At 37.9% G+C, this 72089-nt stretch overlaps 1 pseudogene; it reads right to left on the bottom strand.

Moving 5' to 3' along the window:
- Positions 1-29308: 29308 nt before the first annotated feature.
- Positions 29309-55772, bottom strand: LOC122890299 (annotated as a pseudogene).
- Between the last annotated feature and the right edge of the window lie 16317 nt (positions 55773-72089).

The following is a 72089-nucleotide window of genomic DNA, read 5'->3' as shown; positions in this document are numbered from 1 at the left end:
CGTTGTTCTACAGCCATTACCACCATCCAACCTCATAACTCATTTCAATTTGTAACACTCAAAGTCTATACCTATTAAACAATAACTGTGCATTCCCCTCTCCACCCAGCTCCTGGTGAACACTGTGATGTTTTCTGTCTATGATTTTGATGACTCCAAGTACCTCATACAGGCGGAAGGACATCTTATCTGCCTTTTTCACTCAGTATAATGTCCGCAAGGTTCATGCTGTTGTACCATTTGCAGGATTTCCTTCCTTTTAAGGCTGAATAATATCTCATTGAATATATACACCACATTTTGCTTAACCACTCATTGGCTGATGGACACTTGTATGCTTCCATTTTTTTAGCTATTGAGAATAATGTTGCTATAAATGTGGTGTACAAATAACTCTTTGAGATCCTGCTTTTAATTCTTTTGGGTATATATCCACGGGAATTGCTAAATCAATATGATAGTCCTATTTTTAATTTTTTGAAGAACTTCCATGCTGTTTTTCCAGTGGCTTTATCATTTTTACATTCCCACCTAACATTTGTTGCTAATACTTGTTTTGTTCTGTTTTTTAGAAAGTAGACATCCTAATGTGTATGAGGTGATATCTCATTGTAGTTTTGATTTGCATTTCCCTTATGTACAGTATCTTTTCATAAGCTCATTGGTCATTTGTATGTCTCCTTTGAAGAAATGTCCATTCAAGTCTTTTTCCATTTTTGAATCAAGTTGTTTGTTGCATTTTAGGAGTTCTGTGTATATTCTGGGCATTAATTCTTTATCAGATATATGACTTGAAAATATTTTCTTCCATTTGTAGGTTGTCTTTTCACTGTGAATAGTCTATTGATGGGTAAGGAAGATGTGATAGAAATATACAATGGAGTATTATTCAGCCTTAGGAAAGATATTTATTTTTTTTACTTTTGTGAGAGAGAAAGAGAGAGTGCATGTGTGCATGAGCACAGCAGGGGAAGGGGCAGAGGGAGAAGCAGACTCCCAATGGAGCAGGTAGCCTGATGTGGGACTTGATCTTAGGACCCTGAGATCATGACTTGAGCTGAAGGCAGATGCTTAACTCACTGAGCCACCCAGTTGCCTCATGAAAGTAATTTTGTCATTTGTGACATTGTGAATGAATCTGAAGGGCATTAGGCTAAGGGAAATAAGCCAGATAAAGACAAATACTGCATGATATAACTTATATGTGGGATTTAAAAAAACAAAAAGTTGAACCCATAGAAACAGAGAGTAAAAAAGCCATTGTCAGGGGCTGGGGGCTGGGGGCTGGGGGGTGGGCAAAATAAAGAGAAGTTGGTAAAGGGTACAAACTTTCAGTTATAAGACCAAAAAGTTCTTAGGATCTGATGTATAACATGATGACTATGATGATAGCACCAAACTGTATAATTTAAATTTGCTAAGAGAGGAAAACTCAAATGTTTTCACCAAAAAAAAAAAAAAAGGAGAGAGAAAATTAATTCCATGTGTTAGTCTTTTCTCAGTGTATACGTATATTAAATCATCAGAGTGTACACTTCAAATATTCTATCATTGTATTTGGCAATTGTCCTCTGGTAAAGCTGGAAAAAAAAAGGAGTAGCCTCCTGGAATATTTGTAAAAAGGTATAAAAATAAAAAACAGAAAACCAAGCCCTATAGGAGTTACTGTAGTACATTATGGTGCCAGATGAGGAGGTAGAACGAAAAGTTTGAATATCCCCTTGGATGACAAAGCTGAATCATTCCATCATCCAGTTACTATTTACTGAGCAGCTATTATGTGTGCTTTGATACAATGGAAGGGATTTAAGACCCCATCACCTGATCACAGAGCCCAAAAAGAAAGGGAAAGGAAGAAAAAGGGTGACAAAGATAAACTTTACCATACTGATCTTGAGCCTTGGTTAGGAAGAAATCACTTAGGCAAACTAAAGATCCCTGGGGTCTCCTTAGCCCTAATGTCATAGCTTGTCTATGCCATGTCTTGCCTAATGTCATGCCATAATCGTATGAGAGATAAGTCACTAATCACAGTTTTAAAATGAATATAAATTAATATGCTACTCCTGTAATTTGAGATCTGACTCTAAATGGGAGCTTTTATGAGCTAAAGACTATTCATGGCAGGTCCTTTACTGGCCCTAACAGCCCCTCGCTACTATTTAGAAAGTGCTCCTCTTCTTCAACACAGGTTACTACCATCATATGATTTTGTTAAAACCAGACACTGTACTTCCCACCAGCAGGAAATTAACGTACTACATATACAAATATGCAGTGCCTTTGGTTTGCATACCTCTCTCCTGAGTTATGCTATGGCATAACCTATGTGTTTGATTCAGGAACTATGGGCATATATAGTAGTTGAACATTTCTTTTAAGTGAATATTTATGTAGTGCCAGCTTCATCTGACATTTACATGTAAAGTGCTCAGAATACAACCTAGAACACAGTAAGTGGTGGGGATGTCAGAGATTTTTACGCTATTAACCCAGTTGACACACACACACACACACACATTGTACACGATAGATACTCTAGTTTTTTTTCGCTAAAATGCAGTATACATGTTCCTAAAAAACATCACATTCTGTTATGCCCAAATTCTGAGACCCCCCCCCCCAAAGACGACCACCAGAGTCCAGAGTCAAAGCCAAACAGCAAGGGTCGTTTATTACGAGTTCGAACCCGGACCTCCGCGCACTTATTTCCGGTGACGCTAAGAGGTACCGAGCTCAGGATCACAGCACTTTTTATACACTATGTTTGGCAAGGCAGGGACTTAGCATACATCATAGTATCTCGTAACAAATCACTACATACCGCGGGAAAATCAAACAGCAACTCTCTAATATGACTGGCGCGCTACAGAGCGGGAAAAGGCTGGGAACAGATTATTGGTTAGGTCAAAGGGCTGTCATTCTTCAAACTGCTTGGTCGGCACCACTAGGGTATGTGTCACCTCTGGATTGGCCGGGGTCTCCCTGTCAAGCCGCGGGGTGCCAGATGGTTATTATCTCTTGCACCCAGAGCTGGGTGGGGGGTCAAGGAGCAGTCATTTTGTCACGTCCAATTCTGGGTGGGGGTTTCTCTGGCACCAGATGACTATTATCTCTCGGCCTAGAGCCGGGTGGGGGTCCGGGAGTGGCCACTCTGCCAGGTTCAATTCTGGGTGGGGGTTGTGTGGTTACAGAATACCTATAGAAAGTCTGCTGGTATTTTTCCATCTCCTCATGGGTTAGCAAGTGAAGGTACAGAAGCAGAAATAGTGGTAATGGTTATAATTTAGGCATCTCAATTCTACAAATGTTTGCACTAAACCAGCAGGGTTCATAGGGAATATAGGGTAAAAAGAGACCATCCAAAACAAGCAAAAACTTTCTAAGCACAGCATCAATAGAATTAATTAAAATGGCACATTTCAAAAACATGATAAATGCCTGATAAGTAAAATGGGAGTTTATGTGTAGTTTTCTCCTGATCAAGAATGTAGAAAAAAGTGCTATAGAAAATATAGGACTTTGGGGCACCTGGGTGGCTCAGAGGGTTAAAGCCTCTGCCTTCGGCTCACGTGATGATCCCAGGGTCCTGGGATGGAGCCCCGCATCGGGCTCTCTGCTCCGCAGGGAGCCTGCTTCCTCCCCTCTCTCTCTGCCTGCCTCACTGCCTACTTGTGATCTCTGTCTGTCAAATAAATAAATAAAATCTTTAAAAAAAAAAAGAAAAGAAAATACAGGACCTTAACGTTCTAAAAATGTGGAGTTTACTGCACTTAAGGGGGTGTAAGAAAGAACAAACACTTCTTTTGAAAGATATTTATTTATTTGACAGAGAGAGAGAGAGACAGGCTCCCCACCAAGCAGGGAGACTGATGTGGGGGCTCGATCCCAGGACCCTGGGATCATGACCTGAGCCAAACTGAGCTACCCAGGTGGCCCAAGTACAGACACTCTTTAGAGATGACATGCACCAAGCCAGGAAGCACCATGCAGATAGTCATTGCAAGACAGATTATGTGCCAAATCAAGTCACACTTACCCAACAGTAAGAGCGAGCCCAGTTTGCACCATATACAGCCCTGCATTCCTCAAAGCTCGCACATCTGGGTCTTCACATACCTTGAATTCAACTGCTGATACTTAGTGATGTGAAACACAAATCATGTAGAGAAAAATTTCATGTGAACCAGCACATTAATGCATTATATTGACGGCATTCTCTCATTTACCAGTCATGAATGAGTCAATTCACATTGCATAGACACATGTTGTAGCAGAGCAAATGTTCCGTCTTCACTTCACCAATGAGAAAACCAAGGAACCAGTGGGGAAGCGGGTAGGGGAAGGGTGAAATAGGTAATGGGGATTCACGAGGGCACTTGTGATGAGGGCTGGGTGTTGTATGGAAGCGTTAAATCACTCCATCTTACCCCAGAAACTAATATCACACTGTATGTTAACTAACTAGAGTTTACAAACTTAAAAAACAAAGAATATTTAGTATTTGGAGCCCTCTCTGCCCCCCAGAAAAAAGAAAAAAAAAAAAAAGGAAGCAAGCCTGGAAAACTTACCGAAGGTTAATAGCCAGTTAAGCACTGAAACCAAGGTTTGAACCTCAATGCTTAATCACTTGGCTTCACTGCTTCTTTCAGATTTTGTAAATGATTTCAAGAATGAAAACTTCCGTTATATCAAAGCACACACAACAGGTGCTCTTTACTGAGCAACTGATTGAATGAATCAGCTTTTTCATATACTGAAAGTATATACAATATTTTCCATTCTACCTCCACGGCCCGCACTAAAGTAAGGTAAGACAGTAAGGCTGACTGCACTTTCAGACTCGAATCCTGCAGTTCTCAGTCCAGTGGTGATTCAGACGTCAGCTGTCCCTTCATTGCCTTCTGTGAACTCGCCCCAAAAGAATTTGTTTCAGATAAAAACATTAATGAGCTGTATAGAACTTGCTGGTTATTTCACAGGTGATTTCACAGGTGATTTGGAGGAGGGAGGTAATACTACGTAAGTCTATAAGCAAAAAACCTGAGGTACTCCTTAAATATTTTCCTTTAAAGTCTTTTTCTTTGCCACAAGACCATCAAGGGTCACTCTGCTCACTTCCCTGATTTATTGCCTAAATTTATAACTTTATTCTTCCTTCCAGATTTTTTCTGGACTTTCAAATCTGATTTTTGTAGGGAAGGAATCTATCTTCTCCCTCAGTTCCTACCTGTTCACATGCATACTCCTATGGGAGCCCAGCAAAATAGAATCATCTAGTTACCAAGATGTAAACTCTCTGCAGTGTTATAGTAACTAAAGTTTTTTTTTTTTTTCAAATCGCATACTTATTTGTCATATGTAATTCACAATATGGGGCAAAATGCCAATAGATTAAACTGACCCTCCAAATATTTACCTTTAAGCAAATTCATAATCAACAAAGCATACTAATGAAATTCTGTTTACTTGGTGTAGGGCAGATTGTGTGTGTGTGTGTGTGTGTGTGTGTGCGTGCCTGTGTGTTCCTTCACTCTTTCTTGGTCTATTCTCAGTCAGCCACTCTAAGCCACCTATTGTGATAAGGGTCATGTGACTGGTTTATGGGCTAAATTTGTAAAGAAAAATGCTCATTCAGGTTAGGCTCTGAGTAAGAAAAAGGAATCAAGGTGGGATCCAGTGACCCTTGTACCCTTTATTGGCCATCATTTCTTTATTCACAGTGGGATTCTCCAAGATAATTCAGTGCACAGCTACCCACAAACAATTGCACATCTTAATGTTCTCTCTCAGCGTACCATTTCAGTCTTAGAGTGATTTTCAGGAATGTGTTCCCAGATAACTTGGCACACAGCTGCATCATCTGATTAGCTCCAGAATGTTCCATCTAGTATCTTGGGCAGGTTTCACAATTTGCCTTTTGGGTGTCTGAACCATACATGTATGGATCATTATGACTATCTTGGCCATGCCACGTCAAGGCCTTTTCAGTCATCTGACCTATATTCTAAGAAAGAGAAAATTGTTAAAATCCTAACTTTTAATTGGTGATGTTTTAAATAAAAGCTGAGTGTTGTTATGGCTGAGGTCAAAATGTTGCTGCTAATGTTGTCTTCTGGAATTTTAATGGTCTCCCGTCTCACATTTAGGTCTTTCATTCATTTTGAAATTATTTCGTGATGGTGTAAGGAAGTGGTCCAGTTTCATTCTTCTGCATGTGTGAGGTGAACGTGATAACCACTACACTACGGAAACCGGCCATTCTTCTGCATGTGACTGTCCAGTTTTCCCAACAATTTGTTGAAGAGACTTTTTTTTCCTCTGGATATTCTTTCCTGCTTTGTAAAAAACTAATCAGCCATATAGTTGTGGGTTCATTTCTGGGTTTTCTATTCTGTTCCATTGATCTATGTGTCTGTTTTTGTGCCAGTGCCATATAGTTTTGATTACTTCGGTTTTGTTATATAACTTGAAGTCCAGAATTGTGATGCCTCCAGTTTTGCTTTTCTTTTTCAGGATCACTTTAGCTATTCAGGGTCTTTCGTGGTTCCATACAAATTTTAAGATTGTTCTGTGAAAAATGCTGCTGGTATTTTGATAGGGATTGCATTAAGTGTGTAGATTGCTTTGGGTACTTAGATTGTCTATTTCTTCTTCTATGAATTTTGGCAGATTTTGTATTTTAAGGAACCAATCCATTTCATCTAGGATATCAAATTTATGTGCATCGAGTTTTTCATAATATTCCTTTATTATCCATTTAATAAGGGATGATTGTCCATTTTTATAAAGGGATCTGTAATATTGTCCTCTCTTCCATTTCTGATATTAGCAATTTGTATCTGCTTTTTTTTTTTTTTGGTTAGCCTGGTTAGAGGTCTATTAATTTTATTGATTTTTTTCAACAAATTTTTGATTTTGTTGTTTTCCCTATTGATTTTCTGTTTCAATTTAATTAATTTCTGCTCTACTTTTCATTATTTCCTCTAGTTACTTTGGATCTAATTTGCTCATTTTTTTCCTGTTATTTTTAGGTAGGAGTTTAGATGATTGATTTTAGAGTTTTCTTCTTTGCTAATACATGCACTCAATGCTATAAATTTCCTTCTAAGTACTACTTTAATTGCATCCCACACATTTTGATAAGTTGTATTTTCATTTTCATTTAGTTTAAAACATTTAAAAATTTTCCTGGAGATTTCTTCTTTGACACATATGTTAACAGGGAAGCTTGTTGCTTACTCTCCACGTATTTGGTGATTTTCCAGCTATCCGTTTGTTATTGATTTTTAGGTTAATTCCATTGTGGTCTGAAAGCAGACATTGTATGCATTTCAGTTTTGGAAATTTCTAATGAGATATCCTCAAGTTTGGAGATTATCTCTTCAGCCAACTATAATCTTTTCATCAGCCTGATCAAAAAAGTTCTTCATTTCTGTTAAAAGTGTTTTCGATCTCTAGCATTACCTTTATGGTTTTTCCTTGGAATTCCCATGTCCCTGCCTGCATTGCTCATCTGTTCTTGCATACTGTCTACTTTTTTCATTAGATCCCTTAGTAGGTCAATCAGAGTTATTTTAAATTCCTGGTCTTCTCATTCCAATATCTCTGTCATTTCTGAGTCTGGTTCTGATGCTTACTTTCTCTCTTTAAACTTTTTTCCCCGTTTTTGTATGTCTTATAATTTTTTTTTCATACCTAAACATAATTTGCTGGGTGAAAGGAACTGCAGTAAATAATCTTTTGGCAATATAGTGGTAAATTTTAAGGTAAGGGAAGTGTTCAGTAGTACCGTGATTAAATTTCAGGCTTTTAGTGACCAATAAAATGACCGAATATGAGGTAAATTTAAATACCAGTATTGTTTCTACTCTAGTAATAAACCTCAGTAAAGTAAATGAAAAAAATTGTAATAGTAACAAAACTATGAATAAATTTAGTGAGGGATGCCAGAATGACTCAGTTGGGTGTCTGCCTTCAGCTCAGGTCATGGCCCCAGGGTCCTGGGACCAAGTCCCACATTGGGCTCTTTGCTCTACCGGGAGCCTGCTTCTCCCTTTGCTTGCTGCTCCCTCTGTTTACTCTCTCTCTCTCTGATGAATAACTAAATAAAATCTTAAAGAAAAAGAATAAAATCTAGTGAATGACAAAGCTCTTATTTTAATTATTTAATAAATGGTGCTGACACAAAGGGGATCTATGATATATTACCAATTAAGTGTAAGAAATAAGATGATAAAACTCCTACAATAAAATCTAAGCTACGTGCACAGTCTAGGTTTGTGAAAGGTCATCTTTTTTTTTTTTTTAAAGATTTTATTTATTTATTTGACAGACAGAGGTTACAAGCAGGCAGAGAGGCAGGCAGAGAGAGAGAGGAGGAAGCAGGCTCCCTGCTGAGCAGAGAGCCCGATGTGGGACTCGATCCCAGGACCCTGAGATCATGACCTGAGCCGAAGGCAGCGGCTTAACCCACTGAGCCACCCAGGCGCCCCTGTGAAAGGTCATCTTTATTATTATTATTATTATTTTAGATTTACTTATTTGAGGAGGGGAGGGGCAGAGAGAGAGAGAGAGAAAGAGAGAATCTCCAGCAGACTTTCACTGAGTGTGGTCCCTGATGTGGGGCTCTTTCCCATGACCCCAAGATCACGACCTGAGCTTAAATCAAAAGTTGGTGCGTAACCAACTGAACCACTCAGATTCCCCTGTAGAAGATCTTCTTAAATAAGCTTAGAAACTTAGACAGGCATATTTGAGGTATATTTGATTTAAAAAATTAAAAACTTATGATAAAAATTCAATTAACAAAGCAAATGGATATGTAAGATCTATAAATATCTGACATAATATTTGTTTTATTGCTTCTTTGTTATATTAACAAATAGATAAATAATATGACAAACTTGTACAGGCCATGAATAAAAGAGAAAATCCAAATGATGTACAGAAGCAGAAAGGAAGGCCAAACTAGTAATACCCAGATATCATTTCACATCAGATTGGCTAAATTTGAAAAGACTGCTAACACCACTTGCTGCCGGGATATAGGAAACACGAACTCTCAAACATGTTTATGAAAATATTAATGTGACCACTTTCTGGGGAGGCAATTAAGGAATATCTATTAAAAATTTTAAAACACTAGCCCTCAGGGAGATTCAAATTAAAACCACATTGAGATATCACCTTACACCAGTTAGAATGGCCAAAATTAATAAAACAGGAAACAACATGTGTTGGAGAGGATGTGAAGAAAGGGGAACCCTCTTCCACTGTTGGTGGGAATGCAAGTTGGTGCAACCTCTTTGGAGAACAGTGTGGAGATTCCTTAAGAAATTAAAAATAGAACTTCCCTATGACCCTGCAATTGCACTCCTGGGTATTTACCCCAAAGATACAGATGTCATGAAAAGAAGGGCCATCTGCACCCCAATGTTTATAGCAGCAATGGCCACGGTCGCCAAACTATGGAAAGAACCAAGATGCCCTTCAACAGACGAATGGATAAGGAAGATGTGGTCCATATACACTATGGAGTATTATGCCTCCATCAGAAAGGATGAATACCCAACTTTTGTAGCAACATGGACGGGACTGAAAGAGATTATGCTGAGTGAAATAAGTCAAGCAGAGAGAGTCAACTATCATATGGTTTCACTTATTTGTGGAGCATAACAAATATCATGGAGGACAAGGGGTGTTAGAGAGGAGAAGGGAGTTGGGGTAAATTGGAAGGGGAGGTGAATCATGAGAGACTATGGACTCTGAAAAACAACTGAGGGGTTTGAAGTGGCAGGGGGGTGGGAGGTTGGGGTACCAGGTGGTGGGTATTATAGAGGGCATGGATTGCATGGAGCACTGGGTGTGGTATAAAAATAATGAATACTGTTTTTCTGAAAATAAATTAATTTAATTTAAAAAATTTTTAAAATAACATGCATTTTAACTCAGTAGTCCTTTACTTGAGAAGCATTACATAGAATTATGAGCCTCAGTACATAAGAACATATTTTCAAAGATGTATATTGCTAAAATGTGGTGAAAATAAATAAGTAAGCAAATGAATACAGCAAAGGAAAAATGAATACATAAGTAAATAAAGCAAAGTAAATGTTCATCAGTAGAAGAATGGCTGAATAAATTATAGGATAGGCACACAATTGAAAGAAAATATAGGTATCCTACCAGACATAATGGGATTTACATGAGATGTGTGAAAAAAGGCAAGAAACATGTGTGTTTATAATGAGTTGGTTATTAGTTTACTTTACACAGGTGATATGCACATCACATGTGTATACACATAGATGTGCCTGTATATGGTACATGTGTGTATGTGTATATGTTTTTACATCCTGTATAAGCCTGAAAAAATATAGATGATAAATTCCAACTTAACACCAGTGTCTAGAGGTAGGTGGGTGGGTGGGGCACGTGATATGGAACCTGGGGATGATAGAGGAACAAACTAAAAAAGGAAAAGATTTTAAAAAACGAGTGTTTAAAAAATGTGTGAATGATACCATATTTATGCATTTATGTGAAAAGTATAAATGCATGTACATATGATATTTAAAAAGTAGTTGGAATGATCTGCCAAGTGTCATAAGGTAGATAGTGACTAAGTCAAGACTGGAATCGAGATTGTTCTGATGCCACAGCTATGGATCTTTTTAGTACTACAAGCTTTCTTAGTTTATAAATATGGTTCACGATATTAACAAAGATATGTTGGTTAGTAGAGAGATAGGGCACAGCAGTACAATACTCTAACAATCCTAAAAGCTTAAAAAATAAAATTTAATCATTTTCTAAAATTTTCACTAGCCTTTCCTTTATGTAGCAAGGTCATTATCAGTGGTAGGTATGAGAAAGTTCTTATTGACTATATTTTTCTAATTCATACCTTTCCCATACCTTTTTTCTTGGGTTCTTGGATGGTAAGATCATGCAAAATATTTTAGTTATCTGAGAAAATAACTAAAAAAGTTATCTTTGTGTCCAAAATTCATCTCCTGAGTTTATTCCTATTGAGAGCTTCTCTGGAAATTCTAATTGTAAAAGTAATAAATTATTTTTAGAAAGAAATAATTAGAAATTAGTCATGCATACTAAGGAATGAGAGAAAACTTACAACCATCTATTATGACCTCATGTTGTATAATGATAAAATATTATGTAGGATTGTAGGTTCTTTGGAAGTTAGGACACGACACACAGGCACTGGGATAAATGAAATGCAGAATTTTTTGTGACATCCAGATCCATATGAGTAAAGTTGTCACACAGGGTCACAGAGGAGGTTGCTTGGGGACATGGCAACAGGAATTTGCCATAAGAAGTGGCTTAAGTATGATAAGCAAGGTGGAGTTAGCTAGGTTGCAGGGACTCCATGTGAATTGGCTAATTTGAAAATTTTTTAGGGCTGCTGACATACAGGCTGTCTGGAGCTGTCTGGTTTCCTGGCCTGGGACAATTAGGGTGGGTACCTGTTGGTTCTGGAGTGTGAGAGACCCAGAAGGTAAAGAACGGGTTGGGGTAAGGACTTCTTCAACTGCTCAAGAAAGAGAACTGACTGGCCTCTAGCCAGGGCCTCCAAACTGGGTCAAGATGACATTTCAAAACAAAACTATATTATACCTCGTAAATGTCCAAAGCATGAGAATACTTCCCAAAGAAAAGTCCATTTTCGTCTTTCCTAATCTTTGATTCCTCTATCAGTATCATTCTTGTCTTTTTGGGCTAACAACCAATTCCTTCTTTCCTTCCTTCCTTCCATCAAGGTTTTGTTTATTAATTTGACACAGAGAGAGAGAGAGAGCACAAAGAGGGGAGAAGCAGGCTCCCTACTGAGTAAGGACCCCGATGCGAGACTCGGTTCCAGGACTCTGAGATCATGACCTGAGCCAAAGGCAGACGCTTAATTGACTGAACCACCCAAGCACCCCTATCAACCAATTTTAATAATAAGTTTCATTTTCATAAATTTCTGTGACTAATCAATAGGAAAATATTTGTATCTTTGCTGAGCCTAGGGTCCTCCTACTCCACCATCTTCCCTGGAAGAGCCGGGCCTGCAGTTTTTTAATCAAGCAGACATCATAATACCTTTGAACACTAGGTATCATCTCTCCATTCACAGATGAGGGAACTGAAGCATACAGACATTAGGTCATTGGCACATGTCACATATCTAATAAACAACAAGGCAAAGCTTTTCACTATAGCGTACTCCAGTCATGCAAAAGAGGGGAACCATTTTTATTATTATAGCTCCATACTTGTTTTAAAATATTGGGAAAAGTCTGAAAAGCATGTCCAGTTTGTAATTTCACATATATTATTGCCAAGTTTTAAAATGAATTAATTTTAAAGATAAATATTATACAACTAATTGTACAAATGGTATGTGGGCATGACAACATATTAGGACTAAGTTTGCTTGAACTTTTTGCTCTTTCTTAGCTTACTTCTTTTTTTTTTTTTACCAATAACTTTGTGTTACACAGTTACCTATAGGATAAAATCCAAAGTTTGACGTTATACTATGTAGTCTAGCTCTATCCAACTGATCTCTGAATCTCTCTTCCTGAGAACTGCCCCACAGGAGGTCAGGAAGTTGACTCACTGTACTTGAAGGATGTGATGGACATGGGTCAGCTGAATGCCCACCAAACTCTTTCCGCCTATTTTTCTATTTCAAGAGCTAAATTGTATCACTTCTACTGTGATGCCAAATAACACAGACGCAGAAGCTCTAATCTCTCTTTTTAAAAATAAAGCTATTTAAAAAAAATCAATAACTTATAAGGTATATCTCTATATTCTGGGTAATCAGTGAGTGTTTATTATGCACCTTTGGTATGTGAAGCACTATATTAACGTCTTTAAGCACTGTCTTCTTGGCTTCATACTCTTAAAATTGAGGGGCATGAGCTCTACATGTGAAAAGTGAACTTAAAAAAAAAGTTGTGGTAGAGTCCATAATGGTCATTATAAAAGGATAATAGGATGCACTAGAAATGTCACAATTAGATATGTGGATTTGCTGCTTATTAACAGCATATCAGTGTGACTTTGGGCAATTTACTAAAGTGTTCTGAAGATTTCTCCCTGTTAAATGGGGGAAAATATATTTTGCAGGGCTATTGAAAATCATAAGATAATGTTTTGCTAAATGTTGCATAAACTTATTAGTGACCTGTTAGCATATCTATATATTGAAAGTTTTTATTTATTTAAGCAATCTTTATGCCTAAAGTAGGGTTTAAACTCATGATCCCAAGATCAAGACTCAGATGCTCTTTTGACGGAACCAGGCAGGCACTCACCATGAGTGTATTTTTATTTGCCATAATGTTTTCTATGACAGAAGCATATATTATTAATAGGAATTTTGAGACTGAGTTATTAAAAAAACTGTTTTTCATGTTCTAGGCCTAGGAAAACAGTAAACTTATTTTTTTATTAAGTTTTAAATTTTAATTCCTATGTAGTCAATATGCAGTGTTAAATTAATGTCAGGTGTACAATATTGTGATGCAATACTTCTATACATTACTCAGTGCTCATTATGATATGTGTACTTGTCATCTGTTTCACCCATCTCCACCACCCCTCTGGTGAAGATCAGTTTGTTTTCTATGTTTAAGAGTCTGTTTCTTTGTTTCTCTCTCTCTCTCTCTTTTCTTTATCTGTTCATTTGTTTTGTTTCTTAAATTCCACATATGAGTGAAATCATATGGTATTTGTCTTTCTCTGACTTATTTAGCTTAGCAATATACTCTCTAGCTCCATCCCTGTCTTTGCAAATGACCATATTTTATTTTTTTATGGCTGAATAGTGTTCCGTTTTATATATATGTACCACCTCGTCTTTATTCATTCATCAAGACACTAAATTTAATATAGACAAAAAAGAGTATTGCATAATCACAAAATTCCCCCTTTGGAATTATTAAATAAGAAACTATTAAATATGAAAGAACCTATTAGAAAAGACTAATTTGTCCCACCAGATTCCAAGACTTTTTATAAAGTAATAGTGATTAACTCAACATGGTTTTGATATTGGGAGATGCAAAAAGACCCCACATATGCATGCATGTATACACACACAAACACAACCCCCACCCCACACACACCCTTTCACATATACATTTACAGAAACTGGGACTCTAACAAGGTGGCACTGTATACGATTGGTGGAAAAAGACTATTATACAGGGTGGACAATTGGTAACCAGATGGGAAAAAATAGTTTGGATAGCAACATTGCACTCTCTGTAAAAAAATCAATAATGTTCTGGTAGATTATAGATATAGATTGTGAAACTCTAAATCTTAAAACTTTTGAAAGGAAATATAGAAGACTATCTATATGACATTAGGATAGAATTTGGAAAAACACAAAGCAAAATAGGCCTAAGATAGGAATAGATATATTTGGTCTATAAACATATGTAAAGATGTTCAAACTCTCAGTAATTTGTGAAATGCACCCATAATTAGAAAAAAATTAAAAGTTTAATTATATTACCTATTGTTGATGACGTGAGGTGAATGAGAACTCTGACATTGCTTGTGGGAATGTAAATTAGCACAACAATTTTGGAGGATAGTTTTATGATGTTCAATAAAATCGAAGTGCACATACCCTGAAGATTGGCAATTTATATCTACAAATTAATTCTCATACATGGACAAAGCGACAATGTGCAAGTGTGTCTATTTCAATGTTGTCCATAATAGTAAAAATGATGAGTGTGGGATCAGCCAAATTATCAGTAGAGAACTGAATAAGTAAAATCTAGTTTAGTGTTACTGTGAAGGGTTTAACTGAAAGAAAAGGTGAAATAAAGAAACAAATTTATCAAAATGGCTAAATCTCAGTAATGTTAGGAAAAAAGCAAACCACAGAATGATAATTGAGTGTGATACAAATTCTACATAAAAATTTAAAAATGTATACATAGTTTATGGATATATACTTGCATAAAATGTGTTTGGAATGATACAATCGAACTTAAGTTTCATGTTACATCTGGGGATGTTGGAAAATTAGCTGGGATGGAATCTTAGTTGTTTCAAATGTTTTATTCCTTAATAGAGGGATTCTGAAACAATTTTTTTATGATCTAGGAATTCTACTCCTAATTATTACCTAGGAGAAATGAAACACATATTCACAAAAGACCTATATAATTGTGTTCATGGCACTTTTATTCTTTTTAAAAAATACTTAAAAAAAGATGGTATTCCACTGTATATTTTTTCCTGTTTTGTCGAAGATTAATTGATCATAGAGTTGAGGGTCCATATCAGGGCTCTCTACTTTGTTCCACTGGTCTATGTGTCTGTTTTTATGCCAGTACCATGCTGTCTTGGTGATCACAGCTTTGTAATAAAGCTTGAAATCAGGTAAGGTGATGCCGCCAGCTTTATTTTTGTTTTTCAACATTTCCTTAGCGATTCGGGGTCTCTTCTGATTCCATACAAATTTTAGGATTATTTGCTCCAGCTCTTTGAAGAATGCCGGTGGAATTTTGATCGGAATGGCATTAGAAGTATAGATTGCTCTAGGCAGTATAGACATTTTAACAATGTTTATTCTTCCGATCCAAGAGCATGGAATGGTCTTCCATCTTTTTGTGTCTTCTTCAATTTCTTTCATGAGTGTTCTATAGTTCCTCAAGTATAGATCCTTTACCTCTTTAGTTAGGTTTATTCCCAGGTATCTTATGGTTCTTGGTGCTATAGTAAATGGAATCGATTCTCTAATTTCCCTTTCTGTATTTTCATTGTTAGTGTATAAGAAAGCCACTGATTTCTGCACATTGACTTTGTATCCTGCCACGCTGCTGAATTGCTGTATGAGTTCTAGTAGTTTGGGGGTGGAGTCTTTTGGGTTTTCCATATAAAGAATCATGTCATCTGCGAAAGAGAGAGTTTGACTTCTTCATTACCAATTTGGATACCTTTTATTTCTCTCTGTTGTCTGATTGCTGTTGCTAGGACTTCTAATACTATGTTGAACAAGAGTGGTGAAAGTGGGCATCCTTGTCTTGTTCCTGATCTCAATGGGAAGGCTGCAAGCTTTTTCCCATTGAGGATGATATTTGCTGTGGGTCTTTCATAGATAGATTTGATGAGGTTCAGGAATGTTCCCTCTATCCCTATACTTTGAAGCGTTTTAATCAGGAACGGATGTTGGATTTTGTCAAATGCCTTTTCTGCATCAATTGAGAGGACCATGTGGTTCTTCTCTCTTCTCATATTAATTTGTTGTATCACATTGATGATTTACGAATGTTGAACCATCCTTGTAGCCCAGGGATGAATCCCACCTGATCATGGTGGATAATCTTTTTAATGTATTGTTGGATCCTGTTGGCTAGGATCTTGTTGAGAATCTTAGCATCCATATTCATCAGTGATATTGGTCTGAAATTCTCCTTTTTGGTATGGTCCTTGCCTGGTTTGGGGATCAGGGTAATGCTGGCTTCATAGAAAGAGTGTGGAAGTTTTCCTTCTGTTTCAATTTTTTGAAACAGCTTCAGCTGTTTGGGGATCAGGGTAATGCTGGCTTCATAGAAAGAGTGTGGAAGTTTTCCTCCTGCTTCATTTTTTTGAAATAGCTTCATCTTCGACAAAACAGGAAAAAATATACAGTGGAAAAAGGACAGTCTCTTCAATAAATGGTGCTGGGAAAACTGGACAGCTATATGTAGAAGAATGAAACTCGACCATTCTCTTACACCGTACACAAAGATCAACTCAAAATGGATAAAAGACCTCAACGTGAGACAGGAATCTATCAGAATCTTAGAGGAGAACATAGGCAGTAATCTCTTTGATATCAGCCACAGCAACTTCTTTCAAGATACGTCTCCAAAGGCAAAGGAAACAAAAGCGAAAATAAACTTCTGGGACTTCATCAAAATCAAAAGCTTCTGCACAGCAAAGGAAACAGTCAAAAAAACAAAGAGGCAACCCACGGAATGGGAGAAGATATTTGCAAATGACAGTACAGACAAAAGGTTGATATCCAGGATCTATAATGAACTCCTCAAACTCAACCCACACGAAACAGACAAACACATCAAAAAATGGGCAGAAGATATGAACAGACACTTCTCCAATCAAGAAATATAAATGGCTATCAGACACATGAAAAAATGCTCATCATCATTAGCCCTCAGGGAGATTCAAATTAAAACCACATTGAGATATCACCTTACACCAGTTAGAATGGCCAAAATTAACAAAACAGGAAACAACATGTGTTGGAGAGGATGTGGAGAAAGGGGAACCCTTTTACACTGTTGGTGGGAATGCAAGTTGGTGCAGCCTCTTTGGAGAACAGTGTGGAGATTCCTCAAGAAATTAAAAATAGAGCTTCCCTACGACCCTGCAATTGCACTCCTGGGTATTTACCCCAAAGATACAGATGTCTTGAAAAGAAGGGCCATCTGTACCCCAATGTTTATAGCAGCAATGGCCACAGTCGCCAAACTATGGAAAGAACCAAGATGCCCTTCAACGGATGAATGGATAAGGAAGATGTGGTCCATATACACTATGGAGTATTATGTCTCCATCAGAAAGGATGAATATCCAACTTTTGTAGCAACATGGACGGGACTGGAAGAGATTATGCTGAGTGAAATCAGTCAAGCAGAGAGAGTCAATTATCATATGGTTTCACTTATTTGTGGAGCATAACCAATAGCATGGAGGACAAGGGGCGTTAGAGAGGAGTAGGGAATTTGGGTAAATTGGAAGGGGAGGTGAACCATGAGAGACTATGGACTCTGAAAAACAGTCTGAGGGGTTTGAAGTGGCGGGGGGGTCGGAGGTTGGGGTACCAGGTGGTGGGTATTATAGAGGGCACGGCTTGCATGGAGCACTGGGTGTGGTGAAAAAATAATGAATACTGTTTTTCTGAAAATAAATAAATTGGGAAAAAAAAAGATGGTATTTATTTATTTGGAAGAGAGAGAGAGAGTAAGAATGGGGAAAAGGGCAGAAGGAGTAGACTCCCCACGGAGCAGGGAGACTGGTACGGGGCTTGCTCCCTGGAGCCTGAGATCTTGACCTGAGCTGAAGGTAGATGCTTAATCTAGTCAGCCACCCAGACACCCCTGGCACCTTTATTCCTAACAACTCTAAACCTGAAATAATACAAACGTCCATCAACAGGGGGAATGGTAATCATATAATGAAATGCTACTCAACTATAGGAAGAAATGAACTGCTGCCACACATAATAACATGGAGGAATCTATAATATCTTATATTTACCTAAAATAATAAGACACAAGGAAGCCGCATTGTAAGATTCCATTTATACACAGCAGAGTTGGCACATTATTTGAATAGCCCAGTGCAAAATGAAAATGGGGAGCATTGTTCATAAAGCAGGAAAAAATGTCATTAAAGGTACTAAGACATAAAGTTTTTTCTTCCTTCCAAAGTCTTTTGAATTATGATGGCATTTTTAATTTGTTTTTTAATGTTGTTCTCAACAAGGAAAAATTAAAAATTAAAATCATTATATTTAAATTTAATATTAAATATTAACATTTATTGGTCATCTTTATATTGTGCAATGTTAGTTTTAAATGCAAATGTAAGAACATTTATCTTGTATGCAGAATAACTAAAATCACACGATTCATATTTTGTGGCTCATGCATACATATGTATTTTGCTCTTATCCAAACAGTGAAAGTTCTGCACAAAACTCATAAAAGTGTTTTTATTTCATGGCCTGATATATAAACATTCTGCCAATGCTCTGTCACTTCTGCTTACTGGTGAATAAAGCATGAAGGGTAAAGGAACTATGGCTTATGCTATCTTTCCTTTCTTTTTATATCATCATTTTCAGCATAAGTGATCACAACTAGCAAATGATAGGCTAGGGCTCCTTGGTCATTAGTGTTTCTCAGAACCCTATTGCTTTCTTTCCGTGTTTGAAGCAAGTTCTGACTGGAATGGACAGTGACTTCTGAGGCTAGTGGTGCCCATGCTTTTTCATTCCTAGAGGTGACATGGTTACCTCACACTGAGTCTAACTGAACCTAACTCATCATTTGTCCTCTGGAATTCTGTTCTTGTGGGACATTGTAAAGCCCATGTGTGAATGGGGCAACAAAGAACAGTGGAGCACACCATTGCTACTTTGTCTAATCAGACTCAACTTACAAACACAAGTTCAAAGATAAAGTTTTTAAGAATTTCAAGAAAATAATAATAACAGACTAAATATGAGGCCCTTTTGAGCACAGATACATGTGTTTGCATTTCAGTTAATATATGGTCACATTTTTCGAAACTCAGCAATTTATTGTGTGTAAACTGTGCAATTTATTATGTGTAAATTGTAAGTAAATTAAAAAAAAGACACCCCTCCCCCAGTTTTCTCCTAAATTTAAATTACAAAAGATTTTAATACTTTGATTTAATTTTCCTGATGACTAATCAGATACTAAATGAAATTAAATTAAGTAATCAATAGACTAGTAGATTAAATTGATTAGTTACCAACCTCCTCCTCCATTTTCTCCCAGCTCTGTGACCTACTTCAATAGTTGAGAATGGAGAAACTATTACACAGTCACAGAAGGTGATTTTTTTGTCTTGTTCCATCCTTTTCTTTTCTTTCTTTCTTTTTTTTTAACAAAGAAAGCATAATTATCCATTTGAATAGTATAATACATGAAAAAGAAGATTGTAATGATCAGGCTACAATTTCAACAAAAAAGAAGTATTTTTTGCTTCTTTTGAGTCTTATGAAATACCTAATGTGTCTGCAATTTATGAGGAATTTACATTTATTTTTCTCTATGACAGTATAACTCCTAGAGAGAAAAGTCTTTGATAGGGATCATGATATTTTGCCTCAATGTACTCACTTGTTCTGGTCAAGGATGCAAATTGAAGGCTGTTTCCCTCAGTGCTATTATCATCACACGATTGTGAAGGACCAAAGTTCAGTATTGCCAGACTTTTGTTCACACTTAGTTATCACATTTGCAATGCAGTCCAGAGCTTGAACATGCATACGTTCTTAAGATTTTATTTTACCGTTTTCCCAATGACTAATATTCAGCAGGCTGGTGAATTATTTTTACATTTGTCTATAATACAAAAGCTAACATACTGTTTAATTTTTAGTTCGTGGAGGCAGTATTTGATAGAAGTACTTGGTAAAGAGACTTATGAATACATTTTTTCTAAGTACTGTGTTATTTGTTCAGAGCTAATATTATTACCTTGAGTATTTGCTATATGTAAAAGGAAAAATTATTTTAAGAAAATACTACAAGTGGAAAAAATTTGCATGAAAAAGTTATTTTACAAAGCATATTGCAGTTCAACAAATTTCTCAGTGTCTTTAAATGCTGCCCATGTGAGATGATCCTCAGGCTAGGCGTACAGCCAGCAAAGTCAACAGCATTACAAGCTTGTCCAAAGGAAAGAACAAAAACACGGAAAACACTTTCTGAATCTCAAGAATCATTACCAGAATTATTATTGTCTGAATTACTATTATTATTACTAACAATTCAGTTTGTGCTTTTTTCTGTTTGAAAATTATACTGTATAGTTGAAGATGTTTCTCCTCTTATTCTGAATCAGCATTTTGATCTTTTCACTGAATGGTTTATACTATAGTCCCCCTGTGACTTAATAAATGTTCATCCCCCTTGAGCCAGCTCTTCTTTTTCTCTTAATTCGGTTTTATCATCCTTTCAACTATCAAGAGATTTTGTCTGCACAGAGCCTCAAGAATTGATTCTCTCTTCTCTGTGCCTACACTACACTCTTCTGCTTGGTCTTCATTCTTTCCCTTTGACTTGCAATATCACACTACTTTTCTTCCCTGCCTTAGTTTCTCCTTTTCGGACTGTATCATTTGTAGTCCCAGCCAAACGCATCTGCGTAAGATGCAGTTTTGAATCTGTAACTTTTAAAGACTTCAGCTAATTGGTGGGAATGCAAGCTGGTGCAACCACTCTGGAAAACAGCATGGAGGTTCCTCAAAAAGTTGAATATAGAGCTACCCTATGACCCAGCAATTGCACTACTGGGTATTTACCCTAAATATACAAACGTAGTGATCCGAAGGGGCACGTGCATCCGAATGTTTATAGCAGCAATGTCCACGATAACCAAACTATGGAAAGAACCTAGATGTCCATCAACAGATCAATGGATAAAGAAGAAGTGGTATATATACACAATGGAATACTATGCAGCCATCAAAAGAAATGGAATCTTGCCATTTGTGACGACATGGATGGAACTAGAGGGTATCATGCTTAGCAAAATAAGTCAAGCGGAGAAAGACAACTATCATATGATCTCCCTGATATAAGGAAGTGGAGATGCAACATGGTGGGGCTAAGGGGGTAGGAGAAGAATAAATGAAACAAAATGGGATTGGGAGGGACACAAACCATAAGTGACCCGTAGTCTCACAAAATAAACTGAGGGTTGCTGGGGGGAGGGGGGCCGGGACAGGGGGTGGGGTTATGGACATTGGGGAGGGTATGTGCTTTGGTGAGTGCTGTGAAGTGTGTAAACCTGGCGAGTCACAGACCTGTACCCCTGGGGATAAAAATATACTATATGTTTATAAAAAATAAAAAATTAAAAAAAAAAAGACTTCAGCTAAGATAGTCTTTCAAAGTAAGACTGACAATGTGAGGAAACAAATATTAGCTGCTACTCACTATCATTTGCATCAGATGAATTGGCCTTGCGATGTGGAGATGAGAATTGACCTCATCTAGGGGTCTCAGTGGTCAACATCTTTCATAATATTGTCAGCCCATTTTGAATGGGGAATTAGAGCTGCAAGATTCCTTTGTGTCTTTCTGACCTCAAAGACACGTGTATTCCTCACCTTTACTCTCAAAAATAGTCCTTTATGACCATTTTATTAACATTGTGGGCTACATAAAAATTATGAAATATAATATGTAATACACTTGAGTAAACAGGAGGGGATCTGGAGACATTTGTATTGTGTTTAGTGAAAAGATCACTTACATTTATTTTATATGATATTATTGTATACTTTGTAAATATTAGATATTGAATGCGCTTGAAATTTTTAAATAAAAATTTTCAGGTTTTGTTGTTGTTGTTGTTGTTGTCAAAGATTTTATTTATTTATTTGAGTGACAGAGAGAGAGAGATCATGAGCAGGGGGAAAGGGTAGAGGGAGATGCAGGCTCCCCACTGAGCTGGGAGCCTGACAGGGGATTTGACATGGAACTTGATGTGGAACTCGATCCCAGGACCCTAGGACTGTGACTTGAGCTGAAGGCAGACCCTTAAATAACTGAGCCATCCGGGTGCCCTCTTTCAGAGTTTTTAATGAGAAACTTGTATTTTCTTCCCTGAACGTAACAGTTTAATATTAGGTTTTAAGCTTTTAATGGCTATATTTAATTTCTGATTAATAGTTTTGGACAATGATCTCTTCATTTTTCTTGATTGTCACCATCAGAGAAAAATTTTGTTTACATAGGTATGTGATTTTAAGCATTAAAGCCATTTGCAAACCATTCAAGTAAAGCATTTGTAACAGTTGAAACTGTATTTAAAGCAGCTCTTCCTTTTTTCCTTCAGAGGTGAAACATCAATATTATTTTTAATAATTTTAATAATTAAGTAGATTTTGAATCTACTTAAACATTTCCATATCAGAATTTCAAAATAACAATGAAACTCTAATTTTCAGCACGTGGCAGCATTTTAGCCATTGAGCCATTGCCTGAAGCTCGTTTGAATCACAAAAGGGGCAAATTAGCCACAAACCCATAGAAGCATTATGTATATATGTGAAGGCAGAGATTCAGAGCCACTGCCTTGGTGGTGCCTGCTAAGAATTTTGCCTGACTCCCTACCCCCATTCCCACCTCCCGCTCCTCAAGGATCCTTAGGGGTGCCTGCTGACCACCTTCACTACTTAGGACATGAACTCAAGCAGTTCTGTAGGCTCCTTGTCCTTAATGGGCAGCAACACCTGCCCCAGCTGGGGGCTGCAAGTGAGACGCCTGCTGGACACCACACGCTGGCTAACCGCACCATGCAGAAGCAGCAGGGACTACCTGTGGCTCATCGTTCTCACTGCTTGCAGCTGTGAGGGCTGCCTGGTCCGTCCTCCACGCGCGAGGGCCACCTTAGAACCCCTGCACGGAGATGCTCATTGTCTGAGGCAACGGTCTAAGAGTCCCGGGTCATCCCAAATAGAGACTATTTCTCTCTTGAACTCCTGAACATTTGTACTTTTCCTCTTCTTCTTCTTCTTCCTCTCCTCCTCCTCCTTTTTCTTCTTCTTTTAAGATTTTATTTATGAGACACAGAAAGAGAAGAGAGAGAGACAGAGGGAGAGGGAGAGGCAGGCTCCCCACTGAGCAGGAAGCCCCATGTGGGACTCTATCCCAGGATCCTGGGATCATGACCTGAGCCAAAGTTAGATGCTTAACCAACTGAGCCACTCAGGCGCTCACATTTTTATTTTCGTGGTTTTCTTCTCACTCTCATGTTTTATAGTAAAATTATTTTATTCTTCCTAAAAGAAAACAAATCTGTTTGAAGATTGAAATGCTGACTTAATCCTTTTGTATCCTTGGACACTGAATCTGTAACATACTTAGCACTCAATGAACATTCATTGAATTGTCTTGAACGTAGATACTGAAATAAAATCTCTAAGAAGTTTAGTGACTAGCTCAAGGTTATGATGGGAAGTTAGTTAATCTATTGTTAATCTGTCAGTTAAAAACCGAGGAAAATTTGGTTTTTATAATTTGTTTTATAATGTAGGGCAGAAAAACAGAATGGAGTATTCATTTACCTTTTTCTTCAGAAATAATGCCGACATAGTTTTGCGATTAGGTTTGTGAACCTTCAAATTCAAAAGACTTTTAGGTTTTGTTGTTGTTTTTAAACCAGAGAAATCATGTATATTTTTCTGTAAATTAGATTTTTTTCATGAAATTCCAATATCTGAAACATAAAAATGGAGCAGCCTTGTATGATGTCCCAAACCTGACCTTCCCCCACCAACCTGTGGGCTGTCCGGCACTGCTGGGGATCTGGGGCTCCATGAAACACAGCATAAAAACTGCCACCACAGCATTTCCCCATGTGAGGGCTAAATGTCAGTGTGTAAAGACAGGGCATGTCAGACATGCAGAATCCTAGGTGCCATGCTGGCCCTATTGAATCAAAATCTACTTTTTGGAAGATTCCCAGGGGATTCTTACATGTACTGACCTTTGGAAGCATTCATTTGGAGGTTTTGAAAAGGGACTGAATAAGAATTTATGTAGGATAGACAGGGGAAGTAGGATCAAATAAACTAAATCCATGGGAGAAAATTGTGCTGGAATCACCTTTCCTGTATGATTCCAAGTGAGGTTTGAGCAGAGGAGAGATGGGTACGAGATTTGGAAGGTAGAGATTTGTGAGTCCCGGTTGGTTTTCATGCGTTCTAGTTTTTCCTTGATTTCTCCAGCTCTGCAGTATGATTTTCCCCTTGCCTCTGACCTCGCTAACCTATAACAACCGGGGCCTGGCCAGCCGATACAGACAGAGCAGGCCAGCATAGACTTCTTCACCAACTTTCCTGTCGTTCCCGGTTAGGGATGCTTCTTTCATTCTCCAGCTACCCACTTCTGGAGTTTTCTTTCCCCAGCATCCCCCACAATTTCAATCTCTGAAACAAAGCCCTTATTCCATATTAGTCATTGTGGTCTTTGTTTCCCGATTAAACCCTGATACGTGTATCGATTCCACTGATGATTGCTGACGTGCTGCCTACAGGTCTGGCTTATTCCATGTGTGTGTGCAATTGCATGTTAAAGATTTTATTTATGCATTTATGTATTTATTTTCGAGGGAGCACACACAAGCAGGGGAGAATGGTGAGAGGGGCAGAGGGCCAGGGAGAAGCAGGGAGCCTGATGGGGAGCTGAATCCCAGGGCCCTGAGATCATGACCTGAGCTGAAGGCACTTAACTGACTGAGCCACTCAGGCACCCGCCATGTGTTCTTTATAGTTTCTCTCTGTCAACTCAGCTGAAGGTTTTCTTGCGGCCTTGAAAGAGGAATTATTTTTTCTAGAAAAACTTTAAAACTTTGATATGCTTAACACAGTTGTTCTTTTTTGGTTTCTTAATGAGGCACAAAGGATAGCTAAGATGCTATTTAATGTCTTTCTATATAATTCCATAAAGATAAGTAAAACAAACAAATAAACAAAAACCCAAAACAACATTAATCAAGAATACTAAATAAAAGAAGAAAGCTCAAGAAAGATAGGCTACTAAGAGAATGAGGACAAGGGTTATTGGAAAATATAACAGGATAATAATAAACGGAAGTTGTTTTGTACCAAGATGTTAGTCATCCTGTTGAGTCAGCCTCTCATCTTTTTCTTTAATTTTTTTTCTTTTTTTACCAGTTAACCCTTTTACATTAACCAAACGTGAGTTTCAAGTAACTAGAGGACATAGGATTCTCTGTTTCCTGTTTTAAGTAATGTGAAATTTGGCAGGAAAATGAGACCATTTTTATACCTTCACCCCAAATACTCTGTTTTGTATCTTAGGAATCTTTTTGTATCTTAAGTTGAATCATAAAATGGAAACAAAAGGCACTAATAGTTTCTCTTCCTTATCATGAAGTCTATTCAATCTGAAGCTAACACTTCTTTGCTTCTGGAATTCATTCAGATTTCCAAATTTTCTTTTCTACCCTTGGCCAGAGTATTCAGCAACTCATTTCTTCAGATGTAAGGTTATTTTATTTTATTTTTTTTTACAGTAAGTCTAATAGGCTTGAATTAACTCTTGTCTATTTCAGGCAGTTACTTTGAAAGTCATATATTTAATATTTTCCAGATCTTTAAAGTAGAATAATACAGATTGTATTGATAATACAGAATGATAATAATACAGAATGAGTGTTTATCTCACTACTTTTCAACCAAGACATACCTTGCTGGTGGTACTCAAAAAGTTCCTGTAGCACTGCTCTCCCTCTGCTCGAATGAGAGCCCCATGAAGCCCCAGATTTTGATTTGTTCACTGTTGGATCCACAGTGCCCAGACAGTGCATGGCACACCATAGATGCTAGACGAAGATTTCCTTGGTTGTTTGCCAACATACCATTATACATAGTCAGGCTTGAACACAAATGTCCACAATCTGTTAAGGGAGTCAGGGCAAGTTTTATGGAGGACGAAGCATTGAAGGATTGCTGGTTCCTAATCTGTTGATTTGCATGATTCAGGAAGTGTTCATTGTGTACTCTTTTGCCTGAATTTTAAGTGTGTTTGCCCTGTTTGCTGTGGCAGGGTGAATAATGCCCCCCCCCCCAACCAGATGTCCATGTTCTAATCTCTGGAACTTGTGAATGTTACCTTATATGGCAAAAGGATTTTGCAGTTGCGATAAATGGAAGATTTCAAGGTGAGACCATCCTGAATTATCAGGTGGGCCTAATGTCTCACCAGCATCCTTTTAAGAGGGAGGCAGGAGATCAGTGTTGATTAGTGATGTGGCTATGGAAGCAAGTAGCTGGAGTGAAGCAGCTACAAGCCAAGCCATGTGGCAGCCTCTAGAAGCTAGAAAGGCTTGAAACAGGATTCTCTTCTAGGACCTCCATGGGATGCCAGCTCTGCCAACATCTGGATTTTAATTCTCTGTAATTTTTTTTTTTCAGGCTGCTAAGTTCCAGAACTATCAGAGAATAAATTTTCATTTTTGTGTTGTTTTAAGCCACTAAATTTGTGGTAATTTGTTACAGCAGCGGCAAGGAAACTACCACAGTGACAATGCCTTTTTTCTTTGTGGTCAAGTGGTTTCTTTATTTTGAGAGTGATCTTTGTAACTTTTTGTAACTTCGTTACTTGTTTGGTTGTCCTTCAATTTGCAAGTGAAATAAAATTTTATAAAGCCAACAATTAATTGGTGATTTTCCTTCCAGCACCCTTTGTTTCCTATTCTGAAATTCTTCAAAGTTTAATGAAGGTCACTTCAGTATAAATTGATTATAGTTTATTTTTAAAAATTAGAAATACAGGGTGATCTCTTAATTGAGGAACACATATACTCACTAATTGTTTCCATAATGACATTCCCTTTATTATCTCCCTTATGCCTTACAAAAAACTCCTTTGATGTATATATTAGCCTTTTCATTTTTCAGATGAGGAAATGAGTTAAGGGAAAGTAACTTGTCTTCCATAGGGTGAAATTGGGTGAAGTTAGTAGGTAACTTATAAGAAGATATTTGAGTTCAGATCTACCTGACTCTGAAGGATGCATTCTTATGCATTATTTTATTCTGAAACCGCTGGTAAAATATAATTTAAATCCAGTAAGGTGAACTTTTTTTTTTTTTTTTTTTAACTTTTAATATACAGTTGGCCTTTGAACAACATGGGGGTTAGTGATACCAGTTCTCGTCGAGTTGAAAATCCACTTACGACTTGAGTCCCCCAAAACTTTACTAACTTACAGCTTACTGTTGACAGGAAGCCTACCAATAGCATAAACTGTTGATTAACATGTATTTTGTATGTTGTATGTATTATATGCTGTATTCGTATAGTAAAGTAAGCTAGAGAAAAGGAAAACACTTATAAGGAAGGGAAAATACATTTATAGTATTATATTTGTTTTTTAAAAATCCATATGTATGTGGATTTGGGCAGTTCAAACCTGTGTTGTTCAAGGGCCAACTGGATTGCCTTTTGTTTGAGAAATAGAAGGGAATGCCAGAAATTGAAATCTGAATTCTCCTTCATAGGAGAGGAACACTGTCCTACAAACAAGGCTCCTGATACACATGTGTGTTGGCATGAGGTTTAGGTCATATGGACCAGACTGAGCTAGGTACAGGGCTTTTAGTAGAGTGTAGTAAGAGACAGCAATTCATGGGGATAACCACATCAGATTAAAGATGTGGTAAAGAACGAGGAAGTTAAGCATGAAGATGAGTATTTTCACGCATCAGACTGACAAATAGATAAGTCCCCTGATGGCAACTCTGTGAAAAGAATGGACGGTGTAAGTTGATAAACTGTTTAGAGGCCAAACGGGTAGTGCTATATCAAAATGTAAAATGTGCTTACTTGGATCTATAATTTTTTTTACTGAATTTGGATTCTTTTGGGTTCTTCAAAGGAGCAGAGAGTCTAAGGCCAATTTTTCCCCACAGTGGAGACAACCCCCTTCTGATGCCCCATGCATGAGGAGGTGTTGCACTCTGGCCGATGGGAGCAGACACTACTCCAGGTCCTGTGAGTGTAGAGAGGGTTGTTCCCTCTAATTCCTCCATGTGGTTCTTTCCCTGGCCTGACACTGTATCCTCACATGCAGGTGCTGGCCAGTACTTGGCTGAGTGCTTGTGGAGGTACATCTGCACATTCCCGGATTTCTCTCTCTAGGCAGTATTAACTCTCTGTATTGCCTTTTCTGGCTTCTTTCATATCCCCAGAGTCTTGCTTGCATCTCCTGTCTCAGGGAGTGCTTGCCTCAGGTTGGACTTCAGGGAATGGAAACTCTTAAAGCAGTAAACTGGGACAGTCCTGATGTCATTATCTTTTAAGGATCACTTCCTTCACTGTCTGAGGTTCAATGTCTTTAAAACCATAGTTCAAATATTTCATTTGGTATTCTTGGTTGCTCCAGGCAGGAGGATAAATCTGATCTGTTATTCCATCTTGACCAGAAGCTGAAGATTATTGCTTTCGTCCATCCATCCATTTATGCATGTTAAGTGTGTGTTTATTTATTCAAATTGGCATGTCTATAGTATTTCCATTAGAAAAATATGACCTATTAAAATTTTGGTCTACTTTCTTCTTCTACCATTCAAACTCAACACTTTAATTTTACTCAAGTAAAAGCAGAATTACATAGCTGGTGGGAAAACTAAATATTTCATCTCATTAAATTAACAGGATTTAATTGAATTAGGTGTGCTCTTTATTATCTATCAGGAACAGTGACTCATCTCTCTTACATGCTATTTCCCTTTACCTTTATTTATTTAGGTAAGTATGTAACGGGTGTCTCCTTTCCCACACCAGTAACATGAGTGTGCGTCTGCATGATTTATAACACTATACCTGGATTTGTCATCTCATCTTCAGTTCATGCTCAATTCCCCTTATTATATGGCATTTCCACAATAACTTCCAATGTTTTAGTCAGTCATACACTTTCCAACATCAACTGTAAAAATTAAGTTGTTAATTTAAAAACATGATTATAATTCCAGACTAAATACCGCCAAACCCACTTCTTGCGATGCCGTTGCGAGAGGTCCTTGGTCACCCACTGCTTCAGTCTCCACAAGGCCCCCTTTGGGCAAAGCGGCAAGCTGGTGAGCAGCTCTCACAGGAAGATGACTCATGAAATGCTGTTTGTCCATTTCATCGGCCGTACCGAAGTCGTTCATGTCAGCCAGCAAAACAGTTGTTTTCACCACATGAGTGAAGTCACAGCCTGCAGCTGTCCGAATTTCACCCGTGTTTATAGGAGCTTGTTTGGCTTCTGCTGCCGTCCCTCCTGGCACTAGCTATCCACATGAAGGGTCCATGCCTCACTGTGTTGAAATGTAAGTGGTCCTGTCCACTCACACAGCTTGATGGTAGGCGTGAACCAAAGGCCCTGGGGGCTTTTGCAGTGCTGATCACCTTCCTTCCTTCCTTCCTCTCTCTTTTTTTCTTTCTTCTCTCTCTCCCCTCCCTCTACCTTCCTTCCTTCCTCCCTTCTTCCTTTTCTTCCTTCCTTCTTTCCTTCCTTCCTTCCTTTCTTTTCTTTCTTCTTATTTCAGTTAGCTGTTGTATAGTACATCATTAGGTTTTTTTTTTAAGATTTTATTTATTTATTTGACAGACAAAGATCACAAGTAGGCAGAGAGGCGGGCAGAGAGAGAGAGGGGGAAGCAGGATCCCTGCTGAGCAGAGAGCCCGATGTGGGACTCAATCCCAGGACCCTGAGATCATGACCTGAGCCAAAGGCAGAGACTTTAACCTACTGAGCCACCCAGGCACCCCCATCATTAGTTTTGATGTAGTGTTCAATGATTCATATGTAACACCCAGTGCTCATCATAGTACGTGACCTCCTTAAGTATTAAGGAGGGCTGATCCCCTTTCTGATCAAAGATGCCACAGCTGGCCCTTCCATCTTGCTGCCTGCCCCTCCAAGGGAACAATCCACTACACTGCCTGCTAGGACCTCACTGTTCAGGCTATTGCTTGTAAAAGCAGGATAAATATAAAGAGGTTAATTATCAACCAGAGTTTATTGGAAATAATTATTCGTTGACAAAAACTACTGTTTTTTGGGGCACCTAGGTCCCTCAGTGGGTTAAGCCACTGCCTTCGGCTCAGGTCATGATCTCAGGGTCCTGGGATTGAGCCTGCATGAGGCTCTCTGCTCAGTAGGGAGCCTGCTTCCCCTTCTCTCTCTGCCTGCTGCTCTGCCTACCTGTGATCGATCTCTCTCTGTCAAATAAATAAATTAAAATCTTTAAAAAATATTAAGAAAACATCCTATTGTTTTGCAGCCTCTTACTCTTTCAAGTTTGCCTTAGTGACTTTTTCCTGGAGCAGAAGTTTCTTCTACTTGTGAAAGGAACATATTTTGGGGTGTTAGGGTATGGGGAGGGGTGATATTTGTAGTTGATTCTTCCTTGGTGTGTTCTACTTTCCAAAGGAGCAGTTCTGGTTAAGAGTCAATGCTGACAGTGTGGAAAGGGTACCGATGAGTTTTGGCTCTGTAATTCTCAGGGTATTATGCATTTTGTCTCATTTCAACATAACAGCTGTTACCTGAGACCCTTAAAACAAAGCCTAATTCCTTAAAGCATACATCTGATTCTTTCTCTGAGCAGTTTGACATAATCACTTCCCTTCAGGATGAACTGCTTCATGTAGCCTTTTTGTACAAATAGACCTGCTCACTAACTTTTAGTACTTTTAAAAATCATATATCTTTTTCAGCCTCAGAACAAGTCCAAATTCCTGCACAAATCAAACACCTAATATTTTATACTTCATTCTCATACCTCTATGCTGCCAATTTTCTGGTAAGATTCATTTAAATTTCAGCTGGAATTAATGTCAGACACAAACAATACGCACGTCCAGCTGGAATTAAAAGGTAATTTCTGATCATTTTTCTCTTTGAAAACTCTGGCCTTCTCTTTATTTCTCCCTCTGAAGATAAGAAGTAAGTTTTCTTTGAAATATCAGTCTGTGTTGTTGTGGCTTTAAATCAAACCTAGTTTTTGTCTTTTAGTATCACTGTAATTCATTGCAAAGCTATGTTGCATTTTAGATGCTTTTCCAAGTTTGTTTCAGGTATGACACTTTTCCCTTTGTCATACGTTAATGAAGCTAAGCTTCGCATTTGGTTTGTGAATTTTATTTAAGGATGTAATAAGAGAAACATATAAACAAATCTCTCAAGTTTGTTACTGATCCAAGGCAATAAAAAAGATCTTGCTAATTTATAAAAAAAAACATTTTCAGATTGTTTTTTTCCAAAAGAAGAAGCTAGACTCGCTAAAAGAAATAATAAACTGCCTTTTAGTCAGCTACAAACTCATATAAACAAATCTAGTAAGGAATTAGTTGGCAGGGTATGATCAGATTTTTCTCTGGTTTTATTTCCACATGACAAACTTACATGTTAGTGAAGTTTGAGCAAATGTTTGAGGTGAAATGAACTGAAGGAACCCCTTGGCAGACAACATTACCTTCCTGTGACACCTTATGGTTGCATAAACTCTCCCTTTGGGGCTCACTTTCATGTGAGGACATCTGCTGGATGTCTGAGCCCAATCATGGGACTCGAACTGGAGAACCACATTGCAGACAAATATAACTCTATCTCTTATAAACAAATACTGGTTAGAATGGACTTCCAATATTTTGTTTTTCAAGAAGCACGCTTTGTTTCATTCGTGTTCTGGTAATCTGTTCCCCAGACCTCTCTGTTATTTTAGTCCCTGCCTGCCAGAAACCCTCTTGACCAGTAAGGGGGAAATCTTTTCTGCTGAAGTCTTCAGGTTTTCTTTGTTTTATTTTGTTTTGTTTTTTACATAAAATTACTTGTTGTCACTAAATTCTTGAATCTGATTTTTTCCAGTAATTTACATCAGATACAGAGAGAACCAGGTTTCTTAATGGAAGTATTTAAGTAGTTAAACACATTTTGTTATGGTTCCTTAATAAGAGTTTTACAGTGGGGCAGTACCACCCTTAGAACTGGGTGACTGGAGCCCCCACTCTGGGTGTCCCGTCCTCCAGACACCACTGCCTCACTGGGCTGGGCTGGACCACCTGCAAACCAGAAGCTTCATTCTCCTGCCTCCCCCATTCCCATACCCACTCCAGTTCTTGGGGACCACAGGATTTCCCGTGCAAATGCATGGGCTTTCTTTCACACCCCAAGCCTGCTTTTAATGGTTGTGCAGCCATCTTCCCTAAAGGGGTCACCTTAACCCCACCTGAACTCCAGTTGTTCACCCCTACAGCTGAGGGGAATGTGATTAGAGCATGGGAATGTGGACTGGCTTCTTCCCAGATGTGCACTGAGGCCCCTTGGGATATCAAGTGGGTCCCGGTGGTGGTGGGTTGGAACGGCAGGGACATAGGAACCTTAGTTTGTGTTTTTCCTGGGCTGTAAATGATAAAGGATGACCTTGGACAGAGAAGGAAGAAGTCATAAAAAACTGAACATTAATGGTTTTTTTTGAAGACAATTTATATGCATATATGTATCTATGTGAGTACAATGAAAAGATGACAAATCCATTGTCAAGGGCAAGGGGTTTTTAAATTATATGGACTAATTTGTTCTGGTTTCTCCTTTCGTCTGTGTACCTTTCTTCTAGGTCTTGGAGACCCCAAGTGTCTAGTTGAGGCGAGGAAGAGCAGAAGACATGCTGAATGACCATTGCTGGTCTCAGGTCACCAACCAGTTGGAGCAGAGGTGAGACTGGCCATTAGTGGAAGTGGGGAACATCAAGGAATTAGCTAAGGCAATCAGGGATACTACATTCATCAACTTGGAGAATGAGCAAGACTTTGCCAGTGCAGGTGCTTGTTTTAATTTACTTTTTTTTTTTTTTAATTTCAATTCTGTTATCCAACATATAGTACATTGTTAGTTTCAGTTGTAGGCTTCAGTAATTCATCAGTTGCATGTAACACCCGGTACTCATTACATCACATGTCCTCCTTAATGTCAGTCCCCCAGTTACTCCACCCCCCTGCCCACTTCCCCTCCAGCAACCCTCAGTTTGTTTCCCATAGTTAAGAGTCACTCATGGTTTTTCTCCCTCTCTGATTCCTTCCCATTCAGTTTTCCTTCCCTTCCCCCTATAATCCTCTGTGCTATTTCTTAGAGTCCACATATAAGTGAAACTCTAGGATAATTGTCTTTCTCTTATTGACTAATTTCACTCAGTAATACCTTCCAGTGCCACCCACATCATCGCAAATGGTAAGATTTCATTTTTTAACATGACTGGGTAATATTCCATTATATATATATGATATATATATCATATATACACACACACATTGTACATACATGATACAGATAATGTACAATATATACATAATATGTATTTTATATATATTCTTCACTCATTCATCTGTCAATGAACATCTGGGCTCTTTCCATAGTTTAGCTATCATGGCCATTGCTGCTATAAACATTGGGGTGCAGATGCCCCTGTAGATCATTACATTTGTATCTTTGGGGTTAATACTCAGTGGTACAATTGCTGGGTCATAGGGTAGCTCTATTTTCAACTTTTTGAGGAACATCCATGCTGTTTTCCAGAGTGGCTGCACCAGCTTGCATTTCCACCAATAGTAGGAGAGAGTTCCGCTTTCTCTACTTCCTCACCCTAGGAGACCTTCTGTCATAATAGGGAACTGGGTTTACTCTCTTGCTTAAACAACAAAAACTAGAAAAAATATGCGAAACAATGGTTTATCAAGACATGAAACATCAAACGACAAAGGCCAGGATTCCCTGAGAGAGGAGAAACAAATAAGGTGAGCCCTACAATTCTCCCAATTTACACTCGAAAGTTTCCAGGCCATGGCATGAGGATGCTCCCCGGTGGAAGTCAGTGGTACCCCTGAATTGATGAGGTGAAACTGAGAAATCAAATAGCCTAAGAGGCTAAGCTATTTAAGGCATTATGCTTAGTGAGGTAAGTCAGACAGAAAGACAAATGCTGTATGATATCACTTACATGTAGAATAGAAAATAGCTGAATTTGTAAAACAGGGAGTAAAGTGGTGGTTGCTAGGGGCCTGGGATGGAGGAATTGGGGAGATGTTTAAGTATATACACTTGGCAAACAGTAGGAGAGTTCTGGAAATCTAATGCACAGCATTGGGAGGATACAACTCAACAATACTGTATTGTTTCAAAGTTGCTAAGAGACTAGATCTTAATTGTTCTCACCATGAAAAAATAATAATATGATAAAGTTAGTAGATGTATTAAATCTGACACGCTGTCTACCTTAACTTACGCAATGCTATATGACAATTGTATCTCAGTAAAAAACAAAACAAAACAAAACAAAACAAAACAGAAACTTTTATAGGGCAGAGCACCTGAAAGAAGGGAGCATCAGAGAATTTGAGAGAACTGCAGAGGATCCCCTAGAGTCTTCGTCTGCATATGGGGCAATGCTTGAGTGCCAGGAAATTACTTGAGGCAAATGAGAAAAAGAACATGCAAAAGAATCAGAAAAAACAATCCCCAAATAGTCTAAATACACATTTAAAAGGCAGAAATTCTCAAAAGCAATGTAGTTGGAATGACAAATGGTACCTTGATAGAACAATTAAAACTCTTAATATTAAATCAGATTGTATTTGTCTGAATTAAAAAAAAAATCAGGGGTGCCTGGGTGGCTCAGTTGGTTAAAGCCTCTGCCTTCAGCTCAGGTCATGATCCCAGGGTCCTGAGATTGAGCCCCGCATCAGACTCTGCTCAGCAGGGAGCCTGCTTCCCTTCCTCTCTCTCTGCCTGCCTCTCTGCCTACTTGTGATCTCTCTCTCTGTCAAATAAATAAATAAAATCTTAAAAAAAGTCAAACTTTAAGTCTGTAATGAAAATAGATTTATGACCATTGGGAAGATTTGTATTTTATGAAACTTGTATAAAAATTATATTTCAGGGGCGCCTGGGTGGCTCAGTGGGTTGAAGCCTCTGCCTTCGGCTCAGGTCATGATCCCAGGGTCCTGGGATCGAGCCCTGCATTGGGCTCTCTGCTCAGCGGGGAGTCTGCTTCCTCCTCTCTCTCTGCCTGCCTCTCTGTCTACTTGTGATATCTGTCTGTCAAATAAATAAATAAAATCTTTAAAAAAGCCCCCCAAACAAAAAAACAATGTACACACTTATTTCAACATACGTCCAAACTTTTGGTGATAATAAAAACATGTAGAATGCTGTTTTAGTCTTCTTGAACTGCCATAATAAAATACCATATACAGGGTGGCTTAAACAGTGGAAACTTATTTCTCACAGTTCTGGAGGCTAGAAGTTCAAGATCAGGTTGCCAGCATGGTCAATTTCTAGTTGAGGACTCTCTTGGCTTGTAGATTTGCTGCCTTCTTTCTCTGTGCTCACATGGTGGGGAGGGGAGAGAGCAAACTCTCTCAGGGCTCTTCTTATAATGGCACTAATCCCATCATGAGGGCCCAGTTTTCATGATCTCATCTACATCAATTATCTCCCACAGGTACCATCTCTAAATGGCATCACAGTGGGGATTAGGGCTTCAACTTCAGTCCATAGAACATGCCTACGTTACTCTCTCAGAGTTGCCTTATATAAAATAAGCTGAATTCAAAGACTTTTGCTGCATTAACAAGAATGTGAAAATTAAGCAAATTCCTTTCTTTATTAAAATTTTTAAAAACATGAATCTGCTTTCTAATTTTTATTTCAGTGAAAAGATTTCCCTTTATTCTAGTGCTTTACAGGGAATGAGTTGGAAATAAAAGCATTTAGGTATAGGAGGCCTTTCCTTGTATTGTTCTTATGTAAAATTTTGTGATCTGAATCTTTGTGACATTCTCATTTACAGAACATCCAAAAAAGCATATGTATTTAAAAAAACTATTGGTCTCTGTGGTTCCTATGGACAAAACAATCTGGATAAATGTCATATGGAAATATGGCTTTAAAAAAAAGCAACATCACACCAAAATGATGTAGTGTCCAAAAAAACCTAAAAAAAAAAAAAAAACCAAAAAACCCACAACCGAAACCACCCCCCCCCACACTGGGAAGCTCAACCTAGCAGTGGAAAATGGGCAATGTGTGTAGTAAGTGGTAAAAATACTAATCACAAGTTAGTCTGTCAAATATTTTCTGACAAGTCTTCTCGCCCTCTACTCTTTCTGCACCTCTTCTTTCTAACGCCTTTAGAAGAATCCGTTCTAATTCTGTTAGAATGTAATGAGACATTTAATAATAATGACTGTTTTAATATAGTACAGGCCTTGAATTTGCATGACCGTGTATCGGCTTCACAGCTACCCATGATACACCATTTTAGGGACGATGGCACAGAGACTCAGGAAGCTCTGCAACGGTCTCAGGTTCACAGAGTTAACGTGGGCTTGAGATGGACCAACAGTTAGGGCATTTGACCCTGAAGCCCAAGCTCGTAACCAGTCTGTTAGAGCCGATTCATTCGGTTATACATACGTATTCAGGGACAGTGCTCAAATATTCAGGGCGAACCTGAGCCGCACTGTGCGCTGCTCTCATGTGAATGGGTTCTCCTCATTGTTAGCATTGGCTGGTTCCAGCTCCAACGTCCTGGGCAGAGACGTCCATACAACAGCTCACTATGAGAAACTGGTTGGTTATGCTGTTTCTCTATACAGATGAATTAGAGTTTTTCACCCCTTGGGTTGGCTGAACACAGCAAATTGGAAACTATGAAATATTAAGTACCCAAAGGCAAATGGTTTTATTTATTCTGACTTGGAAACTGTTCTGGAATATATCTCCAAATGACACAAAATCTTTTCTACTATGGTAGGATGGAAAATTTAAGGCATAAATTTCAGACTGATTTTAATGTCTATTGCATATGAAGAGAATGTGGATTCTGATTTTTCCTGTTGTTTCAGAATTGTGGGTGAAACTCACAGCTGGAGACACAACAAGGCACTAAATATTTCTAGGCCATTAAAGGCTGCCAGGGCTCACTAAGTGGCATTTGTCCCTACCATCACCATTGGTTACCATCTCTCTTCCACTCCCCTTCCCATGTCCTCCTGATGTTCCAGAATTTGAGGGATGGAGAATATTCACAATTTATGGCTGGAGGTTCCTCCCTCTCTGCTCTTGGAGTAAGAGACAGTGGTGCTTTTCCATCCCTGGAGCCAAGTGAGTCAGCTTCAATAAAACTTGGGTAGAGCAAAGGTAAAGATAAGGAAAGTCCTGATGTTAATAGGTGTTTTTATTCTCCATGAGTTTATTTATTCTTATTCAAAAAGGTAGTGTAGAGCATCAGGGTGTACTAACTTGGGTATGACTTATTTTAATCCAGTTTAAAGAAAATCTTAAAAATTAAAAAAAATAAGTCACATGTTTCATGACTCATTTGTTAAGTTGAGTGTTGAAAGAATGAGATGGAATGCTTGGATTCACTCTGCAAAAAACTAAGCCATCTTTATCCAAAGATTATTTCCCCATGGGTCACTTGCCAGAAATGTTTGCTTTGACCTTAAAGTTAGAAGTCAAAATTTATTCCTTAAATTTATTCTGTTTGTCAACATTGCTTGTTTATATCAAAGAATGGCTAAATTAAAGAGTTAAGAAAGCCACAATGGGGCAGAGATTTTTTTTTTTAAGATTTTATTTTTAAGTTATCTCTACGCTCAACATGGGGCTAGAACTCAGCACCCTGAGATCAAGAGTCACATACTCTACTGATTGACCCAGGTGGCAACCTAGGGCAGGAAGCTTTCTAGTACATGGGAATTTTTCATAATACTGTCAGAATCACAATGAATAAGATGGTGTTATGCTCCATTTCAGATGGAGATAAATGAAAGTGATGTTCTACTCTCTTTTGTCATCAGTATAGACTGACAATCTTATTATTATTTAGGTTAATTGGAATCACACCCTTTTGTTATAACAAACAGAAAAACAAACATGTTCTCTACACTGATGATGTGGTGAGACTCTCATGGATTAGGAGAAGTCCTGTCCTGATTGCCTACTACTGTTAAGAGAACTAAATTAAGTTTTCTTGGCTAATGAAGCCCAACATTCAAATAGCGAATATGTTAAGTATTTTTATCCAGTAACTCGGCTGTACATTTCACAGTGAACTCATTCTAGTTGACTTAATAGAAAACATTGCTGCTCCAAATCAGTTGTTGTCAGTGAGGGTCCCAACTGTCCGCCTACAGGCCAAATTGTGCCAGGAGAATGGCTGCCGCACTGTTTTTGTATTTTTGTATGTGAATTTTAAAAAATTATTACTATTAACCTATAATGTTCTATTTGTTTCAGGGGTACAGTTCTGTGAATTGTCAGACTTACACAATTCACAGCACTCAGCATAGCACATACCTTCCCCAATGTCCATCACCCAGCCACCCTTTCTCTTTGCGCCTCCACCACCCAGCAGTTTGTTTCTTGAGATTAAGAGTTTCTTATGGTTTGTCTCCCTCTATGGTTTCTTCTTATTTCATTTTCCCCCTCTAATCCCTTATGATCCTCTGCCTTGTAGTATGTGAATGTCTTTAGGTAAACATCTCCAATTTGCCACTGTTCACATGGGGCGCCATTGCATACTTAGTGACCGTGGCGGGCCTTTGAGCTAGCAACCTTCATTCTACACAATCTATCCTGAGATTTCTCGAGGGTTAAAGCAGCTTGTTGACAAAATAGCTGCCCTATAAGATTTCCAGGCCCAATTATCCGCATCTTGCTCTATGGGGTTCAATTTAGTGGTCATGTAGGATTTTGACTAAATTAAAGAACTAAGGTAAAAGTAGACCTTGCTGTCAGGCAGTTCTGGAGTCCCTTATAGTAAAGCCCTGCTGATTTATGATCAAACGAAGAAATGTTGGAAGAAGACATTTATGGAACCATCATGATGAGGTCCTCTATATTTAATCCTTACAGGAACTTGGATCAAAAGACATCTACTTGGACTATATTAGCTTCCCTATAAAAATGTTGCTCCTAGAATGAGATTTACTATTTTGCCCTTGGCTTTATAAAGAAAAAAATGGGGACGTCTGGGTGGCTCAGTGGGTTAAAGCCTCTGCTTTCGGCTCAGGTAATGATCCCAGGGTCCTGGGATCGAGTCCCGCATCTGGCTCTCTGCTTCAGCAGGGAGCCTGCTTCCTCCTCTCTCTCTGCCTACTTGTGATCTCTGTCTGTCAAATAAATAAAGAAAATTTAAAAAAAGAAAAAGAAAAAGAAAAAAATGTTGGATGAAAAAATTTTATTGATCAATGTCTTTATATAAAGATACGTGGGATAACTTTCTTTCTCCTGAGTACCAGCGAAAATGTCTGACTCTCTTGAACTGGTGTGCTCCTTTTTTATCACACAATGAGAATTTCCTCACCTACAGTGTTTACTTTTCTACCTTGGTTGTCAGAATATTAAAGTTAACTGAAAATTAACCCATGGCTTCTTCTTTACTCAGTTACTCTCCTCTTTCTGGATATGGTTCCTTTCTCATTGCTCTTTCACCTGTACTGCTTTTCTATACGAATTCATACAAATTTACTGGTAACCAATTTCAATGCCATTTTGATAACATATGCCTCGAAGAGTGCAAATAAATCATTAATCTTAAAACATAGCCAGTATTCATATATGCCAAATAACCTTCCAAAAATATTTTATTTATTCATTTGAGAAAGAGAGAGTGTGAAGGGGAAATGGGGGAGCAGAAGGAGCCGGAGAGAGAGAATCCCAAACAGGTTCTGTGCTGAGCATGGAGACCCACGTGGCGCTTGATCTCATGACCCTGAGATCATGACCTGAGACAAAATCAAGAGTTGGCAGTTTAACAACTGAGTCACCCAGGTGCTCCATAGTATGCCAAATAACAATAAAGATTCAATGATTCTTTGTCTTACTCTTACTCTAGGAAAAGGTATAGAAAAATCTAGTGTTTTTTTTTTTTAAAGATTTTATTTATTTATTAGACAGAGATCACAAGTAGGCAGAGAGGCAGGCAGAGAGAGAGAGGAAGGGAAGTAGGCTTCCTGCTGAGCAGAGAGCCTGATACGGGGCTCGATCCCAGGATCCCGGGATCATGACCTGAGTTGAAGGCAGAGGCTTTAATCCACTGAGCCACCCAGGCACCCCGAAAAATCTAGTGTTTTAAAATAAAGATTTTCTTAAGGAAATAAAAAGATGTACAAATATCACCAGATATATTCTATAACTGCTGTTTGTAATAAGAGAACAAGGAGATACCTATCTGTATTCATAAAACCATGGCAATTTGTTAAATAAATTAATGTGTATCCATGCAGTGGGATAGTATGCAGCCATTTGAAAAGATGCTGTTGTACAAGTATATTTGTTAGATGAAAGTTGTTAGAATATTGTGATTCAAAACAATATAGTGTTAGTTTTTTTGGCACAAAAAAATCTGGAGCTGTATATACCAAAGAATTAACAATAATTGCCTCTGGGCAGTTGGAATTACATTTAACATGTATTTTATTTTTGCTTATTTATTTTTTGTTTCTTTACTTTTTCATTAATAAACAAATTACTTTACAGTAAGAGCTGACAGATTTCAAATTAAAGAGACAATGGTTTGGGATTTTGTGTGATGCTGGCAAAGGGATAGGAACTGTGAAGGAGGTGGTCTATGTCAGCAAGATGGAGCCCAGAGAGGAACTTCAAAGAATGGCTTACAGATGAGCCAGGGTGCTTTGATTTTCAATTAGCACTCCCCAGAGCCACCATTTAACTCCTCTTTGTTAGTGTCTGCTGATAAGAAGACAGGATCAGAGATCCACCTGCTCAGTAAAGTAGCTTTGATTTAGAAGAGGTAAAATCAAAGGATTTTTATTAACTTGACCCATGAAGTCTTACTATCAATCTTTATTGACATTTCTGAGAGATTTTCAGAGCTGGGCATAAAATAATTCAGTTAATGTCTATAAGATAACCCCTTTTAAAGGTAGAGGCATTTATGAATTTAGCATAAATGGATTTAGGATTTAATTGTATCTGAAAAAAGAAAACCCAAAACACAAACCTTGATGCCTAGCAGCATTGCAGGAGGGACCAACCTTGTCCTGTTATAAGCCAGTCCTGTTACAAGCTAGTTCATTTATAAGCTAGTTCTCCAAAGCTATCCGGTGAAGTCTTTTATTCTTTTTAAAGTTTCTTCTGGTTCTTTTAAAGCATGGGGATTGTATAAATTCCTGGCTTTTACTTCTCTCTATGACAATTTGTACTGAAACCTGAGGTTTCCTTTTCCAGAGCAGAGTCACTTTTAAGAAGCAGGTCTCTTGTTGTTTTCCAGAAATGGCAGCTAATCTGACTCAATCCTCAGGAACACTTAAAAGGTACAGTTTGCCCCACAGTATGCTGGAAAATAAAACAAAGGACTGGTGGATGGTGTCTGATTGATGGGTAGAGTGTGAAAATGAAGCTAGCCATTTGGAGAACTGCTCTATTCATGTGAAAATTGAGAGAAATGTGCTCTTCCAACCTGTGAGGTACCATCTGTCTGTGGCTTTATGTAGTCGTAAATCAGAGATTTAGATGTAATGGTCTCTGCAGCAAAAGCCTCACTTGGAATGAACCTCTCACTATCTGTTCCCAATATGACCATTAAAATCTACCTTCTATGGCAGTTTATATTATTATGCCTGAACCTCTGCTAGGTAGTCAGAGGCCTGAAGAGACTGTGTCTTAGACTTTGTTCCTTATATTGCCTAGCGTAGTGCTTTTCACCCTGTGCGTATACGGTACATAGTGATTAAAAATGACTCAATATTTTCTTCTCTTTAAGCTAATGAATAGAAACTGTCAGCTAAAAAAGATTATTGGTTTAAAATATTTTTTCAATATAGATTTTATTTATTTATTTGAGAGAAAGAAAGAGAGAGGGAGAAAGGACGAGCAGGAGGGAGGGGCAGTGGAAAAGGGAGAAGCAGGCTCCCATTGAGCAGGGAGCCCCAAGTGGGGCTTGATCTCAGGACCCCAAGATGATGACCTGAGCTGAAGGCAAATGCTTAACCAACTGGGCCACCTAGACATCCCTACTGATTCAAAATCTTAAGCAAAAAAGTCTATATAAATTTGATTAAATGTCACTTCCTTGAGATAGCTTCTGATAGTCTACACTGTAATCTGTGTTAGATGCCCTCAAATAAGAAGTCCAGACTAAGTATGCAAATTCCTTGTTAGTGATTGGTTTAGAAAAAGTCATGTGGCCCTGAACCTTCCAATGGGATACAAGGAAAGCCAGTAAGTGGTTTTTGAGGGAGGAAAGTATTTCACATATTAAAGAAGAAGGTATATTAAGAGATGGTTCATTTCATTCTTTGGACATTATAACTAGATGTGATATTTAGTATTCTTGCAGTTAAGTTGGGACCATGTGGAGCCAGCATAAGGCAAAGGCACCACAATGTAGATCCTGGAGAGGTGACAATAAACTAAGTCTTCAGTGCTTTATGGAGTCACTGTGGCAAACAACCCTGTAGACTGTAATCCCACAGCAAGTATTAGTATGTGACATCATGTATTTACCTATTGTTTAAGCCAATTTATAAAATTATTTTTTGTTACCTATAGTTAAATGTACCCTAATAGAACCACCACTGTAATCTCAATAGATTTTGGAGAATATATATGCTCTAAGCACATACAAGGATGAACAATGAAAGACTGCCTTTTAGAATTAGTGGGTGAAAATATCATACCCTTTAAAAGAAATGAGTTTGGGGGCTCCTGGTTGACATAGTTAGTTAAGAGTCTGACTCTTGATTTCTGTTCAGGTCATGATCTCACGGTCATGAAATTGAACCCTGAGTTTGGCTCTAAGCTGGGTGTGGTGCCTGCTTAAGATTCTCTCTCTTCCTCTCCCTATGCCCCTCCCCCCAATTCTGTTTTTTTCCTCTCTCTCTTTTTCTTTCTCTGCTCAAAAAAAGAGGCAATTTATTAAAGAGGCCCACACAGTTCTGAAAGCCATCCATTTGTTTCTTTGCTTTTATTTATTTTTATTTTTTAAAGATTTTATTTATTTATTTATTTGAGAAAGACAGAGAGAGTGAGAAAGAGAGAACACTAGCAGGTGAGGGGCAGAGGGAGAAACAGGGTCCTAGGACTTGATCCCAGGACTCTGGGATCATGACCTGAGCCGGAGGCAAATGGTTAACCAAATGAGGTATCCAGGTGCTCCTCCTTATTTTTTAAAAAAATCAATTTGTTATTTCAAGCCAGATGTTTATATTTGCTTGTCCACCTCGATACTGGAGTGTGGGGAAAAAAAGATTTCATAGGTTGAAACCAGAGCTAGGGTCTGGTAAGGTAAGTGAAATGGAGGGGAAAGTGGATTAAGGAACTGGCCCTATGGGTTGAAAAATTGTTGAGATAATTTATCATGGTGTGCAGGCTGGAGTAGAAAGTAAGTGAATCCAGATGGGCTGAAGAACTGGAGGTCTCAGCATCAGTAGATTTGGATGACAATGAGTCGTAATGGTGGTAAAAAGGAGTTTCAGTGATGGAAGCAGAACAAGTTATCATCATTCTTGAAACAAGCTCAAAAATATGGCTGAAACGTATTTATTTATCCATTCATACAACTATTTCTAGTGGCTTACTATTAGAGCTTATAAGATCCATTCTCACATTTTTAATAGTTAAATCAGAGACCATTGTCTGATAAAATATTAGAAAAGTTTAGTTGTACATCATGATTGGGGATTCTAAAAGAGAAATTTTTGAAGAGATGTTCCAAGCCAAATCTTCCCTTGGTTCCTCATGATAGCTACCCTATTCTGAAAGGAAATGCCTCATATGATATTGACCAGGATTTATTTTACTTTTTAATGTAATAGAGTTGTCATTGCCTCATGCCAAAAGTAAAAATCCTAAATTGAACTTGTAACAGAGAATTGATCCTTGATCTAACTCCCTAGAGATGAAAACAAAGGCTGGCTTTTCATGCTTAGTTGACTTAAGATATTTCCAGCTAATAATGGAGAGGGTGAGTTATAATTTTTTTCTGCCCTTTGAGTTTTTTCTTGCCTCCATTTTAATAGTAGGTCTTCTTAATATTTACTTTGGTCAAGAGATTGCTGTCATGTTGGTGTGAAGATATATATATATAATTTTTTTTTTTTTTTTTAAGGACTATTTACTTGAGAGAGAGAGAGAGAGCATGAGAAGGAGGGGCAAAGGGAGAGTTAGGAAAGGGAGAAGGAGACTCCCTGCTGAGTAGGAAGTCTGATGCAGGGCTTGATCCTAGGACCTCAGGATCACAACCTGAGTTGAAGGCAGCTGCTTAACCAACTGAGTCACCCATGTGCCCCAGAATGTAACTCTTATAACCCAGGACTTACCCAGTGCATGTGTTGATTATAAAGTATCTACATCTCTTACATAAAATATTCCAAAGGACTGCATCATATTCAAATATATGATGGCAATGGTGAAGTCGTGTGTTTTAGGTGTTGGTTGGAAAGGAAAAATGATAGTTTTAAAAATATGTAAGTAAAGTATAAGAAGTTTTCTTTAGAGTTATGTTTTTGATGCTGTTAATTGAACTCACAACACTAATTTTTAAATAGGTAGTTTTCCTACAGAAAATGGTATTTTTATGTTTACCAAGTTTATTCTTGCAAACGTCTGACCATGTTTATGTTAGCAGTGGATTTTCAGATTCCACAGGAATTTAGAAATATTCCAAATTACCAATGACAAGAAATGCATCAAAAGCAAGAAATATTTTTAAAGAAAAATAATATAAATCTCATATATTTTGGTTTTTTTTTTTGTAATTGTCTGTCCCAGGTATCTCCAGAGTAATCTTTGATCTTTTCCTTTAACAGAATTTTCAAGCCAACCACTACAGCAGCAGGAATAAGAAGATGGTGTGATTTCAAAGGTATAGGTGGAAACTTTAACTTATGTAGGGTTTTTCTCTCCTGAAAATGTGATGCCAGAAATGCCCTTAACTGTATCACTTTCCCCTCTTTCTCTGCTTGAGCAAATCATATCCATGTTTCAAAACCAGTTTAAGTCTTTCTTCTCAGAGTTTCTTAATCCTTTCTACTTAAAGGAAGATGTGGAGAGTTTGCATCTGTACTCTCAATGACACTGCCCACACAGGGGTGAATACTGCCTCTTAGGTAGGTGAGGCTGAAAAAATCTTGGATATTACAAAGGTTTGTGGCCTTCCAAAGCCCAACTCAACCCAGCAAAATTTTATTATTAAGTATTTAATTTTCTGATAGAGAAGGGAATTAGGAATCAGGAGGAAAGATATCGAAAAGGGCTCCTTAAGGGCCATAATGAACAAAAGTTTGAGAAAGATTGTTCTGCATTAAAAAGCATGTAGCACATACTCTGTACTTCTTTGTCATCACGACAACCTCTAGAGCTCCAGTAGGCTTAAACCATTTGTGTGTGTGTGTGTAACACTGTACTGTGTTTATAGTTTATGGTAGTCTATGAACTCTTTCAAGGCAGGGTCCATGGTCTGTTCATGGTTATATTTCCTATAGGTGGCATATTTTCTGTATGGTCTCAAAAATTCCTGGACTTGATCTTAACTCAAACTCTGTATCTTAACAGTCCTCAATGCCTGGCTGTTCCCCTTTCCCCAGGGTAGTTATCTGAATAAATGGTCATAGGTTGAGAAAGGATTAGAGGAATCATTACTATGTACCTTTGTTGTGTTGGAGGGTTCTTGCTCATGGGGTTTAAGCCCCAGTCAGTGAGTTCCCAATGGGATAATTGGCTCGAGTTTGGAAACTGGGCAATGGATCCTGACTTTTATTTGGGGCAGCTGCCCTCGGCTTTCTGATCGCTCATCCTCGGCTTTGATTATAGAAGTCTGTGATGTTCAACATGGTAGCCCCATATGGCTTTTACATTTTAATGAATTTAAATTAAATAAGCAATTACATTCCCCAGTTGTACTTGCACATTCCCAAGATTGCCCATTTCTAGCATCTCTTATTTTGATAAACTTTCCATTAAATTACTGACAAAAAAGTGAAACCTTGAGCTTAAAAACTGAGATTGAAGAAATAAAAATGAAACATACAAAAAACTAAGATTTCCCTGTTCTTTCTCAACGAAGTTAAAACTTTCAGATGGCAAAGGAAAAATGTCTACCCTCTGTCCAAATGGAGTTTTCTTTCTGGGAGCAAACCTGCTGCTTTTTAACCACCAAGCTTTGAGAAGGTCGGAAGCTGTTCCAGGCAAGGGTTTCCTACCGCAGACTCCTATCGTCCTAGCAATTTGTCATATGTAAATACTTCTCTTTTTAAAAATTATTATTTTTAAAAAGATTTAATTTATTTGAGATAGAGAGAAAGAGAGAGCACAAGCAGGGGGAGAGGCAGAAGGAGAGGGCGAAGCAGACTCCCTGCTGAGCAGGAAGCCTGATGCGGGGCTGATCCTAGAAACCAGGGATCATGACCTGAGCTGAACGCAGATGCCCGATGAACAGAGCCACCCAGGTGCCCCTCAAATGTAAATACTTTTCAATATTTTGTCTGCCTTTGGCAATATCCAGTGCCCTAAATGAATTGTTCTAGACATTTCCCCCAAGTTTTATATTATTCTTTGGGGAGAGAAATCACTGACCTCTTGATGCTTGCCAAGTCAGAAGTCTCTCCAAGGATATGCCAAGGATATGGTTTTAGTTGGTATAGCCATTAACATGAAGTTAAGTCTCAGTAAAAATGAGCCAAAAATGTCATTATACCAATGGCCATTAGATATATAAAATGAAATCATATCACTTTTCTGGCAAAATCTTTTAAAACTTACGTACTTACTTTTCTTAGAGCAGAATGCCACGTTTTTTCAATGACATACTAGGGTCCATAAGATCTGCTCTCCTCCTTATCTCCATTTCTCTCTGACCATATTAACTATGAATAAGTTCATTGTTCTCTCTGCTCCAGCAACACTAGCTTCCTTGCTGTTTTTCCAAATGCCAAGCACAACTGCCCTCAGGGTGTTCTTCCCCCACACCCCCTACTTGTTCTTTTGTCTGGATCATCCTTCCCTGAGAAATCTATATGGCTCAGTCTCTTCTCATCAGTGAGTCTTTTCCTGACCACATAATATAAAAGATCAACCACCTTTTTGCCCAGCACTCCCTAGCTTTTGTTATAGCTCTTATTACATCTTATTACATCTGGCAACATAGATATTCTTGGATTGTCTACACTACTCTAGGGTCAACTTTTTCAAAATATTCTTAAAAATAGTTATATTGAGGTATAAGTGACATATAATAAACTGTATAAATTTAAAGAATACAGTATACAGATATGTAGATATATCAGTGAAATTTTTACCAAATAATAGACATATTCTTCAGTCCTGAAGTTACCAACATACCATTTTAATTCTTCCCTTCAACTGGATCCCTTCTCCAGACAATCACTGATCTATTTTCTAGTGGTCCACTGGCATTTTCTAGAATTTTATTAAAATGGAATCACACAATGTGTATTCTGTTTTGACTGACTTCTTTCAAAAATAGTATAATATAAATATTTTGTGATTCACCTATGTGGTGTATATCAATAGTTCATTTTTTTTAAAATCTTAGTTCAGGCTGATACAACAAAATACCACAGACTAGGTAGGTTAAAACAATAGAAATTTACTTCTTACTGTTCTGGAGGCTGTAAGTCCGAGATCAGGGTGCCAGCATGGTTAGGTTCTGGCGAGAGGCCTCTTCCAGGCTGAACTGCTAACTTTTGTTGTGTCCCAGTTGGTGGAAGGGCTTAGGGTGCTCTGTGGGGTCTCTTTACCCAGAACACTATTCCCACTTATGGAAGCTCCATCCTCATGACCAAGCACTCCCAAGCACCTGACCTCCTAATACCATCACAGTGTGTATGAGGACTTTATCAAATGACTCAGACACACATACTCAGACAATGGGGTTTTTATAGCTGAATTATAATCCATTATACAGATCAGGACTGTCTTTTGCACTTTCATGTAAAATTTAGGATCAACTTGTCAATTTCTACCCAAAAAGTCTACTAGAATTTTGATAAGGACCATGTTCATTCTATAGATCAACTGGGGGAGAACTGTATTCTTGACAATACTGAGACTTCTAATCCATAAACATGAACTGTCTCTTCACTTATTTAGCTCTTTAATTTTGTCAGCAATGTTTTGTAGTTTTCAGGGTACACCAAGACCAGGAGAAAGACCCAGTGTACAAGGCTTGCTCTCCTTTAGTCACATTTACTATTTTATTTTCAATGCTGTTGAACATATTATTTTCTTAATTTCATTTTTGGCTTTTTCTTTCCATTGCATAGTAATACAGTTGGTTTGGTATATTAATCTTTTCCTCCAACCTTGCTAAACTTGTTTAATTCTAATTCTCTCTCCCTACCCTCAACCTCCATGGAATTGTCTCTATATAGGATCATATTATCTGCAAATTAAGTACCCACATTCCTGTCCAATGTAGATACTTAATTTCTTTCTTCCGTTTCTTTTTCTATTTGCCTTATGGTACTGGCCAGAATAACTAGATTAATGTTGAAGAGAAGTGACAAAGCAAATATCCTTGCCTTGTTTACAGTCTTAGGATGAAAGAAAGCATGCAGTCTTTCACCAAAATGTTAACTGTAGTTTTTTGGGTAGATGTCCTTCATCATGTACTCTTCTATTCCTATGTGGAGAATTTTTTTTCTTCATCACAAATGTTGGATTTTGCCAATTACTTTTTTCTGAACCTGCAAAATAGTTACTCTGTGATGGCAAGAGAGAACAGTGGCTAATTTTGATGGAAGCCCTTTGACGGAAGTTGGTAGAGTAAGCAGACAGATACCACTTGATAGAGCAATAATTATTTCCCACAATGGAAGGATTCAAGGGCAGAGGTAAAACCAGAAACAAAACATCTTCTTATATGATCTCAAAAGGCACCTGAAAAAGTTGGATGTTTGCACTACACATGCGTGAGGGACTCTGGACAATCTTAGGTAGCCCCCTAGCACCTGACATGTGGAGAACATAGGGCAAGCAATGCAGATGCTCACATCGATGTGCTTTTCTGACTTTTCTTAATTGCTGTTCACAGAATTTGTGCTGTTTGTAATTTTTTCTTTCACATTTCTGTTTCCTGACATTTAGCATCAAGTCCTCTTCAACATTTTTCCAGTGGAGTCTGAAGAGTAGAAGGTCATTATGTTCTGGAAGTGTATCATAGTTTGATAATGATTCATAGGAAGATTTGAATTTATCAATTTGCAGTTTTTCAACAGCCCATAACTTGGAGTACTTTTTTTCATAAAGTGAGTTGATAATGCTGGCAGTGAATCTGGATCAGTAGAAGCATAAGCAGTAGGGACTTGGAGTATTCTTAAAATCCAAGAGGGTAAGTTTATCCCAGGATGACAGGAGAGTTATCCCAACTTCCCAAATACCTTGAAAGTCACAGTGTAATAGCATTAAACGTGATCCTTCTGACGTAACATTAACCACAGTCTCATAGGGGTATGAATCTGGAGGCTGTTTGTTACCTTCATCAAAACATACATCTATTTTATTAAATAAATGGTGGCAGCCTGATGCACTAATTCCTGAAGAGCCATTTTACAGAAGTTTATGTAACCATCACTGGTAGCAGAGAATTCTTTCTTCTATTGTAGTGGGCAGGGAGTTTCAGGGAACCACACAAATCTATACAGTTCAGATGTTTTTCTACTTTCAGCTGCCCATTTTCTTGTGGTCGCTACGGAAAATTAAGGCAAGATCTCGTATCTGAGTTTTTAATTTTCATTAACTTTATCATAAATATGTTGTCTGAAGAATGTTATACTTATTGAATACCCAAACATTTCTGGAACTCAGAAGTCCTGAGGGTTACAATGGAGGTTTGAGCCCATCTGGACTTTCTGACCACCTGACCCTGAAATCTCTCCACACACAAGTAATATTAGCTTCTTGAGGGAACTTTTACTCTTGTTGTATCCTGACACCTAAAACCATGGTTGGCATATCCTGGATTTTTGTTATATATTTATTGAATTAAGTAAATGAATGAATGTTCATTATACGTAGCAAGGTGAAGAGAAACATAACAGAATTGAAAGATGGAACCATAAGAAGATAAGAGTGAGCCTTTGTTCTTCTCCCCCATAATTCCTCCTCAGGTGAAAACACTCACACTGGGGATACTGGTTATACTGGTAGGATTTCTCCTCTCATCTCTTGCAATCCACTACAAATATGGATTGTCACATAATAAAATAAGGGAGAGATGAACTTGGAAAGGATAGTGAAAGATTTCATCGTGAGAAGAGTTATCTTGCCTGTGCAAACCTCAGGAAAGTGTTATGCACATATCTTGAACTTGAGACATCCTTATTGCTTACTGTCAAGTGCTCCAAAGTCAATAAATACTCCCAAGTTTCTGCAATGCCTAGTAGCCTCTGCCTAATCACCTGCAGGTCCCACAGAAGCCCTGGTTCCAGAAGGAAGAGTTTGATAATAGCAATCATGTTAATAATTGTAGCCATCATGTATTTGAAATTATGATGTGCCAGGCACTGTTAAAAGCATTTTAAGTGCATTATCTTATTTGATCCTTTTAACAACTCTGTGATGCAGGTGCTATTGTTATGCTTATTTTCTTTATGAACTGAAGCACAGAGACATTATGTATTTGGTATTAAATCCTAAAAGTTAAAGTTCAAAATGAATGGCACAGAAATTCAGTGCTCCTGGACACAGAGGAGATTGTTTGTATAATAATACCATTATTTTCTCTGTCCCAGTCCAAGAAAACTTGCAGGTTACTATAGTAAATTCATGCAGCTATGGTCCAGAGCCTCAGAGAATCCCTCGAGGACCATGGTTCTCACAGGGGCTATTTTGTCTCCCAAGAAATGTTTGACAATGTATGTCTGAAGATATTTTTGATTGTCACACTGGGAGTAGGAGGCTTACTAGCATCGAGAGGGTAGAGGCCAGAGATGCTGCAAAACATTCTACAATGCACAAGACAGACTCCCCTCCCTATCACACCAACAAAGAATTATCTGGTCCCATCTGTCCATAGGTTGAGAAACTGCTCAAGATTCTTTCCTTCTCTCCATTCTGAATCTGCTTTCTTCTCTTTTGACAACTCTGGCTTCTGTCCCATGCTTCCTCTCTCTCTCTCTCTGAATATCTTTCAGATTGCTGCTTCAGTTGGACAGTCAACTTTAGCTTAATTACGGCTTTGTAAATGTTAGATGCCTCTGGCCTCACAACCCTGCTATTTCAAATCATTTTTCAACAAACTCAGAAAGAAATTACTGGCAAAATTACTAATGAAACTCTCAGAGGATGTGGGACTTGAATGGGTTAGATTTGAGATGGGCAGCTTTTGTTTCCAATGTGACAGATTTATCTTTTTTAAAAGATAAACTGATTAGAAAGAATAAGAATCCTGGCATAGTACATAAAACCTTCACTGGAAAAATTTTTTTTCTCTTGTAAATCAGGATAACAGATTTATCATATAAATTACTTGATATTTAAAAAAAATTGAATCAAAATCCGTCAATTTTGTGAGTAACATTTTAGAGTGATGTATCCTGTTGTTAAAATAAATTATGGTGACCCAAATAACCCTGATGAGCCTGCGTTCTTGAAGAGAACTTTTACTTTTAGGTAAGAATAGAAACCTGACTAGGTGCATAGAAAATAGGAAAAAAAAAGCAATATTAAAACAAAGCAGTCTTTTCTTCAGTTACTAATGTTTAATATTGCTAGTGTAATTAAGCTCATTTCCAATTGACTTTTTTCTTCCAAAGGCTAAATTAATCTTAGAAATATATCAATGTTTTTCAGTGGCATATTCTTTAAGCATTATGATTTATACACAAAGATTGTTCTTATCTACTTTGAAATTTTGAAAGGTGACAGACAAACCATACCTCCAGGTAAAGTCTTTGGAATAAACAGACCACAGTTAAGTTCCTGAGTATAGATAATGAATGTATCACACTCCCAGAAGCACCAATTCTGCAAAGAACATTCTTAGTTGTTATGGTAATCATAACTTTAGTTTTTCATGTGTTGATACGCATTTTTTTATATTACATGAAATGGAAACTCATTGGCAAGAAAAAAAGGAACAGAGAATATCGATAGCATTTGTCTTTTTTGCTTTTTCTTGCATCAGTATTCCCTTTATTATAACCTACCTCAGAAAGTGGGCCAAAACAATTGGTTAAATGAAAATGAATCTATTTTGTCTCTTTCTTTTAGCTCTGCTAAATTATATATTTTTTTCTGAGATGAGATAAATTATTTGTCAAAAATGAAATGAATTTTACTTTAGATTAGATCTTATTTTTTCATTGCACTAAATATGAATTTTCAGAATTAGAAAGGTAGATATTAAACTGCTATATTATACAGCTGTATATTTATGGTTATATTCACTAAAATTATTTGAAGAAAATTTTTATGAGAAAATGTTATAAGAAAGGCAAAATGTAAACATCTACTTCAATTTTTATCTTTGTAAGAATAGTCAAATGCTTATAGGATAAGAGTTTCTTTTTATATAGTTCTTAATAAACACCAGATAGGGACATGATATAATTTACACACACATGCACACACACGTATGCACACACTTGATTTTCAGAAAACCAAGAGTTATGTACTGTGCTTTTTCTTAAAATACAACAAAATTTCACTTTAAGAGGAATATTTCCTGAATAATCTAGATGTCATTGTATCTTTTAAGAGTTTCTGTTTCTAAGAACACAAGATTTTTTTCTTAAAAAAAATCTATTCACATAGCTTCCTGGCCACCGGTTAAAAACAAAGCCATATCTTATGGATAAAGTCAGTTCATCTCCTCTGTGAAATGAGTTTCGATGAGGGAGATTTCTTTTCCCATTACCTGTGTATATCAGGTGAACATTTTTATTATCCTCAGTAAGCTAGGTGTTTCTCTCCATTCTGTTTTACTAGGGCAGCCAAACATATTGGATATACTGAAAACACAAGCAAAGAAGTGTCGACAAAAGCCCTGGTAATGAAAGAGGTATATGGATTCCATTATTGGAGTAGGCATTGTCCTCGTCTGAACTGCCAAGATAAAATACAATAGACTGGGAGATTTAAACAACAAACACTTATTTCTCAGAGTTCTGGAGACTGGAAAGTCCAAGATCATGTCCAGACTTGATGTCTGGAGAGAGCTCATTTCCTGTTTCATAGATGACTATCTTCTCACTGTGTCCTCACATGACAGAAGAGCAAACTGACTTGTTTTGGGTCTCTTTTTATAAGGGACTAATAGCATTCGTGAGGGCTCCATCCTCATGACTTAATCACTTCCCCAAAGCCCTACCTCCAAACCATCAATTGGGTTTCAACATATAAATTTTGAAGGGATGCACACATTCAGTCTATAGAGCATGTTTCCACATCAGGGAAGGACCAGGCAGAAGTGAGATATTCTTCTGGGCTCTCTGTTTTTGTATCATGGGATAATCACCAATCTGCATTCCAGACAATGGAGCCACAGCAGAAACAAATGCCTATAGCAGTGGTTAGTGAATGTGGTGGCCCACTAGAATCATCCGGGAAGCTTTAAAGGATACCAATCTCTGGGCCCTGCACCTAGTTATATGAATTTAACTTATCTGGATTGGGGTCTGGGTATCAATATTTGAAAAATACCCTCTATGAGATCTTAATGTTCAGTCATGTCAGAGACCCATTGGTCTATAGCTATGGAGATAATGAGATGGAATCCAAGCCAGGAATGAGAGCTGCATACCAGACATAAGCAGGAGAAAACATGGACTGAAAACCAGGCAGATGTCCTCATAGGCAGATGCTTCATCAACACTGACCAGTGCCTGTGAGCGGCTGGTCTCCTGCACTTGATTATGTATCTGAGTCATTAAGCTCTGTAGATTTCTTGCTACTTGAGGAGGAGCTATACAAAATTTTTTTTCCAGGTCTTTTTTTCTTTAAAGGAACAAAAGCCCTTCGATTTCCTTAAAATGTGCCTCATTATCAGTAGTTAGATGAAACTTCAGGTTTGGATTAAAAAAAATATAGCATTTTTTCCTTTGGCTTCCTTAAATGTAAACTTTTTTTTTTAAAGGAATGCCTGTTCATTATTTATAATAAAGTCTTATATTAAAAAAAAATGGTTGGCCTTGACCTAACACTGTCTATCCTCAGACATGGTCTGAGGCAATCATTGTTAACTCTTCCAGCTGTTTCTTCTGGTGTTTTCACACTTCTCAATGACATGATCCTACTGTTATTTTTATTTATTTATTTATTAAAGATTTTATTTATTTATTTGACAGAGTTCACAAGTATGCAGAGCAGGGGGCAGAGAGAGAGGGGGATTCAGGCTCCACGCTGAGCAGAGAGCCTCCATCCCAGGACCCTGAGATCATGACCTGAGCCAAAGGCAGAGGCTTAACCCACTGAGCCCCTCAGGGCCCCTTATTGTCATTTTTATTGATCAACATTAGATCTTCTCTTCAACTTCCTACTTTGGTAGATGAAGATTCAGCCTAGTGAGTGCACTCTCCCCTCCCTTGCTGGTGTAGTTCTATCAACACATCTTTGGTTCCATTTCCAAGAATTCAGCTCTTTTTTTTTTTTTTAAGATTTTATTTATTTATTTGAGAGAGAGAGTGAGAGAGAGAGAATATGAGAGGGGAGAGGGTCAGAGGGAGAAGTAGACTCCCCAGTGAGCAGGAAGCCTGATGTGGGACTCGATCCCGGGACTCCAGGATCATGACCTGATCCGAAAGCAGTTGCCCAACCAACTGCGCCACCCAGGCACCCAGGCATTCAGCTCTTTAAAGTACTGCCTTCTCAGGATCCTAGATGCGCTGGGTACTGGTCAGAGTTAATTTAAACATCTGCCTCTTAGAAATTCAGCAATAAGTCCTCTTTCTCACACCCATGGGGATCATTAGAAACAGGGAGATTTTCTTATTAACATTTTTTAAAAACCTTGAATAAATCCCCTTTTGCTGCACAATGGAACTATCAAACATTTCCTTAAAATTTCCAATTTTGGGGTACACTCCCTATTCTGAATAGGGTTACCTTCTATTCTCAAAAGTGATTTGCTATTCTTGGCATCAGCCTCCAATGATTCCAAGATGTCCACTTCCCTCTGGGTTGGGCCACCTCCAGTAATTCCTAGGAGAATATCTGACACACTTCTAGTCTGGGAAGAGAAAAAGACAAAAATAGAACCCCAAATTCCATTTGTTGGAGGGAATCTCGTCACAGTGGTACATGATTTTCCTGGGTGATTGTCACAAAAGAATCCTTCATTATAGCTGCAGGCTCAGACAAGGTTGTCTCAAAAACAGTTTCATTGCTTTATAGAAATGCCTCTGTACAATCTTGACACTCTGCACGTGGAAGTGCAGGGCTGAGCAATAGTGCATGACGGTGATCAAACAAGAAAAGATTCGGTGTGTTTAGGAGAAGAGTGAATGTGTTGGGGGTGCCTGGGTGGCTCAGTCGGTTAAGCCTCCGACTCCTGATTTCAGGTCATGATCTCAGGATCATGAGATCAATTCCAATCTGCCCGGGTGAGTTTACACTCAGCTTGGAGTCAGCTTCTCTCTCTCTCTCCCTTGGTCCCTCCCTCCACTTGTGCTCTCTCTCTCTCCTTTTTCTCTCTCTCAAATAAATAAATACATTTTTACAAAGAGAAATGTGAATGTTTTAATTTAGAGTTTATCTCTTTTTAGTAATGAGTTCGATTTTTTTCTCTGCTTTGACTAGAGCTGCCCTCTCTTCTTTTCCAGAACATTTTCTTCTTCAGTAATATAAAACTATGTCTCATATTCTGGTATGTTACCCCAGACTTCTTAGGCGTCTAGCCAGCAGCACTCAGGGACTCTATAGGGCAGCTACCAAGACCAGGAAAAAGACCCGTTTCTTCTCTCACATGGCTCTTTCTGGCTGGTTTTACTCCCTCTTGGTATTACCAATTCAAATTTCAGTAACTTATTTAATCTTCACCATGGCAAGTATGTGAGTTGGAATTAATTTGAATGAGGCTAATTCTCCTTTTTGTGCCAGAGAACACACACCTCCTGTTTTACAAGGTGTGTGAGAATCCTGGCTAATCTCATACCCCCTGGTCCTTGTCCTTATTTCCCCTCTACCTTCATCTTTCATATGGCAACAGCCTCCTTAGTGGAGCCTTCCTGGAGATCTGAGGTGGTGGTGTCTTTCTAAGGCCTTCCAGGCAGACTTAGTCATTCCCTTCTTCTTTGTTTTCATAACATTTTGTCTGTATCTCTGTAATAGTTCTTTTTAATTCCACACTATAATTCACCTTCTCCTTCTCCAATTCCTCTATCCTCCATTTCTTACATGATTTAGTGTTCACTGCACCTAACTTAGTGACTGAGTCAAAACAGAGGCTGAATAAATGTTTATTGAACAAATTAATGAAAGAACTTTAAGATGGAGGTATCAAGAATAGTCTATGATTTATGCTTTTCCTTCATAGGAACATACTGCCAGGCCTCTATTACACTTCAGGAGAAAGTAACCACCTGTGACCAAAAGCAGCCATGGGACTATCAGAGAACTCAACCAAAACGACTCAGGTATATTTCTGAGGGTTATTGCTCATCCAAGGACCCAAAGTCTTTCTTCTGTACTTCAGAGACTGAGAGGACAGAGTAATATCTAGGTATCTGCTTTTCTTCCACACTGGGTAACTTAAGAAATCTCCTTTTCTTTGACTTGCCAATGAGATTCATCAGAGAACTGTGGGAAGTATCTCTTCTAAATTTGTCCTGAGCAATTAACTAAGTGAAACTTCTTCTTCTTCTTTTTCTTTTTTTTTTTTTCCAGAACAGAGCAGAAGGGAACAGTCTGCTAGATAAAGCATGTTATAATAAGAAGATAAGAGGATATTTTCCAAAGAGCCTCTAAAATTTGGAGGATCGTATCAGCCATCCAACTTGAAAACAAAAAACTATTGAAAGTTTTTTTTTAAACTTAAAAAAAAAAAAAAAGATTTTATTTATTTATTTATTTGTAGACAGAGATAGAGCATGAACAAGGGGGAGAGGCAGAGGGAGAAGGAGAGAAAATCTTGCTAAGTGCCCAGCCTAAGCCACACACAAGGCTCGATCTCACGACCCTGAGCTGAACTCAAGGGTACAACGGACTGAACCACCCAGGCACCTGTTAAAAGTATTCATTTATAAATTCATATAAGTAAAATTCAGGTAGAAACTAGAAAACGGGGTACTTTATACACACTCTGCACGTGAATTAATAGTTTTCAGGTTCTTTGCAAGCAATATTTATCTTATGGTTTAACTATTTGGATTGGTTTCCTAGGGTTGCTCTAACAAATTACCACAAATTTGATGGCTTAAAACAACAAAAATTTATTCTTTCATAGTTCTGGAGGCCAGAACTCCAAAATTAAGGTATTGGCATGACTGCTTTCTTCTGGAAGCTCTGAAGTAGAATCTGTTCCCTGCCTCTCTCTCAGCTTCGGGGGCTGTGGGCAACGCTTGCTAGCTCGGCACGTAGACTCATCACAGCCTTCTCTGTTCCATCCTTACATCACCTTCCCTGTGTGTCGGTGTCTCAAATCTCCCTCTCCTTTTTCATATAAGGACACCAGTCATTGAATTTAGGGCCCACTTCAAATCTAGGATGATCTCATCTCAAAATCCTTAATTTCACTAAATCTTCAGACTCTATTGTCAAGTAAGGTCACATTCATGGATACCAGGGTGAGAATTTAGACATACCTTCTGGGTTTTCTTTTTCTTTTTCTTTTTTTTTTCTTTAAGATTTTATTTATTTATTTGACAGACAGAGATCACAAGTAGGCAGAGAGGCAGACAGAGAGAGAGGGAGGGAAGCAGGCTCCTCTGAGCAGAGAGCCCAATGTGGGGCTGGATCCCAGGACCCTGAGATCATGACCCAAGCCAAAGGCAGAGGCTTCAACCCACTGAGCCACCCAGGCGCCCCCCCCCTTTCTGGGGTTTCAACGCACTACACCACCTATGGTTTTTAAAAATTTCTGCACTATGTAAAAAGCATGTGTGTGATTTTATATATATTAAGGATATGATGATGGAAGCAAAGTGCAATAAAAAGTTGAGGCAGTTGTCTGGAAAATTCCAGGAAACTTGTCAATTTTGGTTGATGTGGCTGAATATTTTAGGTGAAGCATGCTTTGAAAATCTGTATGAGGCTCTGGGCAAATTCTCTTAACCTAAAGAAATACAGAGTTGAGAAAACGATAAGGCAGTACTTAGGAGAGGCGAGACATCAGTAGAGAACAGAAAGGTTTTTCAGGCTCAAAAATATTCGGGAAGTCTGGTGACTTGTGAAAATGACTTGCAACACTGCAAAATTACTAGACCATGGGTGGTTTTCTTTTTTTGTTTTTTTGAATTTCTTAGAGTCTAGAATTTGTGTTTTGATCTGTAATTCTGCAATTTAAGAAATTAATTGGAATAATTTGGTTAATGTTTATTGAACTCTAGGTGTTCGATTATGAGAGAATCAATAGATATATTTAGCTGTTCTTTACTAGCTTCTGTTCGTCAATGATGTTTACATGATTAAATAAGGTTTTGGTTGCTTTAATCTCAATTCCTTTTAACCATTTACTTGGCCTGGGACAGATCAGGGGATCAGTGTAGGGAATTTCAATAACAGTGAAGAACTGTATTTACATTTTTTTTTTAAGATTTTTATTTATTTATTTATTTGACAGAGAGAGAGATCACAAGCAGGTGGAGAGTCAGGCAGAGAGAGAGAGAGAGAAGCAGGCTCCCGCCAAGCAAAGAGCCCGATGCGGGGCTCGATCCCAGGACACTGAGATCATGACCCGAGCCGAAGGCAGCGGCTTAATCCACTGAGCCACCCAGGCGCCCCTGTATTTACATTTTTTAAAACACAGTGCTCTAGTTTATAAAACTTCTTCTATACAGTAAATGATTTGATGAACTCCTCTAAAACATGCTTTGCTTGGTTATGGAATAAATAAGACATGTTTAACAAAACGTATAGTTGAGTTCTTATGATTAAAAAAGGAATGAATTATAGTTGTTCGTTAAGGAAATTGTACAACAATGAGGTCATTGTTTGAATAACTTGTTTTTATGAAAGTGGTGAATAAGAAACCCTTTAAAATATTAAAGATCAAGGCATTAAAAAATGTTAACCAGTTGTGGCCCTTTTCCTTAACCAAAACATATGGAGTATTTACTGCATTGCAAAGAAATTCTTGGTGCACTTAATACTGTGGGTTTCTTAACCCATCTGGTTAATTTTGAACCAGAAAAAATGAGAAAGGGTGAAATCAGAAAAAGCGGTGTTGAAGCAAATGCTGTAGGAAAGAAAATAGAATCATTAGGGTGAGTGTAAACAATCATCAGAAAGATATATGTGTATGTAGAAAATGGATCATTGAATTGATTGTTGGCTAGAGAGAAAAAGATAAATATCCTACCTTCTTACTCCTTCATTTTTCTCCTCTTCAGCTTTAAACACATGCTAAAAGCTATTCCTATTAATAACTGAAAGCAGTAATATGTGATTGAACTGATTTAAAAGAGTAATATGGTCAAACTGTATAGTGTGTTTCAACTTTAGTTGAAGGAAGGAAACCACTCTCATTACTTTCAACTATCTAGCTTGGAGAGGGAGATGCTGTGGGAAGACACAGTCGACCCTATCAGGCAAGGCTGTAGTAAGGAATGTGCAAAACACAGCAGTTCTTCATCTGCGTGTGGAAAGGGATGTATAACGAAGGGAGTACACATGTCATCTTTGTTTTCTCACTGGTACTCTTTCGCTTTTTCTCCATTAAGCAAGAAAAAGTCCAAATAATTCCTGGTTGAATTTCCAAAGAAGAGGGGAGATAATAAGAAAGAAAGGTTTGTTAAGAAGTAGAATAAAGAGGGGCGCCTGGGTGGCTCAGTGGGTTAAGCTGCTGCCTTTGGCTCAGGTCATGATCTCAGGGTCCTGAGATCGAGTCCCGCATCAGGCTCTCTGCTCAGCAGGGAGCCTGCTTCCTCCTCTCTCTCTGCCTGTCTCTCTGCCTACTTGTGATCTCTGTCGAATAAAGAAATAAAATCTTTTAAAAAACAAACAAAAAACAATCATATGGCAAATCACCATAAAAAACAGAGGAAAAAATCACACATTGTGGAGAAAATATTTGCATCTTAAATATCTAAGAAATAAAGAAGGTACGAAAAAGAGAAAAGGGAAAAGCTAATAGTGATAGAAAAATCAGCAAAAGACATGTCATGTGGTTCATATGAAGTGAAAACTGAGTTTCTGACCTTTAAAGATACATACAGATATTCAAGCTCACTTATAATAGAAGAAATGCAAATTAAAACTATATTGAGTTACTATTTCTCACCTATCGGATTGGCAACAATCCACATTTGGCAGCATATTCTGTTGGCAAGGTTGTTATGAAACAGGCACTCTAGTACAGTACTGGTAGGAATGCAAAATTGTTATGTCCCTATGAAAAGAAATTTGGCAATATTTTTCCAAAGTACATGTTCATTTACTCTTTTTTTTTTTTTAAAGATTATTTATTTATTTATTCGACAGAGAGAGATCACAAGTAGGCAGAGAGGCAGGCAGAGAGAGAGAGAGAGAGGAGGAAGCAGGCTCCCCGCTGAGCACAGAGCCCGATGCGGGACTCGATCCCAGGACCCTGAGATCATGACCTGAGCCGAAGGCAGCGGCTTAACCCACTGAGCCACCCAGGCGCCCCACATGTTCATTTACTCTTTGACCCAGCATTTCAACTTCTAAGAATATAATCCGGGAACAGATTAGTATAAATGGAAATGACATCAATAAAAGATCATTTATTGTGTTATTTGTGTATCTAATAGGTGCTATGCATGTATAATGTAGCAAAGAACATATAATGTATACATAATGTGGTAAAGTATATATATGTATATATAAAATTACATATATATGTAAGTATGCATAAATGCAATAACATATATAGATATAATAATAGTAAAGAAAAACAAAACACAACCCAAACAAACACAATACAAAACAAAACAAATGATATGGTACATCTCATATATTTTATATATATGTACACACATATATTCTAATATCATATTATATACTATATTTTATTATAGCATATGTATTATCATAAGGAATATTATCATACAGAATAATTTCATTGTTTAATAATCCTCTGTGTTCCACCTGTTTATCTCTCTCTGCCTTCTAACTCTTGATAACTAACAATGTTTTTACTATCTTCACAGTTTTGTCTTTTTTAAAAAAGATTTTATTTATTTATTTGACAGAGATTGCGAGAGAGAGAGAGAGAGAGAGAGAGAGAGAGAGAGAGGTATTGAGAGAGGAACACCAGCAGGGGGAGTGGGAGAGGGAGAAGCAGGCCTCCCACTGAGCAGGGAGCCTGATGCGGATCTTGATCCCCGGACCCTGAGATCATGACCTGAGCTGAAGGCAGATGCCCAAAAACTGAGCCACCCAGACGTCCCTTCATAGTTTGTCTTTTCCAGAATGTCCTAGAGTTGGAATTATACAGGACCTGTATGTTTATATTTAAAGACTTTTGTATAGATTGTACATAATAGGTTGCACATAATAGTGAACAGAAAATAAATAAACTGAGAACTATGATATTGGTAAGAAGAAAGGACTATTGTGAATTTTTGGAACCACAGGTTACAAATACAAAAAGAGAGATGTATGCAGTGTCAGAGATCTGCATGTCAGGCAGAGATAGACATTCTTAAGAGCACTTACATTAAATGATGTGATAGAAGATAAGAAATACCATATTCCTTAAAAAGTACTTAAATACAGGGCACCTGGGTGGCTCAGTGGGTTAAAGTCTCTGTCTTTGGCTCCAGTCATGATCCCAGGGTCCTGAGATCAAGCCCCACAAAAGGCTGTCTGCTCAACGGGGAGCCTGCTTCCCCCCTACCCCTTCTGCCACCTGCCTCTCTGCCTACTTATGATCTCTGTCTGTCAAATAAATAAAATCTTAAAAAAAAAAAGTACTTAAATACTTTAGTGACAAGTGTCTAAAATTCCTACATCTAAGATTCATATCTTACTGGATTAGTTTTCAAAGAGGCTCTTTAAAAGTTCCCCAAATGGTAATAATCTGGCAACATTTGCACCTAAAGTTACCAGAGTACCTGCTGACCACTGTCTGAAAGTAACTGCTCCTATTGAATTTTTGGAGATTAAATTTATGCTGGTGGACCATTTTAATTATTTTGATTTGAAATTTGGAATAAATTTGGAATAAATAAAAACCTTTAGATAGTCAAATATCAGAGTTCCACTATATTTGACATATGAAATCAAGGGAAGAGTGCCCTGAAAATAAATAAGGAAAAGTCATATACTTTTTCTCTTCTATAAAACAGCAAGTAATTCAACATAAAAATCAGTACTGAATGTAATTGTATAGCTTCTTTGCTTCCAATCTACTCATCAGAATTCCCTGCTATTGAACCTTCTTCATTCATTCACATAAGTATGCTTTTCTTCCCTAATTTATCAGTGAAATCAAGTGCACTGACTCATTGTTTTTAGTGGAATCACATAAGAGAAAATCTGTATCTAAACTCCTTGTCATCAGGACCCTTCATTCCCTGTCCCTTACCTATCTCTTGAGCCTCATTCCCTTTCAACTCTTCAAATTAATCAAAATCCCTTCCGACAGTAGGCCTTCAAGTGTTCTGCTCGCTCTGCCTGGAGCACTTCCCACCTTGCTTCGTTATCTCCTACTTATCACTCTTTGGGTCCCTGCTCAATCAGTTGTCAACTTCTCAAAAAAGTATTCTTTGCCCTTTGGGCTAAATCAGAACTCCTAGTTATATGTTCCCCTAATTCTATCAAGTGTTCTTTTAAAACACTTGTCACAGTTTTTAATTATATATATTATGATGTTTTGTTTATCTGCCTCCTCTTTTAAATTGTGTGGTCCATGAAGGCAGGGACCTTTATATTCTCAGCACTTAATATCATGCCTGGGACATGTCTATGTCATGATATCCGGTTTCACTTGCCTTGCTGTCTTGATTCTGTATCCCTTGCTGCTTTGAACTCAGAGATACATTCAGAAACTAAAAAAGGTAAGTCTCCATCCAAGCAGCTCATTAGAATCATCTGAATGGGTTTTATAAATGGATCTCACCACAGATCAATCAAACCAGAATCTTTGGGGTGATGATTCTCAAAGTGTGTGATGCTGTTGACCAGCACAACAGTGTCACCTGGGAATTTACTAGAAATGCAAAATCTTGTCCCCTCCCAGCACCTACTGAATCAGAAGATGTGGGTAGAGAACAGCCATCTGTTTAACAAGCACTCCAGCTGATTCTGGTACATGTTCAAGTTTGAGAACAAAACCACTGCTCTAGCAAACATCAGAGTCAACTAGAGAGCTAATTAAAATACAGGTTGCTGGGCCTGGCCTCCAGACCTTCTGAGTCAGTAGGTCTGGGGAGGGTCCAAGAATTTACATATGCTGAGCGAAATAAGTCAAGTAGAGAGAGTCAATTATCATATGGTTTCACTTATTTGTGGAGCATAACAAATAGCATGGAGGACATGGGGAGATAGAGAGGAGAAGGGAGTTGGGGGAAATTGGAAGGGGAGGTGAACCATGGAGAGACTATGGACTCTGAAAAACAATCTGAGGGTTCTGAAGGGGCGGGGGGTGGGAAGTCGGGGTACCAGGTGGTGGGTATTATAGAGGGCACGGATTGCATGGAGCTCTGGGTGTGGTGCAAAAAACAATGAATACTGTTACACTGAAAAAAATAAATAAATGAATAACAACAACAAAAAAAAGAATTTACATACCAAACAAATGCCCACATAATGTTGATGCTACTGGTCAAATTTTGAGAATGACTGCTTTAGGGTTGGGGTCAACAAACTTCTTCAGTCATGGCAAGATAGCAAATATTTTAGGCCTTTTGTGTCACATGGTTTCATGACAACCCCTCAACTCTGCCACTGTAGAGGGGAAAGCAGCCACAAACAACATATAAACAAATGGGTTGGATTCCGGTGCTGGGCTGGATTTGGCCCAGTGGTTTATAGAGTGCCTGTTATAGAGGCTGGGACCCACATATTTTCTCAGATAGTCGTTCTGAACCTTGAATGTACTATTTTAAAATCACTGGATGAGATTTTGAATAATTTCAATTCTCCAGACTATAATCAGTATCTCTGACGGTAGGGCCCAGGCCTTAGTGTTGTTAAGGCTCCAAGTTATTTCTGGTTAGTAGTCAGGTTTGGGAATTATTGGTTTGAAACTTTGGCTAATCCTCTGATTTCTGATTCTGGCTTGTTCTTGACCAGATTCCCTGGAATGTCTCTGATCCTTGACTTGTTGTTGACCCTGACCCCCTTAGGGAATGTTAACCAACTATAAACCATTTTAGGCAGGCAGATTGTAAAAAGACCTAGAAACAACATGAAGCATGTAACCTTGAACCTTTAAAATGGCTTAATTTGCAAATAAAATGCAGTTCATCAACAAGGAAATAAATCATGAAGGAATGAGTTTTGGTGGCTTGGAGACTGTCCCATGATCCCTATTATCTCAGGGTAGAATTACTGTGGCTCAGTTTTCCAAAGGCTGACCTCACTTCTTAAAGTACATCAAATAGTTTGGAGCCAAAGGAAACTAAAGTAGTTTTTGGAGAGTCAAGGATGATTGGAACCATGAGGACACAGGACACAGTATAGTTCTAATTATCATGATTCCTTTGGTCAATCAGTTTATTTTCTTCTATTTGGAGAAAAGAATAGTGTGTGTCTGTGCACACACGTGCACACAAGCACATGCACACGTGTGTCCCTGTGGTTTGTAATTGTTTGGAGAGGCAAGAATGTCTAGAAACGTTGGTGGCAGATGTTTTCTTTTACCTGTATTCTTGGGCTTAGCTCACTTACCAGGCTAATTAGAGGTGTGGATGCTGTCAAGTGTGGATTTCTTCATGAGATTCTGCAGGCTCCTAAATTTCCTGAGCTTCCTCCAAACGGAAGGTGTCTTTGTGTGTGTGTGCAGGTGGCGTAACACTGGCCCAGTGCTGTTCAACAGAACTTTCTGTGATGATTAAAACTTACTATATACACCATCCAGTGAGGTAGCTACTGCCTACATGTGGCGCGTGAACACTTGAAATGTGGCTGGTGTGAATAAAGAATTAATATTTAAATTAAATTATAATTTTTATAGCTACGTATAAGAAGTACTGTATTGGACACTGTGGCTTTCTCCAATTAGAGAGCAAGTCTTGGCATATGACCTTCACATTATTCCTACTTAAGAAATAGCCTCTCAGGCTGAACATCAGTAGAGATGGACATGGAATACAGCGCATTGGTGACTGGGATGGGGAGAGCATGTGCCGTTGACGGAGTTATGCCCATCTCATTTTAATGCCAATTGTGAAAAAAGCAGGAATAACTGTGGTGCCTGACCAGCTACAGGACGATTAGGTAGGAAAAAAGGTAACAAACACCATTCTGGAATGCACTGGTTCCTTTTTTTGAGGATAACTATTTGGTGATGTGATCCAACAGACTGGAAATCTCAGAGATGAGAAAAAACTGTGTGCAGATGCAAAGACCCCAAAATAAGCTTCAGTTTGTTGAACCCAGAGTTCCTCTAGCTGCCTCCAGAACTCAAGTCTGTATGTGCATGTGTACTATCTACTAGTAACCAAGAGCTGGTGCTCCATGAAGCACACTTTGGGAAGGTATTCTCTATAAAATGGTTGGTTGCTGTTCCTGCTATAAATCCTATTTCCAATCATTCTATTCATGGATTTTTCTGCTCCTTTCTTTTTTGCTTTATGCCATCTTATGTAGCTGGGTCTATGTCAAGAGCATCTTGGGGGGGGCGTGCCTGGGTGGCTCGGTGGGTTAAGCCTCTGCCTTCAGCTCAGGTCACTGTCTCAGGGTCCTGGGATCGAGCTCTCTGCTCAACAGGGACCCTCTTTCCCCCCTCTCTCTCTTTCCACTGCTTTCCTCTCTCTCTCTGCCTACTTGTGCTCTCTCTCTCTTCAAATAAATAAATAGAATCTAAAAAAAAAAAGAGCAACCTAGGGCCTTTGCAAGAGGGATTGTGCCACAGGAATCAGAGTCATGGCTCATGCCTTCAGTAGCAGTTGGAGCCCCATCTAATGGGTGCAGTCTCCACTCGGTGATGGTCCGTGGCTGGGCACACCCAGTTCTATGGCTCAGTGGGTCAAATAGCACTTGGTTCATGCTGGGCATCTCAGGTAGCTTTGTTTTCTTAACAGAGGTTGGTTTTTGAAGTTTGAGGATTTATAATGATAATTCATTTCACTTAAAAAACTAAATGAAAAATGAGCAAGTGATGCTTTTTGAATGCATGGCGCCGAAGATGCCTGTGAAGCCAGTTTCTCTAGTATGTAAGCATTTTATAATTCTGCAGCATATTTAACTAAATGGAGAGTAGTTTGCCATATCTAGCTTTTCTATTAATATCCACCATACCTTCCTATTAGTCTGTGAACTTAGTTTATCTTCATACATGCGGAGGGGTTTCTTTTTCACAGTTGCTCAGCTGAGCGAGAAAGGAGACTATAATTATAGAGAAATGTAACTTTTTTAGAGTCAAAATGTTCTGTACATAATTTTTTTTTGTTCAGAAAATAGATAACAGCTGCAGAGTAAGTCACATTTACTTTCACCTCTGCCAAATTATTTATCAAGTTTCAAAGGCCATGCTGGCCTAAAGAAATGCAAAAATGAACTTAATTTCTTATTAAAGTATTTTGGCTTATGTCTATGGTAAACATATACAATTTATTGAATTGGATAAATATTAGTATGAGTAAAATATGGTTTTTTTAAAGCTAAGATTATAGTTGCATACTCCCATATTTTTATATCTCATCATACTTCCAGGACTCCCAGAACAGATTGGGCAATTGTTTTTACTTATTTTCACTTTTTTACTGAGCACCAGTATCTCAAACAAAGGACTTCCTTGGCAGAGCCAGCAGTAACAGAGTTCCAAATGTACTTATGTGCAGATTATCCAGTTGTCTTTATTCTTCCAACTTTATTTATTTTGTTTCTTGCATGTTAAGATGTTAACCTAATAGGTCAAAATTCATGCTTACTTGTCAGAAGAATCATAAAAGATTTTGGATCACCTTATTACTAGAGAGCTTGGTTTTGTTTACTGCCAATGTTGAACTGCAACCTTAGGATTATGTTGTTAGACAAACATTATGTTGTTTAGAATATATCTGAAAAGTTAATTTAAATATACCATGTGTGTTGTATTTTATGGGAATTGGAATCATATAAATTGAAAACCAACATAGCATAAAATGGTAATAACATTTTTAAAGGTGAAACAATGTGTATTATCTATAGCATATAAAAAACAAAGAATATTTTCAAGGCTGGTCTGGAAAATGGCAGTAATTTATGTAGAAAACCCAAAAGACTCCAGGAAAAGGTTGCTAGAACTGATACATGAATCCAGAAAATTCAGGGGATATAAAAATCAGTGTAAAGAAATTGGTTGCATTTCTATACACCAGTAATGAAGCGGCAGAAACAGAACTCAAGGAATAGGTCCGATTTACCATTGTACCCAAAACCGTAAGACACTTAGGAATAAAACTAACCAAAGAGGTAAAACATCTGTATACTAAAAACTATAGAACACTTATGAAAGAAATCGAAGAAGACACAAAGAAATGGAAAAACATTCTATGCTCATGGATTGGAAGAACAAATATCATTAAAATGTTTATATTGCCCAAAGCCATCCACACATTCAATGCAATCCTAAGGTTGCTGTGGCAAACTGTGCTTACACTGCTGCCATATGGTGACGCCACTTGAGCTGATAGGAGTGTCCATCACTCCTTCAAACTTCCTGGGAACCCAGCTCTTATTGCTTAAGGGAATTGAGACTTTTTCTGGGGGAATGTGGTGACTGCTACACTGTTATCTTATCATTCACTATTATTGTGATTTAAAATATTTTTAGATCACATGAAAAGACATCCACATGTTATTTAAGGGATGGTACATCTTTTAGTGCTGAAAAACAAGCTTTAAAATCAGTAATTTTGCAATGGAAGTTAGAGGTGATGAAATGTGATGAAGAATTTTTCATCATTGTCATTATGGGTTATACATATTTTTGGAGAACTCTGCAAAACATCAGAGATAATATTGCAAAAATTAAAGTGAGACATTAAAGCAAAAAAAATGCATATTTATTTTAGGCAGGCATTTCCCATCACATACTCAACTTGGGAAAATGAGGCTTGAATTATCAAGGTTTTGAAATATGCTGTGTTCAGCGACTCAGTGCTTGTGCGAAATGCTATTTCTCCAATACCAGAAGAACTTCCTATTTTTATTTAAGAGTAAGGAAGTTGTTTTAAAGGTGGAGATTGGAGGATAGGGATGAGGAGGTAAAGACAATGGTTTGAGCAAACCAATTCTGATATATCTTCTTACCTTCACAACTGTCCAGTTTATTTTTCCATTTCTCATATTTACTGTGATTTAAAAAAATGACTTAGGAAATAGGTCCATGGACAAGAAGAGGAGAGAGCAACTGAAGACAGCAAATAAGAAATCTACCAATCCTGAGTAGTGGTACAATGGAGAGATAAATACAGAACAAAAAAGAAACAAGTAGGTTTCTCTGCATTTTCTGCCATCTTTTTAACTCTTCCTACTAAGTCTTATCTATTCCACTAACACACCTCTACTACCAGCTGGGTCACCCATAAAGCAAGATTTTAAATATCAAGTCCCCTAAATATGTTACTTTTGCCGTATTTTTTCATGGATATTTTAGTTATCAAAGGTGGTAAGACTTTTCTCTCCATAATATATTTTAGATCATGTTCATTAGGGGCTGATACACAGTTCCTGTCTGGCTACTATAGCACTTGCAAAATCCATGCATAAGAGCCATTCATAAATTTCAGGAGATGAGTAATAAACATAACAATATTATTTCCTGGATTAGTAATATACCCTATGAATGATGAAGAATTTGTTGAAATAAATTATGGCTTACATGTTGGATACTCTTGGAGAGTTGATTTGATCAGATTGTGTGTAGCACCAGGGTTTCTTGGAAACATTGCCTATAAACATCTCTCATTATGTATTAGTACATTGCTTAGTTTGGATTTCCCCCAAGAGACAAATCTTTGGGAGAATCCAAGCTAATTAAGTGGGAAAGATGAAAAGGGAAGGAAAAAAAGCAAAAAAAAAAAAAAAAAGGACATGTATTTGTGAGCAGGCTATTGCTGTGTGCAACAAGGGTTGCACAATCGTGTGGGGAGGACTTTGAGAAACTATATGCTTGTCCCTCTGAAGGGCAGGAATGTTGGGAGATTTATTCACCAGTTCTCATCCTCTGTTGTTTCAATTCTTCATCCCTCCAGTTCCCCCATAGTTCTATAGGGTTGAAAACAACCTTAAGCATAGAAGAGAAATAGACCCTTAACATGGGAAGTTTGCTTGTCATGTGCTTCTTACCTCAGTTTCAGGGGCAGTCAGATGGGCAGAGGAAAACGGAGAGGCATCAGCATTATTTGCTGCAGGCATAATGCCAGTGTTGAGCGAATAAAAAATATTGAAACCTCCACGGTAAGTGGAGTTTGTTCACATACACACTACCAGAAGTAGTCTCATCCATTTTGCTTCCATATATTTTCTTTCAGACTTGATTGGTCTCCTTGTCAGCTTTGCCTCAAGTGTATATGGTAATTTCCCAAGGCTTTTATCCATATTTTTGAAGTGCTTTAGACTTAGAATTTCTCTTTAGGGAGTTTCCAAAATATATGCAGCATCAGGTCTTAAAAATGTAAAAAAGGAAGAGTTATTACTACAATGACAATAGAGTGAATTTGTAAAGAATCTTGAAAAGGTAGGTGACAAAGTCAATTTTATGAAGCCAGCAATTCCTTTAGACATGCATGTAATATACAAAATGAAATCTTTCAGTATGTATTTATTTTTAACATTTGCATTAATAAAGTTTGACTTCATCTTTATTTAATGTATTGTGTACCAATCTGATGAATCAAAATGTGCATTGTTGAGGAAGGAGTAGAATATGGAAGTGAAAGGAAAATTGGTATCTTTATTATCTTAATGCAATAACCATCTTGATACAGCAAAGACTTTTCTGGAGTCTAATTTGTTTAACAGAAAGGTAACCTTTGTGGAATGGCTTGGCTACTAAATATTTGGAATTATTTATTATGGATAACACAGATCAAACTTCCACATTTTTGTTTTGTTTTTTGTTCCTTTCCATTGAAATGGAAAAAAGGTGCACTCTTGATTATCTTCTCTGATATAAGGAGTAGTTAGTGGAGATAGTCAAAAGATTTCCTCTCACGTTTGTTACGTCTCTAAAGTAGGATGCTAAAAGAACTTATAACACACAGAGCCTAGACCTCTTTCTTCCCACAGTGCACATTTCTGAAGATGTTACTAGGTGGAACTCTCTCTTTCTTTTTCACTACTATTCACATTTATTACATAAAGAGTAATATGTATATGAATAGTAATAGATGATGTATATAATTATGTGTCAATTTCCAGATTAATTTCTGTACACTGGTTTATGTCATGTTATCACCACATTTAAGAAGATGAATAATACATCAACACTAAACTTAACCAAGCTCTACATGATCTATATGATTTTATCTTGCCCATCCAATATTAACCACCACCGTTATGGAATCTAAGTCCTATATAAAATTCTGGCCATTGTCTTTTCAAACTTTTCACATAAAAGGCTTATGCCTACCTTTTGCTTTCTATCACTGTGCTTCTAAAATCTAAAGGGAGGCACTGGGTGTTATACACAATCGAATCATTGAACACTACATCAAAAACTAATGATGTACTATATGCTGGCTAACTGAACATAATAATAAAAAAAATAAACTCTAAAGGGAGAATTTTATTCTTTTCCCTTAAATGTCAACTTTTCACTGACTTCTGATAGTAGACCATGCAGATTTTTCTTCCTATATCTCCCTTCTTGTTTATTGTGAACTGTGTATATACTACAAGAAGTATCTTGTACTTTTCCTATTTGCTAATAACTCAAAAAAAAAAAACCAGAACAATGATCTCGAATTATAATGTGCATGACAATTACTTGAGAAACTTGCTGAAAATGCAGATTCTAGAGTCCCTTCAGATAATTCTGATGAAGATAATCATGAACCACTCCCTGAGAAATACTGTTTTAGTTTCTTCTACATGTAAAGCTTTAATTTATTCATTCTTTACAGGCTATGTAAAATAATACATTATTTTCCTATTCTCCTTGAGTTGATTAGTTGATATAAAGTCCTATTTCGACCACTGCCGGGCCAATAGTTAAGCCTTGATACTTAGGTGATTTTAAAATGTCACAGACATTGACAAAGAGTGAAAACTGCTAGTTGCCAGATAAATTAGATGTCACTTTGGATTATAGGCAGCTATGCCATTTTAGAGTTAACTGTATCCACTGACAAATAGGTTTCAACAGACTTGTTGAAATGTTTCATATTTTCCTGTAATATGTTATCACCATCTCTAGATGACAGTAGTTTTCCAGTCCTAGATGGGAGTAAATGCTTCTGAGGCAAGATGGAGACCATCTTGTTGGCCCATGATTTTACTTC

Source organism: Neovison vison, chromosome 11 (assembly GCF_020171115.1).
Source record: "Neovison vison isolate M4711 chromosome 11, ASM_NN_V1, whole genome shotgun sequence".
NCBI classification, from domain to species: Eukaryota; Metazoa; Chordata; class Mammalia; order Carnivora; family Mustelidae; genus Neogale; species Neogale vison.
Note: the sequence above shows the minus strand (reverse complement) of the source record. Positions and strands in the feature narration are given on the sequence as shown.